The sequence below is a fragment of the Centrocercus urophasianus genome, unplaced genomic scaffold (genome assembly GCF_019232065.1).
Source record: "Centrocercus urophasianus isolate 14NV4802_14NV808 unplaced genomic scaffold, USGS_Curo_1.0 seq_12, whole genome shotgun sequence".
Taxonomy (NCBI): domain Eukaryota; kingdom Metazoa; phylum Chordata; class Aves; order Galliformes; family Phasianidae; genus Centrocercus; species Centrocercus urophasianus.
Window position 1 is genome coordinate 51,089,073 of NW_024884364.1, and position 72,089 is coordinate 51,161,161.

The following is a 72,089-nucleotide window of genomic DNA, read 5'->3' on the forward strand; positions in this document are numbered from 1 at the left end:
AAGAATGAATTAAAAAAATAAGACAGAAATCAAATCCAGTTTGTAGCTTCATCAATACAGATACAAATGTAAAATTTAGTTTCATGACATTTTGTCACTCAGCTACTACATTTATTTTCAGCTGTACTCTGGAACTACTGACTACCATACCAAACCCTTCACAGTCCCCTGAAGTGGTACCTACTTAGCAAACAGTGTAGCCTTAGTCACTCTTGTCAATTAAAGTCACATACATCATATATGTAAATATACTGTATACAAGAGAAAAACCTGAAGAACCAGCCTCTTCATGACTTTCACAGTCTGTTCTATAGCAGTAGTGAGCAATGTCAAAACAAGAAGCCTACTAGGCTTGCCCATGTACTTGTAGAGGCAGATAAGCTGTAGGGAAAACAGAAAACTGAACTCTTAGGATTGTTATAGAATCATAGAATCATAAAACATCTTAGATTCAAAAAGACCTTAAGGACCATTCAGTTCCAACATCTCTGTCATGGACCAAGTTGCCAACCCTAGTGGTCAGGCTGCTCAGGATTCCATCCAACCTGGCTTGAATGCTTCCATCATATTTGAAAAATCACGACTGTCCAGTGAAGTCCCTGGTGACTGGAAAAAGGGAAACATTACTTCCATTTTTAAGAAAGGGAGAAAGGAAGAACCAGGGAACTACAGGCTGGTAAGCCTCACTTCTGTGCCTAGGAGGATCATGGAGCAGATCCTTTGAGAAGCTATGTTAAGGGACATATGAGACAAAGAGGTGATTCGAGACAGCCAGCATGGCTTCACCAAGGGCAGATCTTGTCTGACCAGTCTGGTGGTCTTCTATGATAGGGTGACGGCTTCGGTGGACAGGGAAGGATGACGGATGTAATTTACCTGGACTTCTGCAAAGCCTTTGACATGGTCTCTCATTTTATCCTTCTCTCTAAACTGGAGAGGTGTGGATTTGAAGGATGGATTGTTCAATGGATTAGGAATTGGTTGGGTGAACGCAGCCAAAGGGTTGTGATCAATGGTTCTGTGTCAGGCTGGAGGCCAGTCACAAGTGGTGTCCCTCAGGGGTCGGTCTTGGGATCAGTGCTCTTCAACATCTTAATCAATGACATAGATGATGGCATCAACGGAACCCTCAGCAAGTTTGCAGATCACACCAAGTTGACGCAGTGCAGTTGATACATTGGAAGGAGGGGAAACCATCCATAGGGACCTAGACAGGCTGAAGAAGCGAGCCCATGAAAACCTAATGAGGTTCAATACGGCCAAGTGCAAGGTGCTGTACTTGGGTTTGGGTAATCCCAGGTATTTATACAAACTGGGGGAAGATTTCCTTGAGAGCAGCCCTGTGAAGAAGGACTTCGGGGTCCTGGTGGATGAGAAGCTGGACATGAGCCAGCAGTGTGCGCTTGCAGCCCGGAAGACCAGCTATGTTCTGGACTGCGTTAAAAGAGGAGTGGCCAGCAGGGAGAGGGAGGTAATTGTCCCCCTCTGCTCTGCTCTTGTGAGGTCCCATCTGGAGTACTGCATCTAGGCTGGGGCCACCACAACAAGAAGGATATGGAGCTCTTGGAGGGGGTAAAAAGGAGGGCCACTAAGATGATCAGGGACCTGGAACACCTCTCATATTAAGAGAGGGAAATGTGCTTGTTTAACTTGGAGGAAAGAAGGCTCTGGGGAGACCTCATTATAGCCTTCCAGTACTTGAAGGAAGCATATAAACAGGAGGGGCAATGGCTGGAGGGTGGATAGTGATAGGACAAGGGCAAGTGGTTTTAAGCTGTGACAGGGGAGGTTTAGGTTGGGTATTAGGAAGAAATTTTTCACATGGAGGATGATGACACACTGGAACAGGTTGCCCAAGGAGGTTGTGGATGCCCCTTCCCTGGAGGCATTCAAGACTAGTCTGGATATGGCTCTGGGCAGCCTGGTCTAATGGCTGGTGACCCTGCACATAGCAGGGGATTGAAACTAGATGATCATTGTGGTCTTTTTCAACCCAGGCCATTCTACGATTCTATGAGATCCACAACTTCTCTGAGCAACATGTTCCAGTGCCTCACCACACTCTGAGTAAAGTGTTTCTTCCTAACATCTAACCTAAATATCTGCTTTTTCAGCATGAAGCCATTCCCCCTTGTTCTGTCACTGTAGGAAGTCAGTTCCCTTTCTGCTTGTGAGCTTCCTTCAAATATTGGAAGGCCACCATGAGGTCTCCCCAGAGCCTTCTCTTCTCCACACTAAGCAAGCTCAGCTACCTCAATCTTTCTTCATAGGAGAGGTGCTCCAACCTGCTGATTATCTTCTTTGCTCTCCTTTAGAACCGTTTGAACAGCTCTCCATCTTTATGCGCTGGGGAACTGAGAAGTGGATGCAGTACTCCACATAGGGCCTCATGGGAGCAGAGTAGAGGGGAAAATCATCGTTATATAAGTTGCTCATTTTGTCCTGAAACGTCTGAAGGCCTTAGACAAGAACAGCTTGCATACAGAGTTAATGTCTTTGCTTTATAAAAGATAGAGACACCACTTGTGTTTCAGAACACAATAGCAGTATTAGTGTGTGTGATAAGAATATAAGGAGTTCAAGATTCAAGTGTTCTGGTGAATCTAATAAGATCCATATAACATAGATGATGACCGATGCTGAAAAACATCATGTTTTTTATTGTTTAAAAGAATGTAGTCAGAATCAGTGTGCAACTCTCAGCCTAAATTTAGGTTTAAGAAAGACATGAAGAGTTAGATTACTAATAGATGCTGACAGTACGACTATTTTGGTGAGCTTTCTTCAGTAATGGGCTTCCTTCAAGAACCTAATACCTTAAGGTAATCCAAGGAAATGTGAGCTCTTGGTTTGTAACTTAATTTTAAAAAATTAGTTGTTCTATACCAGAAACAATGGGTTTGATAACTAAGATCATATTTAGTGCTGGAGAAAGAGCATGAATACTGAAGACGTAAAGGTAGAATGATTCCACAACTTTGTTTCATGTCCATTTCCACATCAGATGACATTTTGTCAGGCTGTTGCTCTGCTGCCATCTGTCACACGGCAACACATAAAGAATGTTGCCAGGAGTATTTAACCTCTATTGCCACACCATCAAAACCCACCTCTGATGTCATGGGACAATATCATAAAATGGGAGACATTAGTTTTGGAGTAGTCCCTGTAAAATATATAATATAGTTGATTTATAAAGAACAAAATATTTTGTTTTATTCTTATTTTTTAAATATTTTTAATAAAAAAAATTTAAGAGAGAGAGAGCAACAAATACATAAATCTAGGGGGATATTTGACCTTGTTTTTGTGAAACTAGTGCATCAGTCTGGTTTGATGACCGTGGTTTCAGTTCTTTTTGAGGTCCCATGTTGTTTGTCAGAGATTTTTGATGAAATTTTACTTGTTCTGTATTTTATCGTGACTATTTTTCTCAAATGTCTACATTGCCAAAAAGTGATGACATGAATAAGAAATAGTTGTGAAGTGATGGATAATTCTGTCTGTTAAGAGAGGGCTTATGAAAGTCTTGCAAAGAGACATGATCAGATTTTTTTATTTGAATGTCTGATTGCTACTCCGTGCATTTCATTTGAAAGTTTGCTGGTAATGTATTAATGTCAACTGAAAATCAGCTTGCAAACACAAACTGATGGTCTTTTTTTGGCACTCTTTAAACATATTCTCAAATTCCTTTATCAAAACAGAAAGCATGGCTGCATATTTTTCGCTGTTTAGAGTACTGTATTTAACTGTATGTATCAAAAATGCATAATATTATTTGCCATAAGTAAAGTTAGCACTGCACTGTGCCCTTTCCATGCTCTGGTTTCAGCCCAAACAGGGCTGATCACACATCAGTGTGAGGTTGTTGTGAGCATTGGGCTCACCCACAGCCAGGCCAGGCAAGGCTGCTGTCTCTCTCAGAGCCACTGCCTGGGGGTGCACCACATTTCAATCTGCGCCAGATCACATGTAGCCCATGGGACTCACGTTGGTCATTCCTGTACCATATGGTAGGGGTCAGCTGTCCTTGTGCAGGTTCTTATCCACTCACAGCCTCTTCAGTGGAAGGGAACCATGAGAAGCTGAAAAGTCTCTGACTCAGTGTAAGCACTGCTTACACTATGATTAAATTCCAAATCACAACATTTAACTACTCGTTTGTCTCCAGAGATTCATGATCTGCAGCAGCTACCCTAAAGAAAGAAATTTCAAAATGATTAAACTTTTATTTTCCTTTTTCTTATACTTTTTTTGTTGTTGTTGTTATGCTCACACTTAGTAGCAAGCTAGCTGTTTTTCAACACTGGCTGCAATACAGGACTAGGACAAAGAACTGCCCTCTGAATCATGTTTCAGTTCTCCTGCTCCCTGTCTCTATATTGCACAGGATTTTGTCTGTGGATCCCTATTAAAAAAAGACCTCTGAAAGACAGAGTTCCTTTGCACATATTTTAGAAGAGATAGCTCTTACAGAGTGGTTTTTCAAGCACTGCTGCCTGTCTTGATCAGATGACAGCTTTAAAAAATAATTTTCTCTTTAGCTATCTTCCCCTATGCTCATTTTACCATAAGAGAAAAGAAAAAAATACCTTCTCTATGGTTTCTGATACTCTGTTTGATATTGACTTGCTTTAAATTCTGTGTATTAACGTGTATGAGCCTTCTTCAACCTTTCTTAACTGTATTTCCCTCCTTTTGTGTTTCTACTCTGTTTTCAGAAATAGGAAAAGCAAAATGACATTTGATTTTCTAACTTTTCTATTTTAGTATGCTACATTTTTTGTCAATATATATTAAAAAAGCGCGTGCATATATGCAAGAGATTGAATATCTACAACTTGCAACACTTGGTTGTATAACAGCTAATTGGAAATTTGTTCAGCTGGAGTCCAGTGTTAGATGATAAATAATAGATGTATGCATTCTATTACTTCAGCAAAACTCAGTGCAGTTCAGTAAACGTACTGGAGCCTCTGCACCTTTTATACTTCAGATCCAAAGTCTGACAAACAATTTTACTTCTCATTAAATCCCAGCAATATTTGATAAGTCATCCTGTGAGCTTCTTATACTGAATAGGGTAAAGAATGACATCTAAGATCTCAGCTCAGAAATCTCTGTTAAAAGACTCACAATTTACCCTCCGTCTACTTACAAAGTAGCGTTCTGCTCAGGATGAAAGGTACAGAAGTGCAATTAATGATATGAGTGACACCTTGTACCAGCCATATGGAAGGCTAAATTCACCTTATTTCAAAGCAGCAAATTGGAAAAGAAAATAGTGAAATTCACTGTTGAAACTATCCAACCTCACAAACAGCATTCAGAATTTTTTTTCTTATTATGTTTTTAAAACTGTACATTATATATATACATATATATAATATATATGCTGTTTGTATATATATATATACATATAAATATATATATATAAATATATAAAAGTGCTTTTAGATCAGCACTTACTCACTATTAAATATGAAATTTCAGAACTTCTGATTATGATTTCCTAAGAATTCACGAAATATTGGAATTTATTAGGAAGTTGATATGACTGGATTATCAAATTAGTGAACTGGACTTTTCAAGCTAGGAGTTTCTTGAGTTGAGTGAGACTGAGCATAAAAATAGAGGTATAACATGTAAATATGTTCAAACTTCCAAACTCTTCCCATAATACTGAGATTATAATTAACATTAATGTTCAGCAATAATATGGTAAGCACTCACAATTACTATCGGGTTCCATCAAAATCATACAGTTTTATATTAGTTTAGTTGAGATATCTGTAGACTAGTGTTAAGATAAGCTGGTAACACCTTAGCATTTTCCAACTTCTCATGACACATTGAGAGTCCTACAACAGGATCATAGTTTTTTTACTCCAGTTTAATTGGATGGGAAAATCAAATTAATTATTCAAACAAAGTCAACCAGTCAACAAACTAGGCAACAAAAAGCACTTCTTTTTTTTTCATTGAATTATTATTGCTATGCTTGTAGATACCTTCATTCCATTTCATGAGCTCTATTTCATCCTCCTGTCAGGACACATCTCCCTGGGCTTCTTTTATTTTGTTCTTTTTCTAGAATATATGCAGACAAATTAAGACTCTCATCTGAGTAAAAAGCAATAATAGACTACACAGATACAAAGAATTTAAAAAATCCTTTCAATCTTCTTAAAGATTAAGACAACATCAATTAATGAATTAATAACATTATCAATTATTAATAATATCAGTAGTTTAACCTACTACCTTTTTAGACATAATATTGGTCTTCTATCTAGAAAGAAAGAAAAAAAAAGAAAGAAAAGGAAAAAAAAGAATCATGGTTCAGATTAAATTACATTCTAATTAAAAAAACTTTCAATTTTCTTCCCCATACCCATCCTGAGATTTTAAAATTAGAGAACTGTGAGATTTCCTGCTTGCAGGTCCAACAATATAAAATATCTCTTCTTGCCTAGCTCTACACACAATTTTTCTAAAGTAGCTATGGAAATATATATATACTCCATGGAGAGTTTTTAGACATTGGTTTAATACTGGTGGCAAATATATATATTCCATGGTGATTTTTTAGACATTGGTTTATCACAGTTTTTTGTAGCTATGTAAGAAGACACCAACAAACGGAATCAATAAAACTTTAGCATATAAATACTTCTGAGTTCCAAACCTTTACTGAGAACTACAAGACTACATTCTTTTCTTGTATGTGTGTGCATCTGTCTGACACATGCAGTGCATATATGCATGTTTATTCATATGCAAATATGTATATATGTACAAATATGTACATGTAATCATTCTTATATGTATACACACATACAATGTACAAACATATGTATAAACTACACAAAAACTGTCTCTTAACATTGAATGGTATTCTCCAGAAAATAACGGCATAAATCTTTTTAATAAATTCATCTAATAATCTGAGCTTTTGATCTTATTTGGCAATGAATCCCAAAGTATGATACATATGTTGGGGAAAATAGGTCTCTAGTTTTTGAATCTCCATTAGTTGTTGCCTGATCTTGAATAATATGAAATAGGATAGTTCAGTACCACTTTTCGATAATGACATACCATAATTTTTTAAAACTGTGCAAAAGCCTCAAAGTACATAGTAAATTACTAGAAATATTTCATGCAACAGAATAAAACATATATTACATAAACTAAGATACATAGGATTCTAAGAGGTTGGGTGGAAGTAATGCTTTTTTTTTTCTGTCCGTGGAGGAAGTGAGAGAAACAAAAGGAGAAAGGCTTGATGAAGACCTGTATTCCACCTAGGAGACAGACACTTGTGACATTTTTAATTTCTCAACAAAAAGAACTGGAATTATTACTATAATCTAGTACTGGCATTCAAGATTATTATTACTCCTCACTGATATTCCTATCCATTGAATGACCTGATTTTCTCAAAAAAAATATAATGTATGCACCATGCATAAAAGAGGGATAAGAATTGCCGTAGGCCTTTTTCCCCTATAGGTTTAATCTTTCAGAGTATTTTACTTGAACAGCATACTGTAATAAATAAAATCCTCAGGGAATCTCAAACTAATTATACCAGTTCATAAAAAATGTTCCACTTCCCAATTAAATGCACACCTCAGACTCAATCAAATGGCCTAGTGAAGAACTTTGTGAATATTAAAATTCATATGGCTATTTAGAAATTTAGAAACAAACTGACTCCTGACTGAGAAAAGTAAATCTGAATCTAAAATTCTGCTACTGGAATCTGTGTGTGTGTGTGTGTGTGAAAGTACTGAACTGTAACGTGCATGGATCATTAGAGAGGTTCTATGAAGCCAGAGTTACTCAAGTTGAAGGTTTCAAACAGCAGAAAACACATGAAGAACATAGTGATTATATTTGTTCAAGAAATTTACTATTCTGACTTCCTCTGAAGGATTGTATCTTGGTTATACTGTCCAAAAAGAAGACAGAGTTATTCATTAGAACACATAGGCAATATCTAAGATGAGCTTATTCATTCCTGGGCACCATGCACTGGCAAACTGACAGTTTCTGTGAAGCCCTGGCAAAGGTCTGAGTTCTACTAAATCTGATTCGAATTTGGGGAAAGAAGAGCAATAGTACTGTGATTTGCCCACATGTAATTTACTTAAATGTGAAGATCAATGTACATGGCAACCAAAGATAAAGTTTTTCTTTTCTTCTTTCTTCCTTCCACTTGTTTCGTCTATTTTTTTTTTTTTTTTTTTTTATTTTTTTTACACTTTTCTTTCCCCTTTTTTCTTTCCCGTGAAGCTCTACTTATTCAAACCCTAAAGTTTCATTTTTTACCTCCTAATTCTCAGCACCACACCACTGGTGGGGATAGAATGATTTTAGAGTAACCAGTTGTGATTTTTACCACAAAGTTAGATGCAGTAGACCTCAAGGAAAACCAACAGAAATGTTACTAGGGTAAAGACAAAACTTTATACAACAAGCATGCAAATGACTAACAGAAGTAATTTTCAAGAAATTATTGAATATCCCCTTGGGATTTCCTTAGAAATAAATGTTTCAGGTTCTCATCTATGCTGAATTGCTGGAGTGTGCTGTAGGTAATTAGATATTGATTGTAGATGTCAGTGAGTATACCACTTAGCATCTGTTTTCATGTAATGTAAAATGTGTGAAGTCAGAATTAATCTTGGAATTATTTTTAAGCAGTTATATTTTAATTACATATTGCTTGCATCTGAGAAAATTAATTCAATTTGAAATTGAAGAGTAACAAGTTTTTAATGACTAAGTGACTACAACTTGAAGAACAATAACAGAGATTTGCTTACTGCTGTTTCTCAGATGAACATGTATTTGTAATAATTTGTAATCCAAAAGTGTTTGTTAACAACTATATGTAGTAAAAATGTCAATAGTAATCACTAGGACCAATTTGAAACTGATTGTTTTTCTAAAGTTATTACAGGAGCAATGTCTACTTTCATCTACAGTAACTGTTGTTTTTTAGAGCCGATAATGTAGCCATGCATATCTTTCATTATGTTTCAGCCATTGAAATGAGACTCCGTGCTCAGTCTCATGATATTCTCTATGTTTATCTTCGTTAAGAATGATATTTCCCTAATTCAGTCCAAGTGAAGAAAGTAAAATATAAAAACCAAACTGAGTTGTTAAAAGAAACATGTAAGTTCTGCAGAATGGGCTAAAAATACTGTAAGTTATATTCATATATTAAATATTTTGCTAAAAGGCTGGATTTTTTGATTTTGGCTGAATCTTTGTCTGCACCTCCTTCTACAGATAAGAAAGGCCAGAAAGAAAAGGGTTTCTGCATAAATATGTCTTTTCTGCAAATATGTATATGAGATTGAATGTGAATCAGATATCTCTTCAGAGAACAGTTTTACTTCTTTAGCTAAAAGGACTCATTGTTTCTTTGTTTATTGTCATAGTGTTTCACAGCCTGAATAGATTAAGAGCTTCATTTTTCCTTTGTTAGAAAGTTAACATACTCAACACTCCTCAAGATTAGTGACATTTGTATAGATTTATTCTTGTCTGGATCATATATTATCTATGTTACAGAAAGTAAAAAAGAAGAAAGAAAAAAAAGAAAAAGAAAAGTTTTCTTTTGTTGTGTTGCTGAGTTAAAAAGCCTGCTGTTGAGAAGTAGAATTAACATAACATATTCTGCAAAACATGTATTGCAAATGTTGTTTAAAGTAGTTAATTGTGAACCTGTACTTGAGTTAATCTTCACATCTATCTTAAAGTATAACTTAAACAAGAAACACTCAAATTATATGAGCCATAAGGAATAACCTTCTGAAGTTCTAAAGAAATACAGCATCTTTGTTACTATTCTAAAATATTTACAACAACTATTTTTCCCTGTCTCTCTGTATGTAACAGTAGCACAAAACCAGAGCTTCCACAAAAGAAAAATGTGCAGTGCCTTAATGCACCAGAAACATGCTTTCTAGTGAATAGGTCTTAAATAAATAAATAGACAAAAGAGAAAAACACCTCATGGCAAAATTCAAATGTTAGTTATTTGAATATTAGTGAATGAAAACATTTTTTGTGTTTCTATCTTCATCCTGATAAAACCAATTAATGTTGTGGTCTAATCAAGGAGAACTAACAGTCTTCCTTTCACTGGTAGGGTCAGTTAAAAAGTGACTGTCTGGTTTGTACAATAGATAGCATTCTTTTGACATTCGCTGCAACTAAAGTCTCTCTATTCAAGGCCAGAATCTCTCTTTTGACGATCAAACGAATAGAATTATGTTTCTAATTTAAAAAAGTCTATAATGAAAAGCAATCAAAATTTCAAAAGCAACCAAAATCTCATTAGTGTCTACAATCACAGACGGAAATAATTCCATTAGCCCTGACTGGAGGAATTAAGTAAGACTGGATTGATGATGCTTCAGAAATTGAGATTCTAGCTTCCTACCACTGAAACCTTCTAGAAAAGGCCCACTATATGGTTTTATTGTATGTATTGGAGATGAAAGATTCCTCAATGTCAAGCAAGGGTTTTTTTTACCAGTTTTTTATTAGAAAGGGTTCTGGTGACAAATGAACACATTTTATGGTCATTCTTATCATGTTCCTTCAAGGCTTGTCAGACTAATGTCAATAACAGAGAAAGAGTTGTGTTGAACTACTCAGGGGAAAATGTAATAAGATATTTCCACCCCCTCTGAGACCTTGAGTCTTTGAGAAAACATCCTAGCTGCAGGCCAGGTTAACAAAAATAATCCCAAAGAAAATCATCATCTGTCTGTCATCAGAAAGTCATGATCTAATCTTCTATTGTTTCCTAACACTTTGGAGAATTACCAGAGAAGTGCACACATAGATAGTATCACTTCACAGCAGTGAATACAATAGAAAACTTGAAATTTCTGAATATATTTTCAGTGAACTGATATACATGATATATGAGAATAAAGATTTGGAACTGGTATGTGTGGTACAGGCATAAGAACAGTTTAAAAAAAAAAAAAAAAGTAAAAAGAAAAAGCACCATTGAAATGAATCAAGTCAAATTCATTAAAACTTCTATTCAGCTGATCCTGTTTACACGCGGCATCCCTCACCTACTCATTCCTGCCCTCTTATTCCCAGTTATTCTAATTCACATGTTCATATTATTCTAAGAGTTTTGTACTGACATTAATTTCACCCATGAGACATTAAGTCAGATTTACTGGAAACATGTTGCATTCCTAAATATCAATATCAAGGATTTACTGTGGCTTGAGGTTTTGTACTGATGATTTGCACAAGAAGCATTTCTTGCACTAAGGTTGATTTTTTTTTTTTTTTTTTTTTTTTTTTTTTTGTTATTATTACTTCTGCTTATGTTTAGAATTAATCATCTTGTACCAACTTAGTTATATTTTTATATCTATCTAATATAATTAGAATAACAGTTTTCCAACCTTAATGTTGGAAGTTCTTAGAATTCTTTATACTGGTAGTAATTGTTGCTAAAGGAAGCTAAATGTTAAAGTCGTTTTTTTCTTGCTGTTGTTGTCTGTAAAAACAACAACTGTAAAAAAATAAATTGAAGAGAGATACCATAATTTTTATTAGCTTACTTATCAATTTGTATATGGTTATGATTTTTTGGGTAAAATTAAGACCAAATTGTCAATAGGAAATATTTCTCTTTCCTATGTCTTGATCAGCCTTGTCAGTCAACCATTTCATATTAGTCAAGATGTAATGAACAGTAAGAAAAGCAATAATTTTTAAAATAGAAGGCAAAGAAGTCCAATATTATTTTCAGGGAACAATGTTTCCAGGCTTGAGTGTGGAAAATCAGTGTCATTTTTCCTTGCATCTACATATCACAAAGGGAAACAGTCTTTTGTTTTCACACATGAAGCTTCAGAAAACATAATTTGTTCTTAAAAAAGCAAAACAAAAAACAACACTGGGATATTGGAATACAATTTGGTAATTGTAGAGTAAGTTTGGGAATTTTTTTTAAATGCGTCCTAAACTATTGCAAGTTATTACCCTTCTCAAAAGAATGAGAGATCTCAGGTAACCATTATCTGAATAAATGTAAAATATGACACACCACATTAAACTGGTATGCATGTAAATATCTTGAAAAGCTTTAGTAGATTGTTTAAAAACACTCTTTAGCCATTATTGAAAATTCTTAAATTTCTCTACTGTCAAAGAACAAGCTTTCCTCTATCCATCATTTCTGTGCAGCTAGGTGCATTTTTGAATATATGTTTTTGCTAAAAGTATGTCTTTTTTATCACTAAGAAACAAAACAATTGTTGATAGAATCATAGAATCATGGAACTGCAAGGTTGGAAATGACCTGCAAAATCTAGTCCAACCATCCTCCCGTCACCATTGCTACCACAAGCACTAAACCATATCTCGCAGCACGTCATCCAGATGCCTCAGGTGAGTGAATACAATCATGACTGCTTACTTTGAAATCATCTACAATGGAAAGGTTCAGAGAGTTGAGATTCTGATTTAAAGAAGAGATTGAAAATGATCTTATCAATGTATATAAATAGAGGATATGAAAAGGACAGAGCTAGGCTCTTTGAAATAGAGCCCTGTGCCAGGCATTGGCACAAACTGCAGCACAGGAGGATCTGTCTGAATGCTAGAAGCACTTCTGTACTGTGTGGATGATGAAGCACTGGTATGGATTGTCCAGAGAATTGCAGAGTCTCCTCCTTGGAGGTTACCAAAAGCCACCTGGACATGGGCCTGGGCACTCTGTTCTAGGTGGCCCTGCTGGAACAGAGGGGTGGATTCAGAGGTCATTGACAGCCTCAGCCATTCTGTGTTTCCGTGATTCCCTGAAACAAGTAAATATTCTTCAAAACAGAGGATTTAATTTGGACCTGTTACAACCATTGTCACAGTGATTGATCCTGAGCAATTATCTACCATTTGTTTTTCTCCAGCTCAGGAAATAGTACTCGTATATACTCACAGCCATGGTAGTTCATACCAGAAATCTTTTGAGATTGTCAAGCTTAAATGAATCCCTTGTGTGGCAAAAAATACTTTTGTTGAGTCTTCAGTAATCTTGTACTCGTGTCCTAAGAGAAAATTAACAGAGTAGTTAAAATAAGAAATAAGAAAATGTGTAATAGAGCTGATATTTTTGGAGATTTTAAGTATGTAACCACTATTAAATTATGTATTTGTTTCAACTGCATAATCTGTCATATATTTAGAAACAGTATGGATAGAAATTCATGATTTTTCAACCCATTTTTATATCCAAATTGCCAGAAATGTAACAATTTGAAGTAGGTTTTCCTGAGACAGGGGCAAATATGTAAATAAATAAATAAAACTGAATGAATGTAAAAGTAAAACTAATGTAAGTAAATACATAAAAATATATAAATATATATATATATAGATTATATATATATAAAAATTAAATATGTGAAAACTTAATGAAACACTGATGGTAAATAATTTCATTTCCTTTCCCACATACATAGCTGATCATGTGATCTGAACATGATTCACTTCTCACATATATCTTTTCAGGAAATGGCATGTAATTGTTATTTAAATCATTATATATATAGTACCTGTAGTGGCTTGCTTTTAGATGGGATTAATGTCTTAAGATTCTTTTAAAATTCCAATAGGTTTTCTTATATGCTATGTTTTATTTGGAAATAATTTAAGGGAGTAAAATTAATTCCACATATAATCAGTAACAAGATTGTGTTTAGAAAATAAATGATACTGTGTTAAAGCAAAAATAAGACAGTCCTTCACAATAATTTACATATATTATTGATCACTTGAGTATTATTCATTTGGTATTCTGTGAGACAACTTTGAACAGAACAGTACAGAATAGAATGTTCTCCACATTCTCATAATTAAATTCATTTTAAAATCTAATAGCATGGAAATCTTCAATACTGAAATCAGAACTGTTATTCCTTCACAGTGACATGGCTAAATATACTGAAGATAAGAACACAGTGACACATTATATTTATCTGTAGCATAAAAAATCATGGGAATTGAAAGGTGGTGTGTGCATTTTAATTCTAAAAAATGAAGAATGCTATAAGGAGCTGTTAGTAGAACCAGGGTATGAACAAAATTTTCCGATACGCTGCCCTGAGAATTAAAATATCTACTTTTTTTTTTTTTTCCTTCTTTTTTTTTTTCACAGTTCTCTATCTGAGAAGTATCAAAGCCAAGATAAGTAGTGAATCTATTTTGAAAATGTGTTCATTATGACTTCAGGTTTTTTCCCTTTTTTTAGTGAAGTTCCAGTCCACACTAAGAATACAACATAGGACTAGTTGTAGAATAGTTAGAAGTGTTGATGCACACAGTCAGTTTGGACAGTTAGGAGGCCTTCCAGGATCTATGTATGATATTCATACATAGTATGAGTTCACTACTTTTTTCATCAAAGAGTAACAGGGCAAAGTTAAATAAGTAAAAGCGTAGACATTTTCTCAGTGTTTGTAGATTTACGGATCCATTAAAATGCCAGTACTGCGAGGACAGATAGGCTTTGGTGAGTTCACATGTTAATATTTAGAAAGATTCTGATCTACTAGGCTCATTCCTGAACTGTAATTACTTAGTCATTGACTACATTAACACAAGATTTGGGGCTCTCTGAAGTGGCTGTACCTCTCATTTGGCTTTTTTGGCTTTCTACATTTTGGGGGTCAGAGAAAATCTTCAGTTAAGCAGAATATTATTACTAAGTGACTGAATGAAGTTCTCAATTATTCAAATTCTGTTTATTCGATAAAATATAGTTTAGTTATAGTTAGTGTACTCATTTCTGGAGGGGAGATGTCTATATTTTAAGTAGCATTTTTGTGTGCCAATGCCTACCTAAAGCATTTATTGTAGATGCATGAAAAGAACTTAAAAAGTGGCTCAAAGTACCTGCTGGTGTTGACAGATGAGCATTTTAAGCAAGGAACAATGCTTTTGAAAATTAAGATTCATATATAGATCAAATTGGGATAAAGACCACAAGGAACCTAAGTAAAATTAAATGCAAATGGATAGACCCAAGTAAAAAATATCAGACTTGATTAGAATTGTGAAAAAAAAGAGTTACAACTTCTATCTACAATGGTATGCTAGCTCTTTGCTACATAGATGGAGGCAACACTTCCATAGAAAACCTACTCTCATGGTTTTATAATTTTGCTAGCGTTATTCCACATCATAACATCATGTAAAGCATGGATAACTAAAGAGTTTACACTCCAGTTCTGTGGACTGACAACTTTCCGGATACCTGATTCTCAGAAGAGAAGAAGAACTACATGTCCCAGGGGACTTCATGGTCAGAGAGGAAGATAAATCACGGGAGGAAGTCACAGAATCTCATCTCTGGCTCAAGCTCTCGCTTGCTGCCTGGCAATGTGTGGGTGTGCTCCCTAGCCTAGCCAAGCTCCTGTTCAAAGTAGACTTTTCGGATTCAGACACTCTCTCTATTATTTTATTTAATTTATTAGCCTCAATTTCAATTTTATTGTTTTATATTGTGTTATCTTGCATTCCGATATCTGTTTTTGGGCCCAGCTTCCATCTCCCTACCCTTCCCCTTTTCCCTTCCCATTTTTGGGCCAGGGGGCCTATGGGCCTGCTGCACCCTGTCACAGGCAGATTGATCTAGATAACTCCATGACACCCTCTGACTTAGGAAGTCATTAACAAACAAGATTCCTTTGGTATCAGTGTGCTTTGATGGCCAAAATATATGGTTATAGAGAAATATAACTAAGAATGGAATGGAAAGGAATAGAATTGTTCAGTTGGAAGGAGCATTCAACTCCTCCAACTGCCTGACTTTCTCGGGATTAAAGAAAAGATACTGCATATTATTGAAGGCATTGTTCAAATGCTTTATGAATACTGACAGACATTGGGTAGCAATCACCTCTCTAAGAAGAAGGTTCCATTGTTTGACCACCCCCTTAGTAAGGAAATGTTTCCTAATGCCCTGTCAAAACCTTTCCCTGGCACAACTCTGTGCTGTTCCTACACATCCCATCATCACTCCCTAACGAGGGGAGACTGGCATTTCCCTTTCCATTTCCATTTCTCAGGAAATTTCAGAGAACAATGACATCACCTCTCTGTCTCCTCAAGACTGAGCAACTGGTGTCCTCAGCTTCTCCTCACAGGATATGATTTCCAGCATCCTTACCACCTTTGTTTCCCTACTATGGATGCTTTCAAGTTTTTAACTATCCTTTTTATATTGTATGTCATGGTTTTGCACACCACGCCAATGCTAAATACAATAGGAGAATCATCTCTTTTGGCCAACTGTGGCCAACTGGCTATGCTGTGTTTAATACATCTGCAAATGCATCAAATGCATCCCTCTTGATTGCCAGGGCACATTGCTGACTAAAACTGAGCCTGCTGTCAAGCAGCATCCTCACATCCTCTTCTTCTGAGCTGCTCTACAGCCACTTATCTCCTGGTTTTTACATGTGTCTGACATTGCTCCATCCCAGGTTCCAAACCTGACATTTTCCTTTGTTGATTTTCACAATGTATATGGATTCTTCTGCAAGGCATCTTGTCCTTCCATGGAGTCAACAGCACCTTCGAATTTAGTGTCATCTGAAACCTTGAAGATTCACTCTACTCCAACATCCATATCACTGATCAAAATTATGAACAGGATTGGACATAGAATTGAGCCCCAGATAATGGCACCAGTGACGGGCCACCAGCCAGATGTAGTCCCATTCACTACAGCTAGTTGAGTCACTTCATCACCCAGCATACCATGAACCTGTTTATCACAGTTGGACTTGTCCAGAAAGATAAACTAAAATGCAAATATAAATGCAAACATAAGTGTAAATGTAAAAGTTTGTATAAATATTAAGGAAATTTGAACTTTTGAGGATATTTGAAAGGTGAATTTTTTTGGCTTAACAATAAAGAAGGAGAAAGTAGAGAGCTTGTCTAGACTTCAGTTTATACAGAGTATAAACTTTATACAGAGTACAACTATTCTGGAAAAGCATGCTTGTATTTTCAAACATTAACTTATGATCACTAGAAAACCAAAAAACCAAACTTCTGGACTAAAGATCAGTAAGGGGGTAAAAGCTACCAATGAATAAGAGAAAAGATCATTGCAAAGTCTGCACTGAGATTGCCTTTACTCTTTGCTCAGCTAGGGCACACTGACTTTAGGGCCTCCATTGGTACAGTTTCTGCAACTGGCCAAGATCTAGAATTGGGTCACAGAATTACAGAATATCAGGGTTTGGAAGGGACTTTGAAAGATCACCTAGTCAAATCTCCCTGCCGGACCAGGAACACCTAGATGAGGTTGCACACTGTGAGATATTATTCTTTTACATCATTGTCTCAAAGCTTGCTGGGGACACAGATGAACAAGTCCAAGCAAGTCCTGGGCAAGGGCTGTGAAATCCTTTGTCTAAGGAACATAGATGGACAAGGCCAGGGGCAATGAGAGAGAGAGAGATAAACTGAGAATAAGATAAGAGGTTAAGATTGAGATTAATAGCCAGCAAGCAGTCTTTTGTGTGGGTTTATCTCAAGGAAGATGGCCATCTCAGGAGTTGCTGCACATGACTCTTACCCAAGTGCCCAGGAATGCCATGCTGGCAGAAGAAGAAGGATAAAAAGAGGACCTACAACCATGAGGTTGGGTTTTCTGGCAACAGATTCCTCATGAAGAAGTAGAAGTTTCTGACATGAGAAGCCTCACAACCTGCCTCTCTCCCTCGTGGACATGCTCTGTGCTCTACCAGCATGCTGAGGAAGAACAAAGGTGTCTGCCATCAGATTTCTCACTACAGAATTCCTCTCCTGGGCCTGCTACCTGAGTCCTGCTGCTTCCTCCTGGATTGGCTCTGTGACTTCTTCCCACTACCTGCTTGCTGCCCAAGGCTGGCCATGCTGCTGCTGCTCTCTCCCTGCTGCTTTTGTCTCGAACCTTCGAAACGGAGTGCAACGGGACCGCTGCTGGATCCTGGTGGTGACTATCCCTGCTTCTTTCCTATCTTTTCTATCACCCTCCTTCCCTTCCCTGTCACCCTAATTCATAATAGCCACTCTCCTCCCCTTCCCCATCTCCCTGATTAGGATTTGTAATAAAATGGTCAGACCAACATATTTGAATCATTGTTTCTTAATCTCACGCTGGGTATGTTATATTAAAAGAACCTCCTCTCCCTCCTATAAATTGAAGCGAGACACATGGGAATGCATCCAGGTGGGTTTTGAATGTTTCCAGAGAAGGAGACCCCACAAACTCTCAGATGTTTTTGTGGACCCTCCTGTGTTCCAGCTTGCACCCATTGCTCCTTGTCCTATCACTGGATGGATGTCAGTGAGAAAAGCATGCCTTCATCCTCCTGACACATACCCTTTACATATTTATAAACATTAATGAGGTCACCCCTCACTCCCCTCTTTTCCAAAATACAGAGATCCAGCTCCCTCAACCTCACCACATAAGGGAGATGCTCCACTCCCTTAAGCAATTTTGTGGTTATGTGCTCGGCTCTTTCAAGCAGTTCCTTGTCCTTCTTGAACTGAGGAGCCCAGAACTGAACACAGTACTCCAGATGCCATCTCACCAGGGCAGAGTAGAGGTGGGGGAGAACCCCTCTCGACCTACTAACCAAACCCCTTCTAATACACCTCAGGATGCCGTTGGCCTTCTTGGCCACAAGACACAGTGCAGGCTCATGGTCATCCTGCTGTCCACCAGGACCCCCAGGTCCCTTTCCCCTGTTCTTCTCTCCAACAGATCTGTCCCCTACCTATACTGGTACCTGGGGTTGTTCTTGCCCTTGCCCATGCCCTTATTATATTTCATTAAATTTCTCCCTGCCCAGCTCTGCAGCCTGTCTAGGGCTCACTGGATAGCAGCACAGCCTTCTGGCCTGTCAGCCACTCCTCCCAGTTTTGTATCATCAGCAAACTTGCTTACCGTGCACCAAGTACCGATCCCTGAGGGATGCTACTAGACACAGGCCTCCAATTAGGTTCCATCCCATTGACCGCCACTCTTTGTCTTCTACCATTCAGCCAGTTTGCAATCCGCCTCCCTACCCAATTGTCCAGACCTCACTTTCTCAGTTTAGCTGTGAGGATGTTGTGTGAGATGGCGTCAAATGCTTTACTGAAATCAAGATAGACCATATCCACTGCTTTACCATCATTTATTCATCTGGTTATTTCTTCTTAAAAGGCTATCAGTTTGGCCAAGCATTACTTCCCCTTGGCGAAGTCAAGATGCCTAGAGACAGTACCAAGGATAAGTTGTTCCACCACCGTTTAAGGGATGGAGGTGAGGCTAACTGATATATCGTTACCTGGGTCCTCTCTCTTGCCCTTTCTGAAGACTGGGTCACAGGTTCTTAAGGGATGCTGAAATTTAATTGCAGGAAGTTGTTTAGTCTAGGTCTTGCATATGACTAGTGTGACTTGATCCCAGAGATTAATGAAGACCTAAATAACTTATATTTTATCTTCACTCAAAAAACTTATCTATTTGAAGATACATATACTAAGACCTTGTAAAAACCAAATGTGCTTCAGTTCTGTATATTAAGTAAATACTAGACAGCAATCAGAGCAAACTCTCTTATGCATAAATATTCATATTAAGATATTTTTGAACTCTTGTAGTACTTGGCAGAGTTCTTATTCCAGTAGTGCTTCATGTTCCCTAAATCCCATCACTATTTCATATGACTGTCAAACACCTCAGTGAAGCTTTATAAAGCAACATGGCAAGTTTTGCACTTTATTACCCTTAAAGTAGCAGTGAATCTGTACAGGAACAGCTAGGTATTTTCCACACAGTTACAGCACAATGAATCTAGATGTACCTCTATATTTTAATGGATACATCTGTTCTTTTTCGGCCTATAAATTTCAAAGTGATTCTAATGTTGAATTCAGATAAAAATTGTTTTTAACACATTTATGTGACGAGTTTATGTATCTTAACAGTGGATTTCATTCTTTGTTACTGTTTTTGAAAAGATGATTGCTGCTGCAGTGACATGTCATATACTGTTTAGCTTTTCTGTTGTTAACTCTGCCTGATCCTTACAATTACTATTATATATAAAGATGTATGTATTTCCTCTTTCAGCATATTGAAAATATTCTGTCCAAGATAATGGAAATTATCCACTGGCAATGAACATATGTTATTCTTCTCATAAACGTTGGGCAAAAGATGAAGATTTTATGACAAATTCAAAAAACTTTGTCCCTCACATTTATAAAATGCTAATACAACAATGTATTCTCAAAGGTTCTGAAGGAAATGGGTGATGTGGTTCCCAAGCTGCTATCCATCATATGGAAAAAAGTAATGGTTGTCAGACAAAGTCCCTAGTGACTGGAAACAGGCAAAGAGCACTCCCATTTTTAAGGGAGAAAAGTAGATCTGTAGAACCACAAGCCAATGAACCTCACCTCTGTGCCTGGGAAGATCATGGAGCAGATCCTCCTGGAAGCTATGTTAAGGCACATACAAGATGAGGAGGTGATTTGAAACATCCAGCACAGATTCACCAAGAGAAGATCATGCCTGACCAATGTAGTAGACTTCTATGATGGAGTGACAGTATCTGTGGACAAAGGGGAGGCAAATGTTGCAATGTACCTGGATTTCTTCAAGACTTTTGAACATGGTCCTACACCACATACTTATCTCTAAATTGGAAAACTATGAGTTTGAAGGGTGGACTATTCAGTGGATGAGGAATTGGTTGGAAAATCACAGACGGAGGGTTGTGGTCAACAGTTCTGTGTCTCAGTAGTGGTTGGTGATGTGTGGTATCCCTCAGGGTCTGTCTTGGAACTGGTGCTATTCATTATCATCATCAGTGAGAAATATGAAAAGACTGAGTGCACCATCAGCAAAATTGCTGATGACACCAAGCTGTGTGGTGCAGTTGATAAGGCAGAAGGGATGCCATCCAAAGAGACTTAGACAAGCTTGAAATGTTGGCCCATGTAGACCTAATGAAGTTCAACAAAGCCGTATGCAAGATGATGCACTTGAATTGGGGTAAACTCAAGTATGTCTGCAGCCTGGGAGAACAAGAGTAGCCCTGCCTAGAAGGACTTAAGGGTCCTGGTAGAAGAAAAATTTAACATGAGCCAGCAATGTGCACTTGCAGACCAGAAGCCCAAAGGTATCCTGGGCTGCATCAGAAGAGGGGTGGCCAACAGGACTGTCGCTCTCTACTCTGCCCTCCTGAGACCTCATCTGGAGTACTGCATCCAGGTCTGGGAACTCCTACACAGGGAACAGGTCAGGTTTTTGGAGAGGGTCCAGAGGAAAGTCATGAAAATGATTAGAGGACTGGAGCACCTCTCTCTCCTGGTTTTCTGCTCTGGAGAAGAGAAGGATGTAGGAAGACATCATTACAGCCTTCCAATATTTAAAGGGAGATTACAAATATACGGTAAATCAACTTTTTACGCAGGTTAATAGCGAGAGGACAAGGAGAACGGTTTTAAAGTAAAGGAGGTGAGATGATTTAGATTAGATGTCAGAGGGAAGGTTTTCACTGAGAGAGTGGTGAGGTGCTGGAATATCTTCCTAGTGAAGCAGTGGATGCTTCATTCCTGGAGGCATACAAGGCCAGGCTGGATGGGGCGCTAGGCACCCTGATCTAGTGCTTCATCTAGTGGTTGGCAACGCTGCCTGTGGCAGGGGTAGATGATCTTTGAGGTCCCTTCTAATCTAAGGCATTCTATGATTCTATACTTTTGTATAGATCAGGCTCAGCCAGCATGTGTTCATGAGAGACAAGATCTGCTTGACCAACCTAATCTTGTTCTACAGTTAAGTGATGTGCCTGTTGGATAGGAAAAGCTGTTGATGTAGTCCGCCTAGACTTCAGCAATGTATTTGACCTTGACTCCCACATTATTCTACTGGAGTAGCTGACAGCTCGTGGCTTAGACAGATACACTCTTTTCTGGCTAAAGAAATAGCTGGATGGCTGGGCCCACAAAGCAGTTGTGAATGGAATTAAATCCAGCTGGTGACTAGGCGAGTGGTCCTCCCCAGAGGTTGATATTGGTGCCTGTCCTGTTCTGTATCTTTATGGATGACAGCATTGAGAGCAACCTCAGTAAGTTTGCAGATGACATCAAGCTGGGAAGAAGTGTTGTTCTGCCTTGGGGTAGTAAAGCCCACAGAGAATCTGGACAGGGTGAGGCCAATGGGATGAAGCTCAACAAGACCAAGTGCCAAGTCCTGCACTTTGACCACAACAACCCCAAGCAGTGCTACCGGCTTGAGGCAGACTGGCTGGAAGACCATGCGGAAGAAATGGACAGGAACGTTGGGCGTTGCTCAGCTGAGCATGAGCCAGCAGCATGCCCAGGTGGCCAAGAAAGCCAGTGGCATTCTGGCTTGGATAAGAAATACTGTTGCCAGCAAGAGCATGGAAGCGATTGTCCCTCTGTATTCAGCACTGGTGGGGCCACACCTTGAGTGCTGTGTTGAGCTTTAAGCCCCTCACTGCAAGAAAGATATCAAGCCTCTGGAGCATGACTAGATGAGGACAATAAAGCTGATGAGAGGTCTGAAGCACAAGTCTAATGAACAGTGCTGAGGGAGCTGGAATTGTTTAGTCTGGAGAAGAGGAGGCTCAGGGGAAACCTCATTGTTCTCTACAACTACCTGAGAGGAAGTAGTGGTGAGCTAGGAGTAGCACACTTCTCCTGCAGGAGTGACAGGCTTCAAGTTGCGACAGGGGAGATTGTGGAATACCAGACATTAGGAAAATCTTCTCTGGAAGAGTGGCCAGGTTCTGGAAAAGGCTGCCCAGGGAAGTAGTTCAGTCTCTGCCTTTAGAAACAGACCACCATATTCTGATAATACTTAAACAGAATTTCTACATATTTGTTTTTTTACCATTTTTTTTGACAGGGAAATTCAGTTACTTTTATGTGCTTTGTAATATTTTTTCAGACATTAAATATTAAGCTAATTTATTTTAATTATATCTATATCAGCATGGTAATATTATAGAAAAGTCTCAGATGCAATTAGCAGCTTTTATTTATATTAAATTTTAAGCAGCCTATAGTAAATAGTAATTTCAGTAGCATTGTAACAATAAGAAATAAAAAATTAATGGCCTAGATATATCTCAGACATTGTCACATTTGTCCACTACACAAGTCAGGAATCCGGTAGCCTTCCTTACATAAGTGCATTTACACATTCATTATATTTATTTGACATAGGATGTATGTGTGTTTGTGTCTGTGCAACTACAGTAATTCATAATAAAATGTAGGAAAACTCCAAAAGGATAACAGTGCACTAAGAAACATTTGAGGAAACAGCTTTTTTTTTTTTTTTTTTTTTTTTTTTTTTTTTTTTTTTTTTAATGTTGCCAATTTGTTCAGTACATTACTTTTAGTGTAAGCATTTCCTGATGTATTTAAGCTTACATTGTAAGGGAAATAAGCAAAGGTAAATAAACATTGAAACAATTTATATTTTACACCATTGTATAAAACTAGGTTAAATTCATATGGAGCTGTTGATGGTAGGAAAGGATCTATTTGGTTACTTTCCTATAAAACTCAAAGAGCTCCTTGCAGGTGTTTATTTTCAAGCTAGCTGGGTACAAGGATTTTTATAAAGTAAAAACAGCTCTCTTCAGGGCAGCCTTCAAATTTCCAGCTTCTAAACCCAGTTTTGCTCTTTGTGCTGAAAGTCACAATTAGACTTCCTGTAGAACAAAATACTTCTTATGATGCCTAACATAAAAAGAATCAACCTCTATGTGTTTCAGACAAAAGATCATAAATAAGTAACTGTGCCTTTTATTTGCATTTGTTTAGAGATATTCAATTTGACTTTTAGATATATTGGTTGAGTTGATCAGTATTAATATATACTTGATTCAGAGATTAAGCTTTGAACAGCAGAAAGTAAGATCTTCTGGAAAGTAATTTCTTGAAGAATTTTCTAAACAAAATATCAGATAAATTTACAGACCACATAATAGCCTATGTTTACTTACTTTCCAGTCTTGACAGAACGCATTCTTATTTAAAAAGAATAGCTTACAGTACATTATATTAGGAGGGGTGTTTGTAAATACAATTACATACACGGGGTCACAATTGCAGCTGCCCTTAGGCCTCTTTTTTCCTTTTTTTCCCCCCATCAGTCTGTTCCTGCATAAGGAACATATAAACCTCTTTCAATTCCCTGGTTTCCAATGGGGATAAATGGCTTGATAGTTCAAAGCAACTCACCTCCTTTTCTTTGTTCCAAAAATTCCTGTCTGAAGCTTAAAGATACTGAGGATGGCAGTGTGGGAGACTGTTATTTCCCAGTGTAGATCCATTAGAGAAAACTAAAGCCACCCAATAAAATAGGCTCCTTTGTTCAAAAATCTGTAAAAGAAATATTTCAGAATACTTCCTTTTTCTTCTTTTAAAGAGATGGCTGAGGAGAACTAATAGATTCCTTTCTTACTGAAGACACATGCAATTTAGATAATCATCTAATGTATGATCAATACTCATCTCTCAAAAATTCAGAAACTGAGTTAGTAGATTCTTGTTTCTTCAAGGTATGTTTTATACTATAGAGCTGTAAAGATATATTATGATTCCTGTAAGCATATATTTCCTTATTGACAAAGTCAATTTAAGTTTTCATTCCAGTTGTCTTAGATTGTAATAAGATGCTGTGCCACACTATCCTGAGAAGACCCTGATTTAAAAATACTAATAAAAATGTATAGTCTATATACTTTTGTTTCTTCACATTTTTTTTCCTTCCCTTTCTACTCCTCCAAAGATACAAAATTATGCTCAGCAAAATACATACTTTCATACAATAAACTTGATGGAGTTTGTGTTTCCCTAGCTTGATCTCATGTCCTTGAATATTGTGGAAAATGACGTGGTGAATACACTTACATGGGTAATTCTTCATTAGGCCTATCAGTACCTGAAAGAGGTGTCTACAGTGTATAAAACTGTATTACTACAGAGGTTTTCCAATTCACCTTGGATATGTCCTTTTGTGTTGATAGTTACATGAATAGCCAGCAGTGCTTTTATGTGGATGATATATGACTTACATATGAAACCATGCCAGCTATGTATCTTATATCTACTATAAATGAAATATTAGGCAAGTCTTCAAGAAGTTGCTTTTTTCCTTTTTTTTTTTTTTTTTAACCTGATCTTTCATAAAACTATTTTACTGATAACTTGAAAGTGCAGTCGTATTCTAAATGCAAACTTGCATCTATCAGAGAGTTTTTACTGGCTCAAAATCGTATTAAAAGATACTCATTTTTCTTTTATCATATTTCAGATTGTATGGCAGCTGATATGGTGAAATGTTATTGAGGGCTTATATATGGAATTAAAGCAGTAACAGTTACTGAGCAACACTTTTTTTCCACCCAAAATTAGTCTGGTTATCAGTTTTTTTATAACATCATGATCTGACCATGAATTTTCTCTCTACTGTCAAATTTTGAAATTTTTGTAGGAATTGTGTTTCTTTTCAAAATGTTCTCAGTGGGAACACATTGAAGCTCAACAATTTCCTATTTCATCTTTCAAACAATTACTCATTAATCCAAATTTTTGTAGAACTTTGGCAACTTAATAGCACAAAATTTTCAAACTAAATATTAACACTCATTGAAACTTCTGCACAACATTTATCTGCATGAAAATAGGTTGTAATCTCAACATTCCATTTTAAACTAATTTCTAAAACAATAGAATTACTGAGATTGATGGTCTTCTATGATGGGGTTACAGCACTTGTGGACAAACAACAAATGTCATCTACCTGGAATTATACAAAGCATTTGATTCTGTTCCACAGAACATCTGAAGAAACAAAATTGAAGAAATGTGTATTTGATGAATGGACCATTTGCTGGATAAATAATTGGTTGGCTGGTCATACTGAGAGATTTGCAATCAATGGCTAAAAGTTTCAAATATAGATCATGACAAGCAGGATTCCCCAGGGGTAGGTATCCTGCCCTTCCCCCTTTCCTTCCCCCCGTTTCCCCTCCCCTCCAGCTCCTGCCAGGCTACAGGCACTACTTAACATGTTTGCTGATGATATCACAGTGGGTAGGTTTGCTGACTTCGTCAAGCTGAATGGTGCAGTCAACACAGTGAAGGGAAGGAATACAAGCCAGACAGACACTGAAAATCTTGAGAAGTAGACCCATTAAAACATCACAAGTTTTCAACAAGGCCAAATGCAATGTTCTGTACTTGATCCATGGCAATCCCAAACAGGACTTGGTTGGGCAGAGAATGGACCGAAAGCACTGCCACATACTGCCTGTGGGAAGGGCACAGTGACCAAGTTCACAAATCTCCTCAGATTAAGATGAAACAATACTCAAGGTTTATACACGAAATGAAAAAAGAAAAAGGAAAACAAAAAACAAAAAACAAACAAACAAAAAAAACTCCACATCTTCAGTAGATCTCTATAAAACTATTATCCTATATGCACCGGTCCTCTCACAGTAATATCTACGTAAGCTATGTGGCTTTATTGGAAACTGAAATAAACTTTGTGTTACTTAACAACTTTACTTAAAACTTTTTTTCTCTCTTTCTTTAGGGAGAAAGAGAGAAGGAAAAGGAGAGAGAAAGAAAGAGAATGAGAATCAGCAGGCTGTGCAACCTAGCCCCTATTTATAGTAACAAAGATAAAGGGAAGGGATGGTCTCCGCTAACCCCTAGTTATAGTTGGTCCCAGTTCCAGGATTGGTTGAGACCACAGACACAATCCAAATCAAAGGAAGTTACACCAACTCCCCCATGACTTGACTGTTTCTTGGGTTCTGTACTCTCCCAGGAGTGGCTGAGACATTAGTCAAATTATGAGAAGAGACACCGTGCTTAACTCTCTGTGGCTTAACTCTCTCTCTGGGTGTTGTCCAGGCTCACGTTACTGTCACTTGTAGATCTTCCTTTCAAGCAGCTCTGAGGAAAAGGACTTTGGGGTTGAAAAGAAGCTGAAATCTATGTTGGATACTCTGCATAATGTTTTGAATGTGGAATGACTTCTGGACATAGCCAAGTCTAAGACATGATTACTACCAAGAAACCCACTTCCAAACAACCAATCAACCAACCAATCAGAAAAAATCCCCAGAATAGGATCAGTTGCTGTACTTGTATGAGAAGGACATGATATAGCTCTTAACATGGCAGAACAGTCACGGATATGGAACCAACTCCCTAGCTCTATTGATATTGGGTTTGTCCAATTCAGTAAGAAACAAATAAAATTTTGAGCTCTCAGTGGTGGTAACTAATAAGATCTCAGATGAATTATCTTCACTGCTCTGTCAATTCTTGTGAATTGAAACTTATAGTTGTTTCATTTATATAAAGAAGAGAACACACAAACACATCCATCCCCTATACAAAGATTCTTCTTTTTATTTATAAATTTTATCAGCAAACATTTGGGACATTTATGTTTACATTTTTATTTCTTTTCCTCATATTTTCAGCTAGTTTAGCTGTATTCCTTTGTCTAAAACTGCTTTAGAATGACTGTTTTCTTGTCCAGAGTTTGGAAGCTTTTGAAAGACTTAAGACCTTGAATTAAAAACTAGTGTGTATCTTCCTAATATTAGACACATAATTTTTTTTCTATTCTTAGACATATAATATTTTTTATAATATTTCATATATGTAGGCCTTTTTGTTTGTTTGTATAGTATCTTCTTTTTGTTTCCTGAAATTGGAATAAGGATAGCACAATTTTCATTTTCCAAGCTCTTTAGCTTTAGATGTTTGTCTTGAAATATCCTTTGACTATGCTCAAGCTCAATCACATCCAATCATCAACTTGAATCAGACATGCAGGCATCAACACATCTGATATGGTCCTTGATTTCCCAGGTGATGCTAACACACTACAAGATATCAAACTAACAGCAAATATGCTGCAACAGATGTGAATAAGAAAGCTAGCTCTCTTGCCAAAAACCCATGAATGAGGTTCAGCAAGGCCAAGTGCTGGGTCCTGCATTTTGGCCACAACAACCCCATGCAACACTACAGGCTTGGGGATGAGTGGCTGGATAACTGTGAAGAGGAAAGGGACCTGGGGGTGTTGGTTGATGCTCAGCTGAACATGAGCTTACAGTGTGCCCAGGTGGCCAAGAGGGCCAACAGCATCCTGGCTTGCATTAAAATAGCGTGGCTAGCAGGAGCAGGGAGGTAATCCTCCCCTGTACTCAGCACTGGTGAGGCCACACCTAGAGTACTGCGTTCAGTTTTGGGCCCCTCACTACAAGAAAGACATTGATGCCCTGGAACATGTCCAGAGAAAGGCAACAAAACTGGAGAAGGGTCTGGAACACAGGTCTTATGCAGAGTGGCTGAGGAAGCTGGGATTGTTTAGTCTGGAGAAGAGGAGGCTCAGGGGAGACCTCATTACACTACACAACTTTCTGAAGGGAGGTTGTGGTGTAAAAGGGTCTGGCCTCTTCTCCCAGGCAACAAGCAGGACCCAAGGAAATGGCCACAAGTTGTATCACAGGAGGTTTAGGTTGGACATAAGGAAAAAGTTTTTCTCTCAGAGAGTGGTCAGGCACTGGAATGGCTGCCTAGGGAGGTGGTGGAGTCGCCGTCCCTGGCAGTGTTCAAGAGGCATCTGGATGAGGAGCTACAAGATATGGTTTAGTGCTTGTGGTAGCAAAGGTAGTGGGAGGACAGTTGGACTAGATGATCTTATAGGTTGTTTCCAACCTTGTGATTCTATGATTCTATAATTCTATGAATAACAGAAAATGCAGATTGATAATACTTTCCTCCTCCTCTTCTCTTCCCTCTCCTCTCTCCCCCCCTCCCAGGATCTAAATCATAATTCTTTTAATAAAATGTCAAATTGAAAAATATTTTTTTTCATTCTACAATAACATAGGAAAATATAAATTGAATTTCCACAAGCCAGTTTGAGTGCAGGGGGGTATAAAGAAGAATCTTCATTTTTAATTCATCCAACACTTTCATCCAAGTAAATTTCCTTTTAGCAAATTCAGAAAATATGCTGATCCGTATTCAGTGCAGGAGTAATTCATAGTTTAATATTAATTCATGCAGTTCGTATACTCATCAACAATGTTGGAATACATTTTCCAGAGATGCCCCTGAAAAGAAAAATAAGCTTGTTTTACAACTTCGCAGGCACATAGGTTACCTTTCTGAAGACTGCATTCTCAGTCACTGGTATGGAGAAAGGAAAAGGGGGCTCATGTTCCCCATGTTTTGCCTAATGTAAAGGTTGTCTTCAAAGTTTTTCAATGAGCATAATCAGATATTTCCTGTGCATGATTTCCTTGGCTTTATAATCTAGCCTGTGTAATCAAGGGATGGTTTTTCCATTAAACTGGCTCTGTCTGCACTTTAAAACAGGCATAAATATGCAACCTGCAAAACAAGATATATCAGGCACATGTATTTTTAATGTTTTACTGCAGAAATCTATGCAAGAGTGTGTTTAGTTTGAATGAACAGAAATGGATGTTTTTTTCTAGGCATGAAATGAAGAACATACGGGACCAGATGATGCGCATGTCAGTGGCCTGAAAGAAGTGGCTGATAATCCACTTTGCATCATATTTTAAGAAGTCACCTTCCAATCCAAGCCATTCTATGATTCTATGAGAAGTTGTGGCTGTCAGGAGCAGTCCCTGAAGACTGGTGAAAATCAAGGACTTTGACACAGTCCCCCACAACATCCTTATGTCTGAATTGGAAATGTATGGGTTTGAAAGACAGACTATTCGGTGCATGAGGAATTGGTTGAAAGGTCACAGACAGGGTTGTGGTCAATGGTTCTACATACACGTGGAGAACAGAGACAGCATTTCTCAGGGGACCATCTTGGGAGCAGTACATGATGCCACAGATGATAGATGATAGACAGATGATGGGATCAAGTGCACCCTCAGCAACTTCACTGTTGACACCAAGCTGAGTGGTGCAGTTGATATGGCAGAAGGAAGAGAAATCTTGACAAACTCAGAAAGTGGGCCTATGTAAACATAATGAGGTTTAACAAATCAAAGTGCAAGATGTTGCACTTGAGTCAAGGTAAACACAATTATGTATACAGACTGGGGGAAGAACTTGAGAGTAGAAGAAGGAATGCTAGAATAATTCTATCATTCTATTATCATTCTTATGAAGAAGGAATCGCAGAATCATAGAGTGACTAGGTTGGAAAGGACCTACAAGATCATCTAGTCTAGCTGTCCTCCCATCACCATTATGACCACAAGCTACTGAACCACATCTCGTAGCATCTCATCCAGACACCTCTTGAACACTGCCAGGGACAGTGACTCCACCATCTCCCTGGGCAGACCATTCAAGTGCCTGACCACTATCTGAGATAAAAAGTTTTTCCTTATGTCTAATCTAAATCTCCCCTGGCACAACTTCTAGGTGTTTTCTTGGGTCCTGTTTGTTGCCTGGGAGAAGAACCCAAAACCCTCCTCATCACAACCTCCCTCCAGGAAGCTGAAGAGTGCAATGAGGTCTCCCCTGAGCCTTTTCTTCTCCAGACAACTACCAGGACTTAGGGGTCTTGGTAAAAGAAAAACTCAACATGAGCCAGCAGCGTCCAGAATCCCAAAGGTATCCTGGGCTGCATTAGAAGAGGGGTGGCCAGCAGGACAGTCCTTCTCTACTCTGCCCTCCTGAGGCCTCATCTGCAGTATCGCATCCAGGTCTAGGGCCCTTACCACAAGAAAGACGACTAGCTTTTTGGAGAGGGTCTAGAGGAAAGTCATGAAGATGATCATGAACATGATTAAGGCTTCAAGCTGCGCCAGGGGGGATATATGGCTTCAAGCTGCACCAGGCTTGGATTTAGGCTGGACATTAGGAAATACTACTTTTCTGAAAGAGTGGTCAGGCACTAGAATGGGCTGCCCAGGGAAGCTGTAGAAAGCCATCATTATGGCCTTCCAGTATTTAAAGGGAGATTACAAATATACGGTAAATCAACTTTTTACACAGGTTAATAGAGAGAGGACAAGGAGAACGGTTTTAAAGTAAAGGAGGTGAGATGATTTAGATTAGACAACAGGGTGAAGGTTTTCACTGAGAGAGTGGTGAGGTGCTGGAATATCTTCCCAGAGAAGCAGTGGATGCTTCACTCCTGGAGGCATACAAAGCCAGGCTGGATGGGGCGCTAGGCACCCTGATCAAGTGGTTGGCAACACTGCCTGTGGCAGGGGGTTGGAACTAGATGACCTTCCAGATCCCTTCTAATCCAAGCCATTCTATGATTGTTTTCATCTGTAAAATTGTAGGTCTGAAGAGACTCGGTCTCTTGTAAAATACGTAAGATTTTTCTCACCTATGGAGTTATTACTGAGTAGCTTAACTTCATTCTATCTACAGTGAGTGTTTAATGAAAGCATCATGAATGTAGACCTAAAACTTGAACTGAATAAATGAAACTAGTCCTGACAGTGCTGAGAATTTAGAAAATAAAGTGCAGACTAAATTTAATGCAAGAAATGTAAAAGTAACACGCTCAGAATATTCTTAATTTTATACATATGAAAATAGTTTGTGACAGTAATTTTTCTGAGATTATTCGTTTACATCATTATCTCAAAACATGCTGGGGACACAGACGAACAAGTCCAAGCAAGTCCTGGGCAAGGGTTGAGAAATCCTTTGTCTGAGGAACACTGATGGACAAGGCCAGGGGCAATGAGAGAGAGAGATAAGCTGCTGCTTAATAGCCAGCAAGCAGTCTTTTGTGTGGGCTTATCTTGAGGAAGATGGCCATCTCAGGGGATGCTGCACATGACTCTTACCCAAGCACCCAGGAATGCCATGCTGGCAGAAGGATAAAAAGAGGACCTACAACCACGAGGTTGCGTTTTCTGGCAACAGATTCCTCATGAAGAAGAAAAGGTTTCTGACATGAGAAGCCTTACGACCTGCCTCTTTCCCTCCTGCACTTGCTCTGTGCTCTACTAGCATGCTGAGGAAGAACAAAGGTGTCTGCCATCAGATTTTTCACTACAGAATTCCTGCATGCTGACGGACTCTCCTGGGCCTGCTACCTGAGTTCTGCTGCTTCCTCCTGGATTGGCTCTGTGACTTCTTCCCACTACCTGCTTGCTGCCCAAGGCTGGCCATGCTGCTGCTGCTCTCTCCCTGCTGCTTTTGCCTCGGACATTCAAAACGGTGTGCAGCAGGACCGCTGCTGGATCCTGGTGGTGCCTATCCCTACTTTACGCAATTCTTGATTCTTTCCTATCTTTTCTATCACCCTCCTTCCCTGTCACCCTAATTCATAATAGCCACCATCCTCCCCTTCCCCATCTCCCTGATTAGGATTTATAATAAACTAGTCAGACCAACATTTGTACCACTGTTTCTTAATGCTGGGTGTGTTATATCAAAAGAACCTCCTCTCCCTCCTATAAATTGGAGCGAGACAGTGATCTGTCAATTACCATCACAGAATTATACCCTGAAATCATTTAAAAAATGAAAACAAAACAAACCTGTAAGAAAATCATAAACTTATTTATAAAACATTCAAAAAATAGGCAAAGTGAAGAAATTAATGATGGAAGCTATGAAGAAACTAACCAAATTTGAATGGATATTGAACTAAATATACACTTTGGCCTCAGTTTGAGTACTCATGCTAGACAAAAACACAGTTGGCTGATTGATCAGGCTCAAAGTATTATAACAAATAAGTTTATTATAACAAATAAGGTATCCAGTCACTAGTCAGGTTTTGCAGGGCTCCATTTTCGAGCTAGTTCTCTTTAATATTTTCATAAGTTTCTTATATAGGACTTGAAGGTACACTAAGCAAGTTTGCAGATATCACTAATTTGGTGTTGTGGTTTAACCTGGCAGACAGCTCAGCATCACATGACTTCACTCACTCCCCTCTGACCCCTCTGGGATGAAGGAGCAAACTGGAAACAAAATAGAATCTGTAGATTGAGGTAAAAACTAAAGCAAAAAATGCAATGTTAACTCTATATGTAATTACCAGCCATTCACCTACCAACTAGCTTAACTGGACAATTACCTGACCAATGCACAATAGCTTACAATGTGATATCTCACCACCCAGCAATTAATGTGTGGCGAGATTCGGAACAGCTTCTTTCTTCACCCAAGTGCCTACATCTTTAAAGTCTTTCACATAGTTTCAAGTGGTTTGGAATAACCCCTTGCCTAATTCAGGCCAGCTGACACCGCCTTAGCACTTAATGGGGAATGGGCTCCCCAGCTGAGTGGCCTAGACTAATCCTGGGTATGCTCCTATTACTAAGCAATAACCAAATTAATTTTATAAATATATTTTCCTATGAGGTGGCTTAAAAGATAAATTTAAATAAAAGATAAATAATATATTTTCCTAGTTGCCTAATTCTGCTATAAACTACAGAAAATAGTTTATGAAACATATCAAATTTGTATGTTAAGCCTAGTTTCTGCTTACCTGCATAGAGCATCTTGAAAACTGCAGAAGTGAAAATGGTAATATGAACCTCAAAGTGAGGTAGGGTTCTCAATCATAGATATATTGAGTTGTAGTAAGACAAAATAATTTGGCAGAAGATTGTTTGCTATTGTCTGCAAATGCTCTTTCTGCTATATTGGAAAACTAGGGCATTTCCCTAAGCTTCTAAATATATATATATATATTTATAAAATATTTATATAAAATATATATAAATATATATATATATATATATTTTAAACACAGAAGGAGAACCTTTTTTTTTTCCCCTGTTATTCTCAATTAGTTTTGCTATATAGTTGATGCACTTCTAGGTCCAAAGAGACCTACATAATAACAGAGCTCCAGGGGGAAGGAGAAAAAAAAAAAAAAAAAAAAAAAAAAACTACCTGTCCCAATCCAGCTTACAGAACGCTTCTCACCCTCCCCAGAATCCAGGACATAATTTCAGTTTATCCCTGGGAGAATAATCCCTACAACAGCTAGGTTGTAGCAGGGCAAGTCTTCAGCCCAGTCTTTAAGCTGCTCTCAATTTTCTCCTTCTGTAATGCCTGGGGCTCTTAAGGGTTCCATCACCAGCACCTTATGCTGAGCAGGTGATGAAAGTAACACAGCTGAGAGAGAATTTGGCACCTGGTTGTCCTGATGGATAATAGGGCAACCATGAGTAAACAGTATTCTTAGGGCCAAGAAGACCAATGATATCCAGGGGTGCATTAAAAAGAACATATTGAGGAGGTTGAGAGAAGTGATCTTCTCTGTCTACTCTGTTCTGGTGAGACCACATCTGGAGTACTGTGCCCAGATCTGGGTTCTAGACTCAATAAAAACTGGAATTTCTGCAGAAAATCCAGAAAAGGGCTACAAAGATGATTAGGGGACTGGAGCATCTCCCTTAAGAGGAAAGGCTAAGGGGCTGTTTAATTTGGGAAAGGGGAGATTGAGAAGGGATCTTATCATTGTGTATAAATATCTAAAAGGGAAGTATCTTTTGGATGGGGCTAGGCTCTTTTCATCAGTGTCCATGACAGAACAAGGGATAGTGGGCACAAACTGGAACACAGGAAGTTTCATACAAGCACTGGAAAAACTTATCTGCTTCGAGGGTAACAGAGAATTGGAATAGGCTTCCCAGAGTTGTTGAAGTTTCCTTCTCTGGAGTTATTTGAAACCTGCCTGGATGCTTTTTTTTGTGAAACCTACTGCAGGGAACCTGCTTGAGCAGGGGGTTGGACTTTGTGGTCTCCAAAGGTCCATTCCTTACAATGGAATACTTACATACTTACAATTTTGTAATTCTGTGAACTAATCAGAAAAAAAAAAATAAAAAATTATACTTTCAAGGCATATTAGCTGAGAATATTATCAGTTTACCATTTCTGATAATCATACACAATTCAATTCTGTTTCAAACTGAATTGCTTAATATATCTTCTATTTAGGAAATGTGGCAGTGAGGTTCACATAGTAACACTTACTTAAGAAAATGGGAATCTATTTCAGGAAGAGAAAACTCAAAGAAAAAACTGTTATGTGAACAAGCTAGAATAACTGAAATTGTAATCATGATGTTTTACAGAATTAAAAGAGTATCTAAGTAAGTTTCAAGGTGAACAGGTCAAACAAAATTAAGCAGCATACATATTGTCAGACTGTAGAGAACATCAGATAATTTTATCTGAAGGAGTGCTATAAGCAGCTATGCACAAGCTCAAAGTAACATTGTAAAGCTGTAGCTAATGCATACATATAAAAAGAAAATAGAGAAGCATTAGAGTTTTAAATAAGTAGATTAATATCATGTGAAGAACAGATACAGTAAGACTCCAACTATAAATTTGGATTGAGATCTGAAGAGATAATTTAGAAAGCAAACTGAGAAGTTGGAATAAAAATTCTGAGAAGAGCTACAGTAAGAGTTTTCACCTGTATGATATTTATGCATGAAAATGTTACACCTTAATGTTATGTTGTAAGTATATAGAGCAGAAGAATATCAGCAGAGAACTGTAATCTCAATTTCTAGCATTGGTGAAATGTCAAACCAAACAAAAACAATATGACTGTTGATAGAGCACTCCTTTATCTTCTTTTTGCAGTGACAGTAGTCTAGAAATTTCCTTAGGGCTATGATTTGTAGAAGATTTTTTTTATTATCTTAAATTGCTTGTTGCAGAAGTTACTATCTGGGGTTCTCTGAAAGAAGTTCCAGTCATGGATGTCAAGTAGCTGAATAATACAAAAGTTGTTTTATTGTTCATAGACAAACATCTATAAACCCTCTGTGGCCAATATTGCAGGTGATTTCAGAAACAATTTTTTCTTTTTGAGAACATAAGCAGAAAAATAAAAAAGGCTCTTGAAGATAATCAATCACTTTTGTAAGTGTACATAAGATTATTTAAAAGCATTAATGTTTATTTAAGTTTGGGGTTATTTTCCATCAATATCCTGTGTAAAACATGGTCAAATTATATATATATATATTTAAATAGTTCAGTATTAAGAATTATCTACAAACCTAGACAAGATGTATCACATTGTTCCTAACCTTTAAATATGAAGCTGGGGCAAAAAAAAAGAACAAAACAACTTCATGTAATGCAAGGTAAAATCATACAGAGTTACACAAACAAAAACATATATTTGCACAGTGATTAATGTACAGAACACCATTCAGTTCAGCTGTCCCAGAAAGGATATCTATCTTCTTCTAAACAGCATTTAAAAACATTCTTTCAAAGCCAGCAAATTCCTAAAGAAACTCAGGATCTTTAGCATAGGCATCTTATTTCCCACTTCCTATGCAATGTATGTATTGATTCAGACTGAAACACTTGTTAGAAACATTAGAAATATTATCCTCATTACTATATCATCAGTAAAGCCTAGCTTGTCAAACTAGATAAAAGAACCGAAAACATGACTTATGAAGATAGAGTAAACTACATAATAGAGGAATTCTGTATTTTTTGTTCTTGTTTTTTTGTTGGTTGCTTCTGTTTTTCTTTGGAAAAAAATAAAAGCTGTCCTGAGACAAAGTCATCAAAAAAAGAAAAAGAAGACAGTGTCCAGAATGTAATCAAAGGGAATATTTTATGATCATTAAATAAACATGAATTTAGTTTAGATATTGTCTGCAAAGTAGTTTAATACCGAAATGTATTTCAGAGAGAGGAGTCAAACAGAATATGTGTGAGAGAAAGAGCCCTGCAGACACCCTGATGAGCACTGAAGTAGGACAGGAGGTGCTCCAGGCATGGAGCAAAAGTTCCCCTACAGCCTGTACGGTACCACCTGGAGCAGATTCATCTCCTGCTGCTGTGTCCCTGAGGCCTTAAACAATGAACAAATGAAGTAGGAGACTACACTTTGTGAACTCATAGGGGTTTTATTGTATATGGACAAGTTGTTCAGGAAACAGTGTTCTTGATTTTCTCTGCTCCCTGAGAACCTGTAGTAATTTTATCTTATGGAGCTAAATCTTTAAAACCAAGCACTTTTTGAGTTTACCAAATATGGAATCATCCAGTAAGATACATCTATCTATCTATCTATCTATCTATCTATCTATATATTTTTTAAGCTAGGAATCATATTGCCAAAAAATAATGAAACCAGTATTTTCCTGTGCCAGTAAAAATATCAGATTCCATAGGGAAAAAAAGGAGTGAGCATGAAAGGATATATAATATTGTATAAGGACGGGGCTAAAGCTGAGTAAGGCCCTCCAAAGACATTATTAACCAACTATGAATCACAGAACAGTAGTGAAGAATGGAATGGAAATTGGAAGTGATTTCTGGAGTTCACCTTATTCAATCCTCCTGCTCAAGCATGGCCGCCTGTTGCCCAGGACTGTGTTCAGGGAGACTTCATCACTTGACTGGATAACCTGTGTTTGGTCACCTTCATGGTACGCCATTATCTGATGTTCAGAGGAAAGTTCATGTCTGTTGTCTCTCATCCTGTCACTGGGCACCACTGAAAAGAACCTGGATCTGTCTTCTTTGCATCCTCCCTTCAGTTTTCTTAGGGCATGAAGGCCCTTAGTTCCAACACACACTGGGAAGAGCAACTGATGACATCTACACTGACAAATGCAAAGCCTTTGATATGGTCCCATACAATGCCCTTGTGTGTAAAATGGACAGACATACATCTGATGAATGGACTGTTCAGTGGATATGGAGTTGGCTGGATGGTCACATCCAAAAAATTTCAATCAATGACTCAGTGTTGAGGAGGAGACCAGTAATAAGTGGTGTCCCTCAGAGGTCTCTATTGGGCTTAGTATTATTTAACATTTTTTTCAGTAGAACTGAATGTACCCTCTTCAGTTTTCCAGATGAGACCCTGCTCTCATGAGATCCCACCTGAAGTACTGCACATAGCTCTGGGGTTCCAAGCACAAGGGAGACATGGATCTACTAGGTCAGGTGCAGAAGAAGGTCACAAAAATGAGTGGACAGGAAAATTTCTCCTGTGAAGAGAGCCTGAGAGAGATGGACTAATTTATCCTGGAGAAGGTTCCATGGAGACCTTACTGTGGCTTTCCAGTTCAGAAATGGGAACTCTTTAACATGGTATGCAGAGATAGGACAGGGTATAATGATTTTAAAGTAAAAGAGATTTAGATTAGATGTAAGGAATAAATTATTTGCTATGAGAGTGATGAGAAAATGGAATAAATTGCCTATAGAAGTTGTGGATGCTCCCCTCCTTGAAACTGTTCAAGGTCAGGTTAGGTGGGACTTTGAGCAACCTGATTTACTGGAATACATTCCTGCCCATTATAAGCGAGCTGGAACTGGATGATCATAGAAGTCACTTCCAACCCAAACCATTATATAATTCTATGAGAAACACCCAGAGCATTCTTTTCTGAGAGTCCCAGCTCTCCAAACCTTTTCTCATAGGAGAGATGTTCCAGTTCCTTAACCATCTTTGGACTTTTCTCCAGTAACTCAGTATCTCTCGTACTCAGAAGCCCAGAACATAGTGCAGTTCTGTCCACATATAACAGGTAGGTCATTTGTTGTATTTCTGATCTTTCCATTACATCTGAGAATGTGGAAGACAGGTGATTCCTTGCTAATTAACATCCAAACACAGTTGCATCCAGTGTAATTCCCAAGTTGCAAGATGCCCTAGCTCTGAAAGCATTCAAAGCCAGGCTGGATGTAGTTCTGGGCAGCCTGGTCTAGTGGTTGGTGACCCTTCATGTAGAAGGGGAGTTAAAACTAGATAATCATGATGGTCTTTTCCAACCTAGGCCATTCTATGATTCTGTGATTCTTGGATCACAAGAGGAAAACTTTACAAGCAAAGTAAGAGCAGTCTATATAATGTATTGGTCTTTTCAAATGTATTTATAGCATTACCAGAATATACAAGCAAGAAACCATTTCTTATTTTTTGAAAGATTTTCTCATTCAGAGTAAAATGAATCTTGTGAAATAATGAGTCATAAAAATCTTATCGCCTCATTTTGGTAATCAAGTATGTAATATTAATAAAATAGCAAATGCTAAGAGTTGACCAGAAATACATTTTATGTTTATAGACTATATACACGTTTTAGGCTAGCAAGAATCTGCTATGATACATTATTATCTTATCTATACAGACATACTGACCAATTTTCTTAATATTTTATATTATTATCTTCAAACATCACTGATTGAATTGAAAATGATGAGCCAAAATTTACAGAGACCTAAACGTAGGGCTTCTAAGGCCTTTTATAATGCCAAGAGAAATACAGGCACTTATTACTTTGATAGTGCTGAACATTACTGATGGTTACTGTCAGAGGACAATTGACTTAATGGAAAATTCTAGTTGAAATAACAGATTACTATATGACTTAAATATTTACAAAGATTGATTACATTCTTACAGCTGAATCATACTGCATATATCACTGCTTAATCATGAAAAAGCACTCACAAAAACAGCTGTTCAGGTCTGTCAGGTAAATAGTGCATTTGTTCAGGACTTTTAAAAAACATTTTAGGAGAGGATTTCTTCTTTCTCATTAGTGCAAAGAAAAACAATACTGTGCACAACATCTATCAACTCTTTCAGTGCCTGATGAATTATCAATGTAGAAACAATGCAGTAATAGAATATCATACTTACATTTTCCAAAGGGAGTCCTTGCAGTGTTCATTCAGTTATATCGAAACAATATATGAGAGTGGAGCGATGCATTTCTAGAAGAGTGTAAAGTATTGAAAAATAATCTGAATTAGAAGTTATAACATTATCTGCAAAGTGCTAACCTGTATGTAATTTCTATACTTTGTATATAGTAAATATCTTTTAACTTAATTTTTCAACTCTGTGTACTGTACCCCTCTAAAACTTTCAGGTGAACTCAATTCAAAGGCAATATGGTGTACTACATAAGAATGCCTGAAGTTAGTTTAAATAAATAAAAAAATAAAAGTGCTACATTTGGTGTTTGCTCCTCTCTAATCTTGTATTTGTTTATCATGTTTACATGCTGCAATATCTGTTTTTCTGATCTTCATTTGCCTAATGTTTTTTAAATGGCAAGGCTTCTCTCATATGAGCACTCAGAATTTGTAGAAATGAAAAGTACTAACAGAATTAGCATTCCATCATTGGAACACTGGGATAAGGACACTATCCTGTGAAGCAGTGGTTATTAGACTCTAGAAGCTTCCCTATTTTTCAGCTCATCATCAACACTGCTTTCAAAAAAGTATTTCTGATATCTGTGCTATGCCTTATTTATTATAACAATAAAAAATACCATATTATCAGATCTCTTGTAACAGTCTTACAGATAGGTATTATTACACAAACAGACCGATTTCATTCCTGAAATTAAACCACAGAGGTTGTGATATGTTTCATATCTAAATCTCTGTTTTTTAGAAATTGAATTTTGTCAGAAATGTTATAAGTAAGTGTTCTGTATGCCACATAGTTCAGGATGAAACCCCACACAGAGTTCAAGATGAAACTGAAGATATTATTATAAGTAATGTAAGAATTCAGCTGAAATTGAATGTGTAGGATTATATAGAGTAATCCAGAGTTATTTATGACACATATAGGACAACCTTATGCATATAGGGACATAGAGATGACTTGGATAGTTTTGACACCCAAATTTCAACAGTGTAAGATTACGGCAGACTGTATCCTACTTTTCCAGTTTTATCAAAGCTTAGAAGGTTATTTGTCTTCTGTAAGGTCACACACAATGTTAAGGTCAGATGCTATCAGAGTAAATAAAAGTACTATTTTTTTCCTGTTTTAACTTAAAATTTTGAAAAATATTGATGTGTTTTATCATTAAGAAGATAAATTAATTCAAGTAAATCTCCCTGGATTCCTTTTGTGAGTCTAATAATGTATTTTTAATTAGTAATTAACCCAAATAATTTGATGTAATATTAGTTGTTTCATCACTGTGTTTTTCTCTTGATTCCTTCTTTATTTCTTGTAGAGTAACTCTTTAATTTCATTTACTTATAAAGAGGAAAGCTGTGTCATATCAGAATGTATATCATATCAGATCAGAATCAGCAATTCCAAGGTTTTTTCTTCCTTTTTAGCTGATCAAGACTGAAAACAAAAAACAAACAAACAAACAAACCCAGAATGCATGCATAATTCAGCTCCAGAATTTAAGTATTTTCATTAACTCTCTAATTTAGTTTGTCAGCTGAATTGTTATTAATGTCTACCAGTGGACTTCTTATTGCTATGCAGTGGCATAAGTAGTTGAGAAGCTCACTACCACGCTGTGCAAGGGCAATAGTTACTGTATTTCTAATCAAAAGTCTTGACAGTTCATTATTACAAACTATCATTCAAATTAAAATTATATAAAAGAGCATAGCAATACTCAAAAATTGTCATTTAAGCATATCCTTGTTAACATAGAAAAATGTTCCTGCTTGAATTACATTAACTCATTAACATGTCCATTAAATCATTTCATGATTAATATATAGTAAGAATAGTTGATTTACCTAATTTGCAAAAAAAGTAAAGTGAGTTTCATAATGCTCTGGAATTCATTCTTCAGAGTCAAATGCTAAATCTGTCAATTAAAATTCATAGTTTTATGTACCGAATTCCTTATGTTGCGCTTTCTATTCAACTTGTAAGTCAGATTTCTAGTACAAGGACATATATATAATGCGTGATTTTCAGTGAATCCTGTCTTCCACAGCCACTCAACCTCAGCAAAGTGATTGAAGCATATCCAAGTAGAAAAAGAAAATATATTTAAATTTTATCAAGCAAAGGACAAAAAAGCAACAAACTCAACTACCAACTAAATTTAGTTTTGTGCTTCCTGTGTAACTGCACTATCCAGTGGGAGATATAGTGAAAAGCAAATTGTCTCTTAACTTTCTAGATGTCTTCTGGAACTAGTAATAAAAGCTCTGATTGCAGTCTTCCAAAGAACACTGGCCTGCCAAGTCAGGTTCTTCTAGGTACTTAGATGTACTTTTTCGCTTTAGCTCCTAAATCTGTCCAAAGTGGAGGTGGTTGTTATTCAGACTAAGCTAGACCTGGACATGGATCCTTGGCGAAAAACAGCAAGAGTGTTGTCAAAAGAGGGAGGTGATTTTTAAATTCATCTGCCTTTTAGAGTTTACTCAATCCAGCATCTTGATAGTTGAAAAGCTGCACTAACTCCATGTCCCCGTGTATAATGAGCAATGACGCTGAGCATATGCTAGCAGTAAATATGCACATGCACATATATGTGCATTTAAATGTATGAATTACCACTGTGAGATGAAGAATATGCTAATTCTTTGAAAGAAATGGAAGCAAGGAAAAAAGATATGGAGGAGATATGAAAACAAATTGTGCTATTAGTTACAGAGATGTAAATGTGCAAAACTTCAATGAAGTCAGATGTACTGTAGTAGATTTATGTGATCAGACTAAAAGCAGAATGTACCTGAAAACTTTGCAAAAACAATAAGTTGCACTTCTATCACGTTCTGTATGCACTGTATGCCTATTTTAAAGAAATATCAAAGCTTCCTGATTTGATATACTAGTTAGATTGCAACCATCTTGGTCAGGCTGCATTAAAGAACACAGACGAGAAAGTCACATTAGATTTCAACAGAATGAAGATAAATGACTTGGTGCATTTTAGAAGGAAGCAACTGTGGAATGGGAATGTGGAATGCACTGCTGATAAGCATAGCTATGGCATGTGGTCAATATAAAAAATGATAGAAGATAAATCTTCATCCTGGTTTCCTTAAGGATACATGAGATGGCCTACATGATATCAGACAAACTGAAAAAAAGGACTTCTAAGGAAAATGAGTTGTCTAACTCTATTCTTTTCAGAAGAGGCTAAAACGTGTAAATCTATACCTGAGAAAAAGAATGAATGCTAAATCAAGCACAATAATACAATGGATATAACTGGAAAAAAAAAAAATCATGTTTATTTTTGTATTTATTTGAAGGCTTACATACAACAGACTCTGCAACAACAGTGATGCACTTAGATACAGATTCATTGCTAAAGTTAGAGAACATGCCTATTTTATACTGCCTGTGTAACTTGCCCTGTTGCAAAACATAGGGTAATAGTAAAATGGAAAAATGTTGACAAAACTTCTACAGCAGTTATTTCAGGCCATGGTTCACAAATGGCCATTCCCAGAACAAGATTTAGATGTGACTTGGATTCTAATGTTTTCTAATAAAAAAATGTTTGTAAAGTCATTTAGAAGAGATGAATTTCAGAAAGGTCTACATTGTATGACTGATTAATCCCATTATATATAAAAGTGTTTTTGTTTTTTTTTTTTGGTGCTGTGAACCTGTTCCCACATTTTTCTGCTAATTTATTTTATTTATTTATTTATTTATTTATTTATAATTATATATATAGAGAGAGAGAGAGACAGATGTATATAAATGTACATATTTGTGCTTGACCAATATATTTTCTTCTCTTTTTCAATCTGAAACATTTAGCAAAAATACTGAAATAGAATGTACTTCAATCTGGGGAAAAGTACACTGGAATTTATTTAGAAGCAGATTTTTTTTTTTCTTACTACATGAACTGTTCAGTAAAATACATTAACAGTGAAATAAATGTATATATGTATAGATTTATATGTTCCATTAACTCCAGTAACATTTATCAGCCAAAGAGCGTAATTGTAAGTAACGGGATCCAAGATATGGAAGTTTTGTAACATGATTCATCCAAAGAAGAAAAATAAAAGAAAACACAAAAAACAAAACACCCAATACCTTCATTCCAATCAGCAGAAACAATGCCTTGTTTCTGCTTCTGCATTCCTCTTCCATCTTTGGTCCATTTGACCATTTGTTGTTAGATTTCTCTGTGGAATGGTAAGTAGTTTTGGATTACAACACAGTCTTAAAATTTTAACTCCAATTTGTGCTTGATTTGTAGATTTTGGCTCTCATTTCTAGCTAGAAATGAGAAATTGCACTTCACCACAGATAGATGTGAGCCACACGACACATCCTGTTTGATATGGTTTTGTGATTTTTGGTTTTCGGTATTCCACATCATAAAATCATGTGGGGCACTGGAAGTTTAACTGTCAATGCTCAAGTCCTGGGTACCTGCCCAGAAGAGAAGAACTACATTCCCCAGGGGACTTTGTGGTCACAGAGAGGAGATAGAGCTCCAGGCAAGGTCACCTGTGCTCTTCTTTGTCTGCTCTTCTTCGTCTGCTCTTTTTCGACTCCCCGCTGCTCAACCAGACTGCACATCTCACCTCAGTGTTGTGGTGAGGCCTATCCACCTTTCGGACAATCTCTCTCTCATTATATTTGATTTATTAGTTTCAATTCTGATAATAGTTTTATTATAGTGTGTTATCTTGCATTCTGATACTATATTTATTAAAGTAGTTTGTTTCTCCTCAGATTGTTGCCATTGTTTTTAATTATTTTGGAGTCCTCTGTTCCCATTTTTTTTCCAGAGGTGCGGATTTTGTGAATTCCCTCCACTCCACTAGTCACAGAACTCGGCCAAACCAGCCCGTAAAACCATTGACACTGTTGTAAATTTCCCCATCCCAGACTTTGCAGTTGAGAGACTACATCTGAAATTTCACATTTCAATTCTATTGATTCTGTATTCTGGCTTTCCTCTTATGCCACTGTTAATTTACAGCCTACTTGTCTGACATGTGGTAAAGTGGTGCATCAACCTCTACCAAATATTTCCAGTTTGCTGATATTAAAATTAGTGTTTGGCAGCATCTCTAGATGATTAATAACTGCAGTTAAGCATGATAGTATCATTTCTGTAACTTGCAAATGACATATTATATATATATATATGTATGTATGTATGTATGAGTACATACATACATATATATGTAATTGAGAGCATCTGGAGAAGATTATTAGCTCATTTCCATATCTTAGCCAAGTCAATTTACAGTTGATTCCAAGTTACTCTCAGAACATTTTTTTTTTTCCTCCTGCGTGACTTATGGTTGTTTCTTATAGAAATGCAATACCATCTGAAAAAGACTGTAATTTTTAAGGGCAAACCTTGGACTTTCTAACCTTTCCATATTTATGAATTATGTTCTTCCATCTTGCTGCCTGGTATTTTCAGATTCTGGTACTGCAGTCATCCTGGCCTTGGATCTGAAAATGTGTTTTGTGGTGTATTTTCTCAATTTCATGATTTTGTAGCATTTCAACTTGAGATCTACATATTTCAGGCAATTTTCCCATGTTCTCATAATCTTAGCATTCATTTGATGCACGTTTTCAAAGTTTATGTCCACATACAATATTTAGCATTTTCTGGTGCTTTAAAACCTTTGGATGCTTTTTTCCCTAATTGCTGTGATTCTCACCTCATCTGTCATAACTTCCTTTTCTACAGATAGTTTGTATTTTCCTCTATCAGAACTTATCTAAGCCTTTTGAGTGAACTTTCCAGATATTTTTTCCTCTCTTGTCATAGACACAGGCAGCACAGATGCCAGGACCACAGCACATCAGAACTGGAAGTGAGTACCGTGACACAGAGTACACTTGTTTACATGTGATCTCCACTCTTAATTGGAGCTAGTGTAAACACTAGCTTCTGCTTATCATCAGTGTATTATCACTTCAGTTTCTCAGTCATTATAACTATGTAAAAATTAATTAAAAATTCTTGAGAAATACAAAAATGGAAGTGAAACAAGACTGAGAATAACAGAGCTTACATTCCTACTTGGAGTAAAATACATCAGAATTTTGGGGATAATGTAAGAATTTTTAATGTAAAAAGAGTCAAATTATTCAGGTAGGAGTAGAGATATCTGAGTGAGGTTAATAAGAGGGATGAAACTCACTGCTGCTAAAAACCAAGTATCAATAAATGATAAAGCAAACTAGCCTTAAATCCTATTAAGGAGTACTGACTGTAGCTGATAGCCGTATTTTGTAACATTGTGATGGCATTGCCAGACACAGTTTTACAGAAATATGTGAACAGTGTGAACACAAAAGGGCAAAAAAGATGGATGTAGGTGTCTTTAAGAGCCATGCAATTAGCAAAAAGTTGCCAGACAAAAAGGTACTCACCCCCCTGACTACCTGAACCTCAGCGACTGACAGCCTCCAAGAATTATATAGCCCTCAGCATGGGATGTAGTCACAGCTGTGGTAGAACATTATTAAAGTCTAACAGTTTTGCAGATGTAGGGATGACGATAATCAGCACTGTAAGACCATTAGCAAGAAGTGCATTGCTGATGGACAAATGTAACGAACTTAACTTTGAAAAATTAAAACTAGCCTGATCTGTCAGTGATCGTTGATCGCAATGAACTCTAATTTCCTCATACACACAAATATATAGCATTGCATTTACGTATATTCAGTGTCCACATTCCTAAAATATCCAAATGTTGTAAACTACTAGACTACAGATACAGAGTATTATTTTTATTTTCAATTTTAGCATACAGTAAACCTGTATTTAGACTTTACAACATTCAAGGCAGAAGGAACTTATCAACACAAGTCTCCACAGGCAGCAGCTCCCCCAGCCCTTTTTCCCCACTTCAGGCCTGATCCATGGGTGCAACTCCGTGGGCTCCTCCATGGCTGCACGGGGAGATTTGCTCCTCTACAGGCATTTCCTGGGCTGCAGGGAACTGCTGCTCCAGCCTGAAGCACCTCCTTCCGCATTGATCTTGGTGCCTCAGGGCTGCTTCTCTCCCATCTCTCAACCTTCTCTCCCATGTAAGCTCTGGCAGTGGTGGGTCACTTTGGAACAGCTGGAGCTGCTCTGCTCTGACATGGAGCACTGCTGGGCTCTGTTCATAGAGGCCTTTCTGCAGACCCTCACCTCATTAACAAAACCTTCAAGATATAAATAGCTCTAGATGGAGTTTTAAGATTAACATGCCTTTGAAAATATCATTAAAATGCTTTAGTGATAAGTTTTATCTTTATGTAATTAATCAACAAGGTGAACAGCTGTTTGGTTTTAAATTGCTGAGAAGTCAAAATGTTTTATTTGTGAAGGGCAATTAAAAAATTTGCCACTGATTAACTCAGCTCTAGGAAAATGATTTGTGAACTTTTAAATTGTCATAGAAATAAATTTATTTAATATATATGGTGCAAATTCATGAAAAAATGAAAATTGATCCATGGTACATTAGAAATATAAAGACTTTTCTAATAATGTATGAAGCAAAAATTAGAAGATCTTTTAATTTATTTTTTCTTCATTTTTGCTGAAGTCAAGAAAGAAAAGACTGACTGAAAGTTACTTCTCTCTATTGCAGTATGGTTTCCACATACATAAACTAGCATAATGTAATTTACCTTATTCTATAAACTTCTTAGAGTCTGGTTGTTAAAAATTAAAATGCCTGTAGCATACTCCTAAACATTTCTGATAACATCTTTAGTCAGAGGTGTCATGTGAAACTGGTATCTAGCTTACAAATCATGCAGTCAAATTTACCTGCTAAAAATAACTCTAATAAGAGCACTGATAACACTAATAATTACACATGTGGCCATACAGCACTTAATTAAAATCTGTCAGAATTTGTAGATATATAAACATATTTGTATTTATACACTTATATATGTGTTGTATGTGTAGTATATACGTATACTTCGCTAGTATAGTCAAAATTCTGACCTGTAGAAAGGAAGGAACCAATTTCTTATGCGTCAATAGATCCTAACTCAATGATGACTTCAGTTTTTTGTTTGTTTGTTTGTTTGTTTGTTTTCTTTCTGCTACACTTTGCATTGGCTTAATTTAGTATAGTTTTGTTTTCTTTTCAATTGGTCTAGCACAATGTTACAGTAGTCATTGAAAATATATTTTCTAACTAAATAAATTCCCAAATCAATGAGAATGATTCTGTGAGAATAATTCAAAATGTATGTATATATTATTTCTTTTCTACTTATCTCAGAATCATTGCACACTATTCCAGAGCCTCTCCAAAATTTGTAGTAAGCAAAACACTGCAGATGCCCAAGATATCTGCAGGAGTGTAAGACATCACCAAGGAAAGTGAAACCTTTGAGTTTCTCTGTTCTTTTATTTATAACTTTCATCCATTTCTAAACTGTCTTACTTTCCTAGGTCTTCAATGTCCTCACATTTCACAGAATGTGAAACAAAAGTTTCATCATTATGGCCTCTGATTTACAATTATGAATTAAATGCTATTGAACACAAACAGAACATGTTTAGATTCTTTGCATTTCAAATCCATATTTTTTTCCTTTTATGCATTTAAGCTATAAGTAATTTTGACTTCCGTAAATCCAGAAAAGCTGTTTTAAAGTCATTTATAGAAGATAGATACTTCTGCATCTTGAAGTACATATTACAACAGAGTTGTATGTCAAGAAACTTCAGCTGCTATGAAATATCCCTATTTCATTACTCCTGATGAATTCACTGGAGAGTGGAAATCATGCAATTACAGAATTATTTAGATTGAAAGGGACTTTAAAGATCACCTAGTTCCAAGGCCCCTGCCCTGAGCAGAAACACCTTTTACTAGATCAGATTGTTCAAAGCCCCGTATAACCTGGCCTGGAAACTTCCAGGCATGGAGCACCCACAGCTTCTCTGGGCAACCTATTCTACTGCTATACTACCCTCGTGGTGAAGATTTTCTGCTTAATTTCTGATCTAAGTCTTTATAGAAGGTATTTATCCACAATACAGCCCAATGGCCAACCTGAAACTCCGAGTATTATCGTGTTGGTGACAGGGTAAGTCAAGGTGAAAAAGACTAAAAGTAGTGATGGGGACAAATAAAAGTGGAAAATCTGATTTCATAACATGGACATTTTCAAATACAAAAATTTTTCTGGAATTGCTTTCCTGATCTGAAACATTAGTCACAAAATGTTGCTAGAGTTCAGGGTTGATGATAAGACCTACTTCTCCTATGCCTCTTCTTCGTGTATGAATACTTTGCCATTCTGTATTAGTAGCATTATGTCCATCAATTTCTAGCATTATTTTGTTACAAATCCCTATATATTTCAGTTTACTAGATTAATCCAGCTGTTTTCAAAATATGCGCATGCGTTACTTATATACTATTAGGTGGCAGCCCTGCCCATGGCAGGGGGATTGGAACTTGATGACCTATAAGGTCCCTCTAACCAAAGCCATTCCATGATTCTGTAATGTATATGTCTTCTATTTTGATCCAGGAAATTGTATGTTTATATATATACGTATAATAGTTCGTTAATAAAAATAAATATTTCATCTCAGAATGTGATGATTTTCCTTCAGATTGAGCTGAAATATTTTCTGCTTGCATTATTTTACTAGAGATAAACAAACATAGATTCTCCAAAAACTATTTTAAATTAAATGATCAAGTTATTCAATTCTGAAAAAAAAAATGAACAAATGTGTTTGGTTTGGTTTTGTTTTTGTTTGTTTGTTTGATTGTTTGTTTACTTTGTACAATGTTTAATTTAAAAAATATCATATGTTGAATTCTGACTTAATTTTTGGGACCCTGTTACTCACTAAAATAATAAAGTTAAGTTCTTGCTCTATTCATCTTCTGCAATTCTTACTTCCAATGTTTTTTGTTTGTTTGTTTTTTGTACATTGCCAGTAGGGTCTTCTTTTTACATTAATGGCAATACTTCAATGATCAAAATTTCTTTGGCATGCAAAATTAAGCTGGTATTCTATTCCGAGTTTAGAATGTAATCTGATGAATGAGTGAGCACCAGGCAAAAAGGGCTGTTTCCAGTGTTGTTTTCTCAAACCTCAGGCATATATTGGAAAAAGACTGAGTCGAGTAATATTTTCACCTCGTCATATCTGATGTGAAATTGTGAACTGGCCAGCAGGTATTCAAAGTATTGTCAAAAGCCATATTTTAAAGTGACAAGTCCCATTTGTAAGCAATTCCTCAGGGTTCTTCTTGACATTCCTATATTTTGAGAACTTGGCCTACCATTGAGATTCTCTGTAATCAAATATTTCTCAACAGATTCTCTATTGGATTGAAACTTATTCTCACAAACAGTGTGAACATTTGAGGAGAAGCCGTAGAGGCTGCCTTGACTAAATGATGTGTTGAGATGGAAGGAATTTTAATGAAGGCTTCCAGTTGAATAGATTTTTGAACCACTGAATGTTGTTAATATTGAAGATTTCTGGAGTACTTAACCTCAAATCCAAGTAGATGATACTATCAAGATTTACCTTTTATTTTCATTGTTGACAGTGAAAATACTTGATGTACTACCGAAGACACAATGTTTGAGGGAGTGGAAAAGATTGGCATTGTGTTAGATTTTTAGATTTTTGTATAGTATAGAAGTTGAAACAAACTGAGATCACTGAAGAACTGTGTTTAAATTACTGTTTGGAACTTCTGGAAAGTCACCTTACGAGTCAACCAAATTACAACTAAACTTAACACATTATCTATTGACCAGGTGCAAAGCATTCAACTGATAGAAAAGTTGACTGCCAATTGGTGCAACACTGAAAATAATTCCAGAAATTTGAAAATAACATTATTTGAAAATTATTTGAAAATACTTAGCTCACAATGGAGAATGGGTACCATACGAGAAGTTCATTGAAAAGATAAAACTGTCAATAAATCAAGTTTACTAAGAAAATTATATGTTTTTCAATTTTATTTTAGTTTTTATGTCATGTTTATGAATTATTTTCATTCAAAATATTATTTATGGACTTTTTGTCTATAGAGATAAATGTTTGATTTTCACATCTGTTAAACATTACTTGCATTACTTCATTTCTCTAGCTGGACAGAAAATTGGATTAGAGTCCATATACATATTTTTATATTCAAATTTTGAGTCTGCAACCTCATGTGGGATGTATGAATTATTATTGTTGTTGTAATGAATTAATAATGAAATAAAAAATTGCAGTGTAAAACACAGCATCAACATCTGTAAGGAATCAAGTTTCACTTCAAAGAACAAAATTTGAGTCTTTAGGCCAGAGTTTTAGTTAATATTGTATCCGCAAATAAAATGTGTAAAGGGTAATGCTCAAGTATGTAAATATGTAATGTGTCACACTAGCAGCTTCAGTGGCTTCATAAAGAGGTAATAATCTTAGAACATTTTAAGCACCCCAGAGGTAATAATTATAAATTACACGTAATAGTGACCTGAGTAATCTGTACATATTTTCCAATTGTAAATTTCCCATAATAATAAAACTTCTCTGCTTTATCTTTTTTTCTTGCACACTGATCTACGAAATTTCTCTCATCTAAGCATTGCTACCAATTAAAAAGGGAGATTCTAAGACGCAGTAATGAAATAAATCACCAGGCACGATTTGAAGTAAGCTGTATAACACCTTCTACCACCATGTACTTGCTCCATCACCCCAATATAATAACCTTCACCTTTGTTCGTCAGCTTTTTTGAGCAGACATGCCTGAGCTAAATTCAGTAACTCAGGGCTCAGAGATTAGCTATTGTTAGCTGAGCAAAAAGACTTTGCTTGAGTATAACACTACAGTGCTTTTCATACAGTGGAAGACTAATTAAATGATAATAGACTACAACTGCTATGGGCAAATTTCCTTGCGTATTAGTTTCTGAAATGCAAATTATGGTTATAATAGGCAGCAACATGACCACTCAAATACCAAAATTGTTCTCCCTCTACCACCAATTCAGAGTATATCTTTTTTCTTTTTTTTTTTTTTTTTTTTTTTTTTTTTTTGGTCAAAAAGATATTGCTACTTCCCTTGTTATACAGCTGCATAAATTACTAGCACTAGGAGAGTAATGAGTAGCTTGCAATGTCAGTTAGAGATGAAACCGTGCAAAATCAAGTGGAAGCCTGTGAACATGAATCTCAAGATACCTTGGTAACACTTAGAAGTCCTGCACCTCTTAAATCTTGACAGGAAGATTAATGATTAAAAGCTCAGTTGTGACATTCACTTATTACAAAGCCAACACTTGTGCACCCATATACACTCTAGAATATTGCACTCAGAAATGTCAAATTGAACTTTCCATTTCAGCCTCCCAATTGGTTTATTAGTAAAGTCCTATAAACGACAGGAATTTGTACTTGTTTTTAATTAAGGTAAATTGGGTGAATATGAATTTTTAATGTAGTTTTTCTCTTCAACTTCTATACCTAGTTTTGCTAATTTTGATACATAATATTGAAACAATTTTGGTAACATGATATCACTTTTGTATATTAACAGACACAGAACAGAAAAAAATAGTTGGAAAGAATCACCTGGTCCAACTGCTTGACCACTTCAAAGCTAAACAAAAGTTATTTTTTTATTATTATTACTGAGGGCTTTATTATTTTAGGGCATTATACGTGAGGGCATTATTATAGTATTACTGAGGGCATTGTCCAGTTGTCTCTTTGATTAGTGGCAAGCATGGGGCATAAACCACCCCTCTAGGAAACTGTCCCAGTGTTTAACCACCCTCACAGAAAAGAATTTTTTCGTCATGTGCAGTCAGAATCTCCGTTGGTGCAGCTTTCTGGCATTTCCACAAGTCCTGTCGTAAGTTACTAGAGAGAAGAGACTGGCAACTCTGCACTTCCCCTCTGCAGGAAGTTACACAATAAATGCTTTAGCAAAAACTTTGTCAAATTTCTAACCTTTGGAAATAACTGTGAATGACGTAATAAAAGTTAACATAATATTAAAGTATTTTAAAAATGTGCTAGTTTCTCAATAATATTTCTGAACAAATAAGAATAATTTTGTTTGTAGGGTTTTTTTTTTAATTTGTTTTTTATCAGTGACTTTTCTGATTGTTGTTTTAATTTCGTGTGTTGTTTATTTGTTCGCTTGTTTGTTTTTTTTCCTGTTTCTATTTTACGGAATGTTGTCAAAGTGAAAACCTGGAATTAAACAAGATCCAAGATTTTGTGGTGGAGTAATATTGATGATGCTGAAAGCACATTGTCCTTTCTGGAGAGTAATCCTTCAAGATCAAATTGCTAGATTTCCCTTAAATACATAGGAATGCTTTATGATAAACTTGTTAGTTTATATTCAAGTGATAGACACGGTCTTATTTCTGGCTACTGTAGAGCAGTCTTTGAGAATTCATTAAAGTTATGTATAAGAACCCAGTACTTTTTCTAAGCTATGTCAGGAAAAAAGTACACTTTATATTTGTAAAATTTACCCACTTTATTTGTCATTAGCTTAACACTCACAGGAGTGCCTCTTCCTTGATCAGAAAGATTTTGAAAAATAGAAAATGGAATCAGAACTAGTAGATTCCAACAGACCAAGCAACTAAGCTAAGTATATTTATAACTTAAAAAGACATTTATTATTTGCAAACAGTAATATTGCCTGCTGCTTCTAGTTTCCTTTCTACGGCATAAACACCTTCTAGGCAGAGGCCTATATGAACTAATATTATTACACACAAGAACCCAAATTGTTGTTTAATCGAGAATTCAACTTAGAGCTATGAATACATGAGAAAAATTAGTCTTCATCCCACTGCAAGATTTTGTTTACGGAATTTAGATATTGAGCATTATGGAACTACTCAGGAATAGAAAAGAACTCACATACAGCCAGTTTAATGAATCATATGCTTCACTTGGCTCTCTGAGTTTATCCATAGCTCCACTAGATCAAAATATGATACTGCCGAGAGGTAATCGTTTGTTGAGAATTTTTGTGCCAGGTGCAATAGAGGTTTAGCACTGCTGCTTTGCAGGAGTAATGTTTTATAGTAAAATTTTTCAACTTTTTCATAATGTCCAATTCTAATTCTGTATCAGTAAATGACATAAAAAGAAATAAAACGTTATCTTGAAGTTGTTAAACTTATTTAACTTTTCTCTTTTTTAATAATTATTCTTTATTTGGTAACATCTACTGAAGTTCCAAGTTGAGCATATTTTGACATTAGCAATCTGCAATGTCAACACTGATTCACTGGTCTCCTGTCTTTCTCACTGCCTTTACTAAAATGAATTAAAAGCTTTCTAGCAAGTTTTCAGCTTTTTTTTTTTTTTTTTTTTTTTTTTTTTTTGTCTTAAATAGAAATAGCTTATGCATTTGAACCTTCATTACCTTTATTAAAGTGTTCATTTCATTCACCTCCCGTACTCCTTTGTTCAGGTATCTTTAGCCACACACAGGCTGTTGGCAGAATGCATAAAACATGTTGTAAATACAAGAGCTTACCTGAAAATAATGCCTCCTATTTTATTTTGTTTACCCGTGGCATCAGAGGCAAATGTTGGTGATATGACAGTAGAGGTTGAACTTTTCTGATAGTATTCCATTACACGTTATTGCTATGTGACAGATGGCAGCAGAGGGACAGTCTGAAAAAGTGGAGTCTGACATAGAAGTGTGTATGAAGCAAAGGTGTGTCACTGAATTCCTCCATGCAGAAAAAAGGACACGCACTGACATTCATTGATGTTTGCTGAGTGTTTCTGGAAATCAAACAGTGGATGTGAGCACAAGGAGGAGGTGGGTGGTGTGTTACAACAGTGGTAACTGTAACAGTGTGTTACCTCCACTGAAGCAGATTCTTATGAAGCATGCAAGTTCTTGTTCATTACTGGCAAAAGTGCATATCTAAATATGGTGACAATGTTGAAAAATAGCATTTTGTATCTGAGAATTTATCAAACAGTGTTACTGTGCTCTTTTTATCTGTTGTGTTTCCATGGAGATAAATACAAAAGCGCTACTTTTGGAGCGACTTACGTATGTCACTCATTTATTGGCTAGCTCATCTATGACATGTATGGTGAACACATAAATTATACATATATAAAAAAATGTAAAGATATTGAGACTTCAGCAAACTAATGAAACATCAAAGCTCCACATTCAGACAGTGTACTTGGTACAACTCTGGTAGTGAAGCAGCATTAGTCCATGCAGAAGGGCCAGCCCCAGGGTCATTTCGCAATGCTATGAAGCTGCCATCAGCTCTGCTGACATGAGTGCTGATAACTTGATTTAACAATGCCTGACTTGACATTCTTTCATTTTTCTGTAAAGTTTTTTTTACGTCTTTCCATGCTAGTGTTTTTCCTATTGAATCATCAATCTACTAATGACCAAATGTCGACAAGATATCTGCTGCAATTTTAATTTTTTTGACATTTCTGCAGACCTTCTCAAACTTGTTTCTCATAACTGAAATTCTTTTTTGCTGTTTGAGCCAAGGTTGTGAACTTGTGTGTGTCGTATACAGAATCTGGGCCGTCAAACCTTGCTAAATAGGAAACAAAATATTTATATTTAGTATGTAAAATAAAGCAATTTACTTCATGATTAAAAATATACATCTCTATGGTAACTAATTGCTACCCCCTATTTAACTGATAACTGGTTTACTGTCATAGATACTTCTTAGTTTTACTTTTAAGTAATATTCTGGAAGATAATTATTGCATACAAACCTCTAATCACTTATTATGAATTTGTAGAGATACAATTTGAAAACAAGCCTCTAGGAGTTTTCTTCTCATGTTAAATGCAGTTAATATAGCAGATCTGAAAAACTGTTTTTTTCTTCATTTGTTCTGTTGATTGCAGTAATAATGAAACTAATTGCCTGTAATCTACTAAAGTATAATTATACCTAGCTTAATTTAGACAAAGATGTGGATATTGTAGAATTAGATAGCATGAAATATTATATGAATAATTCATAAGGAAAGATGATTAATGAGACCGTTTTGTAGACTTAGTTTGAACAAATATTCCAACTGAGTTATGACCACATTGTGTGGGATTAAGTTTATCTCACTTTATCTGTCTAACAAGCAATAAACTAAAGCTAAGTTGACATCTTAGATTGTCTCATCATAGTGGAGAAAAAACCAGCGACAGAACAGGCAGGGTAAATTATCTACCAGGTCTTATGTGTAGTCTGCCTATGAAAGCATTAATCACCATCTGAAAATAGCTAGAGACATTGGCAGACATAAAAATAATCTGTCAATACTGGGCAGCAGACAATAAATAGCATTTTCCAAAGCTTTTGGAATGTTCTTCAAAAACTGGAAAAATATCACTTAACCAGCATTCAGAACATAAGGCTTTTTAGATTCATCAGTTCTATGATAGGTTTACAGGTTCAACTAAATGAAAGAAACATCAGTTATACAGGTCCTGTATTTGAATCTAGTGACTAATAGTGGTTAACAGTTAACTGAAATACAAATGAAGAAATTGTTTTAGAAGGATATTGGATATAAAATATGAGATAATTTGACATAAAATTTATAAAACTCAATTGCTTAAAAATATTCTTCTTGAATACATACATAGACAAATAATATGTCTATGTTTAAAGAAATAACTAGTTTGCTTAGTTATTTTCACTGTATTTGAAAAACTGTTGTGGTTTTGTAATTTTTGGTTTTTGGTATTCCACGCCATAACATCATGTGGGGCACTGGAAGTTTAACTATTAATGCTCAAGTTCTGGGTACCTGCCCAGAAGAGAGGAAGAACTACATTCCCCAGGGGACTTTGTGGTCACAGAGAGGAGATAGAACTCCAGGCAAGGTCACCTGATGTGCTCTTCTTTGTCTGCTCTTCTTTGTCTGCTCTTTTCGACTCCCCACTGCTCAACCAGACTGCACATCTCACCGCAGTGTTGTGGTGAGGCCTATCCACCTTTCGGACAATCTCTCTCTCATTATATTTGATTTATTAGTTTCAATTCTGATAATAGTTTTATTATAGTGTGTTATCTTGAATTCTGATACTATATTTCACAGAATCACAGAATTGTAGGGGTTGGAAGGGACCTCCAGAGGTCATCGAGTCCAACCCCCCTGCCAAAGCAGGTTCCCTACACCAGGTCGCACAGGTAGGCATCCAGGCAGGTCTTGAACATCTCCAGAGAAGGAGACTCCACCACCTCCCTGGGCAGCCTGTTCCAGTGCTCCGTCACCTCACTGTAAAGAAGTTCTTGCGCATGTTTGTGCGGAACATCCTATGCTGCAGTTTCCAGCCGTTTCCCCTTGTCCTGTCTCCACTCACCACTGAAAACAGTCTGGCCTCGCCATTCTGTCCCCCACACCTCAGATATTTATAGACCCGGATCAGGTCCCCTCTCAGTCTTCTTTTCTCAAGGCTGAACAGACCCAGTTCACTCAGCCTTTCCTCATAGGAGAGATGCTCCAGGCCCTTCACCATCTTCGTGGCCCTCCACTGGAATCTTTCCAAGAGATCCCTGTCTTTTCTGTACTGGGGAGCCCAGAACTGGATGCAGTACTCCAGATGAGGTCTTACCAGGGCAGAGTAGAGGGGGAGGATCACCTCCCTCGACCTGCTGGCCACGCTCTTTTTAATGCACCCCAGGATGCCATTGGCCTTTTTGGCCACAAGGGCACACTGCTGGCTCACGGCCAACCTGTCATCCACCAGGACACCCAGGTCCCTCTCTGCAGAGCTCCCCTCCAGCAGGTCATCCCCCAGCCTGTACTGGTGCATGGAATTATTCCTCCCCAGATGCAAGACTCTACACTTGCTTTTGTTAAACCTCATCCATTTTTTTTCTGCCCAGCTCTCCAGCCTGTCCAGGTCTCGCTGAATGGCAGCACAGCCTTTAGGTGTGTCAGCCAATCCTCCCAACTTTGTATCATCAGCAAACTTGCTGAGGGTGGCCATTATCCCCTCATATTTATTAAAGTAGTTTGTTTCTCCTCAGATCGTTGCCGTTGTTTTAATTATTTTGGGGTCCCCTGTTCCCGTTTTTTTCCAGAAGCACGGATTTTGCAAAATCCCTCTGCCCCACTAGCCACGGAACTGGGCCAAACCAGCCTGTATACTGCTGACAAAAATTCAGAAGGAAAAAAGTTGCAAAATCTGTTTTGTTTTATTTTTACTCTCTGAATTAAAAAAATGAAAAAAAAAAATGTATTTTAAAGTAAAAAAAAAAAGATAATTTGTCATCTATACATTGAGTTATTTCCTAAGGACATTAAAAGTCAGAAAAGGAATATAAAATATCAACACATTGAAAGCATAATTAACAGATCAGCCGAATATAAAATAGACAAAGAAGAACAGCATAGTGTTATCAAATGTATCCATTGTAACACTTTTTCTCGAAAATTGCTTTTAAAAAATAGCTTTTTTTGTACTTTTTCTAAAAAGACTCTTCCTCACCCACAAAATACATTTCAAATTCAAGAAATTGTAGAATGGACTGGGTTGAGATAGACAATAAAGATAATCCAGTTCCAAAATCCCTGCTGTGGGCAGGGCTGCCACCCATCGGATCTGGCTTCCCTGGGCCCCTTCCAACCTGGCCTTGAGTGCCTCAAGGGATTGGGCATTCTTAGCTTGTCTTGGCAATTCATTGCATTCACTTGTTTTATTTACAGAATCACAGAATCATAGGTGTTTGAAGTGACTTCTGGAAATCATATAATTTAACTTAGTTCAACCCCCAGCAAAAGTAAGCTCTGTACAGTAGGCTAATAAGGAAAGTGTCCAGGCAGCTTTTTAATGTTTCCAGAGAAAGAGTCTCTATAACCTCTCTAAGCCACCTGTTCCAGTGCTCCGTTACCCTCGAAGTAAAGATATTTAAATGGAATTATGTTCCAGTCTGTGCCCATTACCCCTTGTCCTGTTACTGAGCACCTCCAAAAAGACCTGGCCCCATCCTCTTGACAAAAATCCACAGAAAAAACATTAAAAACAAACAAACAAAGAAACAAACAACTTTGTTTCAAATGTGATGAAAAGTTAGACATGTTTGATTCACATCTGTTTTAAGAAAAAAATATATCATTTCAAACCATTTGTAATAGAACCAACATTAGAAGTTAATAACCAAGTTTAATAATGTGTGGCAGAAACACTGAACGCAGTGATAGTTCATCCTTCTTTTCTGGTCTTTCCAGATCAGAAGAAAAAATGTGTCTAATCATGTGATAAATTGATATTCATAATGATCATCATGTTTGATGTCTTACTAATGACTTGTGCTGTTAATCTCAGTATTGAAAATGCACTGATCAGGAGTTGCTGAAGTCACCAAGCCAACAGAAGTGAGTCTGCCACAGCACTCTGCACTCAGGTTGAGGTTGAGCACATATTCTCAGTAGGCACATGTACACACAAAAAACATAGTTACAGATAGACATATTTACAGCTGATTTCACACATTGTTCTCCAGACAAGAACAGCATCTGTGGCTCCACACCATTCCTCTTACTGCATGGGATGAAAACTTGTCAGTAGGAAATATTTAAATATATGTACTTACTTACATATATCTATACAAGTAATATGGATCCCTTCAGTATGGAGGGGTGGCTTTAAACAATCTACCAAGTAGCTGATCTCTTGACCTGAGTCCCTCTGTCACCTCTCAAATGCAGACACACACATGCACAGAGGTCTTGCTGGTAGCTGCTCTAGACTCATGACCTTTGTTTCAGCCAACTCCAGGCCCTTAGGCCAACCTGGTAGCTGAGTGGGAACACCCCATGCCCTTGTGAGAATCCTTCTTAGTTTTTTTTTTTTTTTGGCTCAAAGCTTGCTTCCTGAGATTTTTCTTGTGATAAGACTCTGAGTGACTTGTCAAGGAGGCAACTGATGGGTGCTAACTGTGTGACAATCGATATCGCTTTGGGAACATTTGCAAGCCCCTTCCCCCAGAGCTGCTTGCTCTGTAGAAGAGCGGAAGAGAGTGCTCAGCAGTGTTCACTGGCGGAAGATCTGGCCTGTGGCCAAACCGCTCCAGCTAAGTATGGAAGGCTGGGGGATGATACCATTGTATCTTGCGGAGGCAAGATGCTAGTTGGTGCCTCCCTGCTTCCTCTTGTCTGCTGGAAAGGCCAGAAAGATAAGAACAAAGGAGGTTCCTGCTGAGATCCCAGAGCCAGAAGCTGCCACCGCAAGGAGAACTGACTCAACCACCTTGGGTTTGATCTGTCACTCAAAAGAGAGCTGATTTGACCACTTTGGATTTGAGCTGTCACTCCAAAGATAGCTGACTCAACCACTTTGAAGCATTGAAAAAGGGCCATCATCACCATGGTCATCGTCGTCGTTGGCAACAGGACAACTCTGCCTGACGACCCACCGCTACTGAAGATCAAAGACGGAACTACGAACCACGCTGGATCCATGGTGGTGACTATGTCCCTCTTGCTTCCTATAAAGACTCCTTGCTTCTTCTTTTCTATCTTTTCTATCGCCCTCCTTCCCTTCCCCCATTACCCTAATTCATAATAGTGTCCGTTCTCCCCTTCCCCATTCCCCCTGATTAAGATTTGTAATAAACTGGTTGGACCAACATTTGAACCGTTGCTTCTTAATCTGACGCCGGGTATATAGATAATAAAAGAACCTCCTCTCCCTCCTATAAATTGGAGCGAGACAGCCCTAGATGCAAATAGAAGAACCAAGTGGTAGAGCAACATCCAGCCTGAAGCCCTGTGCCCCCCTGATCCTGATCCAGCTTGTACTCATAGCTACAGCTCTGCAGTTCTTCAGTCTGAGTCTGGCCCCAGCCCTAGCCATAGCTCTGTCCCCCTGGTAATGCCACTCTCAGCACTGCCAGACACAGGCACAGGGCATGGGCAGACACAGACCAGAAAAACCTGTGTCATGAGGCAGGGTTCAGAAAGAGGCTCTGCTGTCCCTATTGAACTGCCTTGGCCCATGCCATTGGGCCTACCTACACTTGTCAGTGTGCAGAAGGATTATTTGTCAAACAGCCCAGCACATTGCCAGGCTGAACACAGCTAGGTGAACACGTGAAGCATATGTCTGTCAGGGCACTGTGGCCTTTTCAAGGATTGTTTTCATTGGAGCTACACAAATAAGAGGACATGGAAATAACTGGGTGTCACAGAGTTATCTCTAGATCTGTGTCCGTGATCTGTGCCTTGTGGGCACAAGCCCAGAGGAGACAAAAGAGAGAGGGAAAAGAAAGGGTACTAGCCATTTGCATTTGCCCAGCCAGCCTTGGCCGCATGACGAATGAGGCAAGGCACTTGCAGGCTATGCACTTCAAAAGAGAAGAGGGGGAAAGGTAGGGAGATAGCAGATGGATCTAAAAGAGAAAAACAGTGGCAATGATCTGAGGAGGAACGGTAATTTACTAAATCCAACAAAATCAAACAAAATGAGAGTGAAAAGAGTGTCCAAATACAAGGTCTTATGCTGGTAGACTACATCGGAAGCACATGGGTTTTTCTGCAGCGAGCCGAGTGAGCGAGAGGGAGAACAACTGATGTTCTATCAGGAGCTCCACCTTTCTTTCTCTGTGCACCAGGACCTCTGGGAATGCTGCTCATCTCCTCCACTCTCAGAAGCCAAAATGCCTAAAAAAGGTACTCCATGGAACCAGAACATTAATTCCCACTGTTTTACATAATGTTATGATGTGGAATACCAACAACAACAAAAAAAATAATCACAAAGCCACAATACCAGGGAAAAAAATAAAACAAGAAATAAGGCTGTTTACTTGCTTGTTTTCTACCACAAATATTTTTCTTTCTCATAAGAGGAAACAACATACTAAGATTTGGAAAAATGTTTGTTAACAGATTTATTCAGTTTTCAGCTTTGGTTCATCAGGTTTAAATTCCTGTTGAAAAACACACTTATTTTTTGTTCATATCATTCTTTACTTGATTTGATACCTTCACTACTATAGAATCAGCAGGTGCCTCCTTCAGGAAAACTCATGGAAAAAATCCAGTAGTTAGTTGTGTTAAGTCAACACTTGCTTTGAGGTTTTGTTCTCCTAGTACATAAACTGAATTTAGGAGGCTTACTTTTAGATAAGGAGAAGCTTACCTTCCTGTCCCACTCCCTTTCCACTTCCAAGCTTCCAAAGCAAGTGTGTGTGCTTTTTCTTGAGTATTTTTGCTATGTGTATTGAAAATTTATTTTACAGAGTTTGCTAACTTTATTAAGGCATTTCTTTTATCCCTTTTCACACTGTCTTCAATAGATTCCTACTTACGTTCAATAAATACAGTCATAGCTTTACACTGTATGATGTATTTAAAAATATATTCTAAGTAGTGTGTACATTAAAAGTATAAAATATCAGTACGGCAAATAGTGAAGTAACATATATTGCTGCATACTGATAGTGTGTCCTGTTTATTTTATAGATATTAAATTCCTTTTACCTCCCTAGTGTTTTAGCTGTTCAGTTTTTTTACAGTGCTTACAAATCATACTCTTTTCACTGCCTCTCCTTCGTCTAGAAACCACTGTCCTTTATCTGAAATGGCTTCTCAGTTCAGAAACTTGTCAGTCTTATATCACATGCATCTAATTTGCAGGAGTGTGAACATGGTTTTATTCACAAAATTGAAACTCCTATCAGTATTGTAGGGTACTGACTACAAGACCTCTTTCCCCAGGAGGCCTTTATTTCTCTCACATAATCTTAGATTGGATTCCAGTTATCCCTCTAAATCAATACAGCTATCACAGTAAACTCTAGCAGCCTTGGTTAACAATTAGTCATTAAGACTAAAGGACTATATTTAGTGATTTTATAACTGATAAGTCTTGCCATGTCAGAATGAGACAGATTGGATTCAGGTTAGTTTCAGACTACTGAAAAAAAAGTGACTTTTCCTGTTCATTCTTTATTCTCACAGGACCTTTCTAACTAAGGAGATAGCATTTCCTTTTGGGTTTCCCTTGCTTGAGAAATTCTTCATTCTAATAGTGATATTATCTTTCCATGCTGAAAACTCCAGATTATCTTATTTTGATTAGACTTATCATTTTCTCCACTAGAAGACTAATTGGCTTTTCATTCCTTTCTCCTACTCAGAGGGCTTAGAAATCTATTAGAGTTGTACAGTGCTCAAATCTCACCCAGAGACAAGCTTCTGAAACAGTCGAATCTCTAGTACGAAATATTCCTTTTTTTAGTTGATTCTATATTTGTGTTCCCTTCTTTTTGTTTTCAGACGGGTTTCTGTTTTTGTTGGTTGGTTGGTTTTGTTTGTGGGTTTTTGTGTCTTTTGTTTCTTTTTTTTTTTTTTAAGCAGACTTTAGTAGTATGAGAGTTTGCTATTTCTTGAAACAATCTTGCTGTCATAAAACAACTATGATGGTAAAATTCCAAAATTATACAACTTAACCCTGAATTCTTCAGCAAGAACTTGGAGAAACTACTACAATGATTACTTTGTGTAAATACTAAGTATGAAGTAAATATCAATTATAGTTGTCCACAATATCACCTCCCACTACAGCATATCTGTTACAGATTCTGTGGTTGCAGCAGGACACTTCCATGGACTTCAGCATTATGATTACATCAGTATTTGAATGAGACTGTTCAGTTTTTAATGTGTCAATAATTACTGTCAATAGTGGTATGTACAGAATAAGTACTTATGGTTAATTCTGCTTTGTTATCTTCCATTTTGAGAAATGCACATCTGAATGTCCCTAAAATGACTCTGATGAGTGCATACTGAGAATATTTGCCTATCTGTGAACTTACTGAGATCACTTCCCTTCCCAAGTGTGACTTATTCCTGATTTTTTTTTTTTGAATGAAAAACTGGTATCATATAAGCAACATCTCAAGTTTGCAAAAAGCAGTAAGCTATTATCTTTCTGCCCTTCTGGCAAAGATAAGAAAGCATCAAAGAAGAAATAAGAGATTTCAGCAAAACAAAGGAACAAAGTAGGAACCCAGGTAAAGCCTTATGGATAAACAGAAATAATCCTTTCATAAGGATCTTATGAATCCTTACTCCTTCCTCCAAATCCATAAAAAAATTCCAATATTTCCCTAAAATGGAATTCAAAGTAGTCCCTGGAGCAACCTCTATGAATCTTGTCTTTGTACACATGAAGAGGAATTTAGCTCTAAATCTTGACGCTTCAGACCAAACCAGATGCCTAAATTTAAACATCACACTAAGCAGAAAGATACATACTATCATATGACATACTGGGACTCTGCTTAGTGAACTGACAAATAAATACTAATTAAATAAGAATAGCAGTTTAGAGACTTAGCTTACATAGGTGATGCTTATACTGAGCTTAGGGTGATGATTATACTTCAATGAATCAGGAGCTCAATCCTTCCAAATTTTCCTCCAATTTCTTCTGCAAGGATGTTAGTATATGATGACCCTAAAAATATATTTTCTCAGATTTTGAAGATATCTTAGGTCTTTTACAGGACGCATTCAGAACACAACTATTGCTGTTTCTAGCAGCTGAACACCAAACTTTTCTGAACATTCAGATATTAGACTGATAAATTAGTTTCACTTTTGTATCACATCTCAGCACGATTACTAGCCTTCAATGAACTCAGTGAGAATAGTCGAGATTCTGTACTTTGTTGAAAATACTATGATAATATTCATACTGAGTGTTGGTTGCTTATATTAATTCTCTTTTCTATCTGGGCACATCAAATATAGAATTCTAGCTGAAGTGGTTGCTTTCCTTGTGATTTTTTTTTTTTTTTTTTTTCATTTTTAATCACCAGACCAATCTGGAGGTAAGACGAAGTTGAAATGAGAGTCTTACTAATAATATTTCACTGATAGTGAAACAGAAAAATTAAAACGACAGAGAAGTGACAGAGATTGTTAACTAGGGCATTCATCTATGAGGAAAGAAGGAAAAAAGCTCTCTAATATCTATTCCCATTAATATTTAAATATCTCACTTGAGTTATAGAATGATTTCTAGTTGCAAGTTTCCTGCCAGTAGCAAGGACACCTGCCAATAACTGAGGCTGTCCAAAGCTTCATCCAACCTGGGCTTGAACAATTCCAGGAATGAAGTATCAACAGCTTCTGAGTGTAGATGAGAATGTAGATGAGTGTAGCTTCTCTCTTTTAGTGCCTTACCACTCTCTGAATAAATAATTTATTACTGATGTCTTATTTAAATCTTCACTATTATTAAATCTTCACTATTTAAATCTTCACAGTTTAAAACCACTATCCCTCGGTGTTACCACTACTCTCCCTTATAAAGAGTCCCTCTTCTGCTTTATTGTAGGCTCCATTTGGGTACTGGAAAGCCACTACAAGGTCTATGTGGAGCCATCTCTTCTCCAGGATGATCAATCCCAGCTCTTTTAGATTATTCATAGGAGAGATGCTGCAACCTTCTGTTCCTCTTCATGACCTTCCTCTAGACCCACTCTATCAAATTTATCTTACCTTGGATCAAATGCAGTACTCTAGAAAAGGTCTCACAAGAGCAGAGTAGAGGAGAAAATCAACTTCCTCTCTGTGCTGGCCACTCTTCCTTTGATGCAGCTCAAGATGCAATTGACTTTCTGGACTACAAGTGAATACTACTGGCTCATGGAGGGTGCATGAAAGACGGTGAAGGGCCTGGAGCATCTCCCCTGTGAAGAAAGGCTAAGTGAACTGGGTCTGTCTAGCCTTGAGAAAAGATGACTGAGAGGGGTTCTAATCCAGGTTTATAAATATCTAAGGTGTGGGGGCCATAGTGGTGAGGCCAGTCTCTTTTCAGTGGTGAGTGGAGACAGGACAAGGGAAAACGGACATAAGCTGCAGCATAGGAAGTTCTGCACAAATGTGCGCAAGAACTTCTTTATGGTGAGGATGACAGAGCACTGGAACAGGCTGCCCAGGGAGGTGGTGGAGTCTCCTCTGGAGATGTTCAAGACTCGCCTGGACACCTACCTGTGCGACCTGGCGCAGGGAACCTGCTTTGGCAGGGGGGTTGATCTCGATGATCTCTGGAGGTCCCTTCCATCCCCTACAATTCTGTGATTCTGTGATTCTGTGATGTTCAGTTTTTCATTCACTAATACCCCCAAGTTCTTCTCAGTAAAGTTTAGCCTTGTTGAACTTCATGAGGTTTACATAGACCCAACTCAAGACTATCAAGGTCCATCTGAATGGGATGACATCCTTTCCTTGCTGAATATCAGCAGCAACACTCATCTTGGTGTCATCTACAGGCTTGCTGTTTGTAGGTATAAAGTAATATCAATCTCAGAATAGACCCCTGAGGGATAGCACATATCCAAGTATACCTGGGTTTCCAGGTATCAAGCTGTTGACTACAACTCTTTAACAGGACCATCCAACCAGTTCTTCATACACTGAGTGGCGCATCCTTCAAATCCATGCCTCTCCATTTTAGTTGCTTTGATTCAGGATAACAGTTTGTTATGTGAATCACTGACTGTTGAATAAATATAAAGGATGCAGGTATAATAATAAAAACATTCATAATTATTAGTGTCCAAACGAGGGCTATGAAGATGATGATGAAGGTTCTAGAGGGCTAGATATATGTGGAGTGGCTGAGGTCACTTGATTCATTCAGCCCAGAGAAGAGAAGGGTGAGGGGAGGCCTCATGATGACCAACAGCTTTCTCATGAGGGTTGTGAAGGGGCAGGTGATGGTCTACTCTGTCTGTATCAGGGATAGGACCAGAGGGAATGGCATGAAGCTACACGAGTTACACTAGCTACATGAGATCTTGTAGTGTTATCTAAAGAAAGATATTTCTCAGTTTTAGAGAGATAATGAAAGTTAATTTTGGAATGTTGTTACTTACAATAAAACAATTTTTTATATATCAGAATAACTGAAAACAAAGGGAAAACGTTTACATAGATCTTTTTTAGATTATTTGGTTTGCTTGGTTTAAATTTATTTTCCATTCTGTCTCTTTTGATTGTGATTGAAATTGGAATTCTTCCAATTCTGAAGCCAGTAGCAAAAATACATATGAATTTTCCATGCTGTCAGGTTTCCAAAGCTCAAAGATTGAAATTAGTTGCTTTTTTATTCATAGTTTTCTGGGTTTGTTTTCTTTTTCATAAATAAGTGCAGTGTAAAAATCTTTTTCTATCCTATGGAAATATGACTCTGTAATCATCTTGCTTTGAGATCCTGAGTTTTTTTTTTCTCTTGCCCTCTATATTTTTTAACTCATTTCAACTACATATGGCAACTAATTGAAGGTTTGTGTGTGCTTACCTCTGAAGATATTTTGTAAAAATTACACGTGTATCATAAGATGAGAGAATACCAAAAATAAACAGCATTAAAGTCCTAGTCCTAAACTCATACCTTGGAAGACAGTAGATAATTTACATGATAATAAATATGTTTTAGATGTCTTAGTCATAAGAAAAATCTTCACTCAGGGCTTTTATTTATCCTACAGCAGAGAATACAGGGGAAAAGAAAATAAAATGTCTAGCAGATGTTACTTGTGGCTTTAGTTGCATAAAGAAACAAACATGGCACTTGTCAGTAAGTGTCAAATCTAGGTTTGTGAGCTCCTCTTACTGCCTTATGAGAGTTAGTTCAAGAAACTGAGAACTGTCCCGTTAGGCAGATGATTTATGTTTTGTGTGTAAAATTCATCACTTGCTTTTGTTTTTTCCTGTCAGTTCATGACAGCTATATTCCTAAATGTTTCACTCTTGCTCCTGTCTTAATTTTTATTTCTTTTACTTTATCCTTGCAAAGTGTATCTATAGTATCTATAGTTTCTGTCTCTTCCTCCGTTCATTTTTAGACTCTTGTTTGATTATTGTCCTGGTTGCTATAGATTTCTTACTTTCCTATTCCTTGATATGGGAATGAAGACAGGGCTCCAACAGTATTGTCTTTTCCTTCAATTAAGTGGCCTTTTAGTTTTTTTTTTCTTAGGACCTTGCAACTTTTTCCACTCTTTTTGTATAATTGTTTGCTTGATATAGCCATTGGTCATTATCATTTCTTTTGGTCATTATCCCACTCTTGTATTACACCAAACTGTCATCCCCTCCCTTAATTCCAGTCCAGCCATAATAGCTTGGAAGTATAGCCTGCAAAATCCATCTCTGCTTAGAGGAATTGCTTCTCAGCCATCTGGACGTGCTGACAGAAGTCTGTAAGTGTAGGGAGAAGAAGGTAAGAAAATGATACAGGTATCTTGGCAAATAGGAGTTGGACTCTCATGAAGGCTGTGTCCCAAAGAAGTTTCCTATTAAAGCAGAGGAGCTCAAATGGTGCAGTTGTTAATAAGTGAATAGGTTTTTTTTCATTGTTTGTTTGTGTGTTTTTTACTTAATACATTAAATATAGAATTCAACTATTTAGTAACCTAGAAAATTATTTGACTATAACAGTATAAAACAAATGAAACAGTACAAAAGTAATAAATTCATGAGGCACAAATACATAAAACCAGGATTCAGAATTTCAAGTTAATATATGACTTATTTTCTGTGTATTTCTCATGATCTTGTGTAGAAAGAAGCTGCCTCTCAGTTACATATAAATTTGTAATTTGCTATGTGGGAAGAATATACTCTTTGCATATAGGATCTTCCTCTGTATATTAGTATTCAGACTGAGCTAGAAATCCACTCTAGAAATTTAGCTCCATCGTGGCCTGTTTCTTTGTCATAAACAAAGGGTTTTAAAGATGAGAAAATGTGTTTTATACGAAAGTTTCTTTTTTTTCATTTTTTCATTTTTTTTCATTTTTTTTTCATGTTTGTTTTCTAACTTTCAGTTAGAAATTTTGGGTTTACTTTGATTATGCAGCCAGCAAGCATAATTAACTATTCAACACTGATTAACTACTGCAATAATTTGATAACTCTAGGCTGGGATGTAGAATCTTGGCTTGCATTAAAAACAAGAGATATAACATGTTCGTCATTTCCTTAATCTTATATTTGAAATAGGTTTCACCAAAAATAATGCTTTGTACTTATTTCCATGGAAACTACAACAGATAAAAAGAGCACAATAACACTGTTTGATAGAACAAATCCTTATGTAAAAAATGCTAGTTTTCACCATAGTCACCATCATTATTTGTGTGTTTTTGCCAGCAATGGACAAGAGCCTGCACACCTCATAAAAATCTGCACCAGTGGAGGTGACGACCAACATTGCTTTCACCACTGGTTAAACTTCGCCATCACTTCCTTACTGTACTCACATCCACTGTTTGGTCTCCAGAAACATTCAGCAAGCATCAGTGAATGTCAGTGAGTGCCATTTTTTCCTCATGGAGAAATTGTGTGACACACCTTTGCTTCCACCCTTTGGAGGGCAGACAAATCCCCCCCTTCCCCCCGCCCTGGATTTGGGAGGACATAGGCAGAGACCTACTACTCCAGCTGGACTATCATAAATGGGGCTGGATGGGATTCACCTGAGAGTGCTGAAGGAACTGGCGGAGATGATAGTCAAGCCGCTCGCCATTATCTATCAGCGCTCTTTGCTGACTGGTGAGGTCCCAGAAGACTGGAGGCTTGCCAGTTTGACTCCCATCTATAAGAAGGGTTATAAGGAGGATCCAGGGAACTACAGACCTGTTAGCCTGACCTCGGTGCCAGGGAAGGTTATGGAGCGAATTGTCTTGATGGAGATCATGCAGCATGTGTGGGACAACTGGGGGATCAGGCCTAGACAGCATGGGTTCACGAAGGGGAGATGTTATTGCTTCTACAACTACCTGAAGGGAGGTTGTAGTGAGCTGGGGGTCGGCCTCTTCTCTCCTGTGACTTGTGATGGAACTAGAGGGAATGACTTCAAGCTGCACCAGGGGAAATTTAGGCTGGATGTTAGGAAATACTGCTTTTCTGAAAGAGTTGTCAAGCACTGGAATGGGCTGCCAGGGAGGTGGTGGAGTCACCGACCCTGGAGGTGTTCAAGGAACGGTTGGATTTTTTTTTTTTTTTGTAATGAATAGGATAGAAATTTTGAAATATATCAGTGACAAAGAGATATGCTACAGAGAATATAAGATTTGAATTTCAATACTGGAGATGCAAGTGACAGTTCTTGACACAGCATTATAACCCCTTGGAATTTTTGATGCCATAATCTAATTTCTTTTTTTTTTTTTTTTTTTTGCTTTAGTTTCCTCAGAAGATTCCCTTTTTCTCCTTTTAAAAGTGCATTCACTGATTTGATCCATACACCTACAGAAGTGCTGCATGCTAGATATAGAAATAATGTTAAATAAAATACAGGAATTTAAATTGATGCTCATTTAAATTTAGGTGAATTACATTACTAAATTATGTACTAAATTAAGTGTAGATTTTTACAGATAAAATTATACTGGAGTAATTATGCATTGTCTGAAACAAGTAAACAGATGTAGGACAATTATGTTTGTAATATATTCACTTCAGAATTGCATGTAAAAGTCTGAGCATGAAAGCTAATGTCTCTTATTAAGCAGCATATATTTTGTTTATTTGCTTACTTTTGTTAAATAACTGTAGCATCTGAAACTTGACTCTTTTAATCAACCATATTTGGACTTTGAATGTAGTCTGGCTTTATTTTTTGCAGACACAACCATTAAGTCTTTCTATAGCAACTATAGAATCTGAGACTACACAAATTTCTATCTTGTCCTCAGTGAGAATGGTCAGCTATATTATTGATTCAAAAAGTGAGAATGACATGGCAGCAAGGGATGAGCTTATCAGATAAGATTCTGTTACCCTGTCCCACAGAAGAGCAAAAAAACTGCCTGACTTCATCTCCTATAACAAAGATAAAGAGATACTAGGGCAATAAATTGCCAAAGATTATTGTTCTGTCCTTCCATCTGTCTGTAGTAAAAGATTGAGAAAGGCTAGAATGAAGTTTCAACACCATACAACTACTTGATTTTCTGCAATTATCTCTCATTAACTCACTATTTTTAAATAGTGAAATTAGTGTCTTAAAAAAAAAATTGCACATTTCTTATTTAATTTTTTTTTGTGACTTGAATTGAGAACTACTCTAATTTATTTTGACTCATTTAGATTTCTTCCATCTTCAGGCAAAATAAATAACCTTTTTCATAAAGTATTTCATCTTATCCTCAAAAAACATTTCTGATAAGGGCAATGAGTCTTCTCATCAGTGTCTGTTCAGGGAGCCAAACTGCGTAGTCTACGTGAGACCTTTAATTTTTAGATAGCAACTGTGCCTCTCATCCTTTGATATAATAGTACTAATGTTCTTTTAGTGTTTAGTGTAAGATCATCTTCTCAAGACAAATATATATTAAAAACCACTAGTGTCTCTCTGAAACAATATGAACAATTTCAAGTATTATCAAATATGACTTGGAAATTGCAAGAAATATTCTTCTGATTTTTCCACATTTCATTATAAATATTCTAAAAGATTATGTATTCGATTTTTTATCTTGGTACCATTCAGGAACAACTACTTGATATAACAACCTCTTCTTCTGAGTCATTTTACAGAAGTAAAAAAGTTTTCTGATGGACCTTCACAAGAAATTTGATTTATCTTTGCTAAAAGGTTTTTGTCACACTATTTAATTGCAAGTATGCCTGATCAGTGTATGATATATACTGTTGCTGATGAATAGGGCTAACTATGTGTAACATTCATGTTTCATCTAAAATACAGAGTTTGTGTCATAAGTATGAAATAAGTAAAATGTTCCCAAATTTGAATATATTGTCAACTGTGCTTTTTTAATGCAGTTCAATTATTTTGTGCTGCGCACAGCAGCAAATCAGTATTTGAAAAATTCAACACATCATGCTAAGAACTGATTTGAATCCTTAAAAGATTATTTAGAGGCTGCAGACCATGCTTATAGTTAGACCATCAGAATTATGATAAAAAGGTAATAAGAGAATGTTCCAGAATAGTTTCAGTTCTAAAGAACCAGTTCTAAAGAACCAAGGTGACTGAATAGATGATGAGAAATAATCAATAATCACTAGGAAAGAAGAATTGTTCTGAAAAATATCCTGAAATGCATGTCCCAGGAAAAAAAAAAAAAAAAAAGAGGCAGATTTATTTAAAAATAGTTGAGATCAGAGAAATGATTCTGAAAGTATGTAATGCTGTACAAAATTGTTCCAGTATTGTTCATGTTGCCCTAGCACTCAAGATCTCTACCAAGCCAATTGCACATAGTAGCT